Source organism: Haliotis rubra, unplaced genomic scaffold (assembly GCF_003918875.1).
Source record: "Haliotis rubra isolate DU_JTF1 unplaced genomic scaffold, ASM391887v1 Scf1086, whole genome shotgun sequence".
Taxonomy (NCBI): domain Eukaryota; kingdom Metazoa; phylum Mollusca; class Gastropoda; order Lepetellida; family Haliotidae; genus Haliotis; species Haliotis rubra.
Genome location: NW_025764988.1, coordinates 203,719 through 275,807, shown reverse-complemented (window position 1 = coordinate 275,807; position 72,089 = coordinate 203,719). Strand labels below are relative to the sequence as shown.

The 72,089-nt window shown below is 41.9% G+C and overlaps 2 protein-coding genes across 2 annotated transcripts; both read left to right on the top strand.

Annotated features, from left to right (window-relative positions):
* Nucleotides 1-26,954: 26,954 nt before the first annotated feature.
* LOC124282182 (C-type lectin domain family 17, member A-like) lies at nucleotides 26,955-29,951 on the top strand. The gene is made up of 3 exons (XM_046718152.1): nucleotides 26,955-27,102; nucleotides 27,845-28,030; nucleotides 28,717-29,951. Exons 1-3 carry the CDS (start codon nucleotides 26,955-26,957, stop codon nucleotides 28,926-28,928), a joined length of 546 nt encoding a protein of 181 aa, XP_046574108.1. The 3' UTR covers nucleotides 28,929-29,951.
* A 9,709-nt stretch (nucleotides 29,952-39,660) lies between these two features.
* On the top strand, nucleotides 39,661-52,919 carry LOC124282155 (perlucin-like). Its single transcript, XM_046718119.1, has 3 exons — nucleotides 39,661-39,871; nucleotides 44,149-44,242; nucleotides 52,653-52,919. The coding sequence occupies exons 1-3, from the start codon at nucleotides 39,728-39,730 to the stop codon at nucleotides 52,874-52,876; spliced, it is 462 nt and encodes a 153-aa protein (XP_046574075.1). The 5' UTR covers nucleotides 39,661-39,727; the 3' UTR covers nucleotides 52,877-52,919.
* Nucleotides 52,920-72,089: the final 19,170 nt, after the last annotated feature.

Sequence of the window (72,089 nt, the reverse complement as noted above, 5' to 3'; positions counted from 1 at the left end):
AACTTGAGCTTGAACGGCGCCCACGCTTCCTTCCCATCGTAGCTAACCAGGGTTGTGACAACACGAGGTCATATATAGTCGTTGGCCCTTGGCCCTTGGTTCAGTCTACCCTTAGGTGGACCTTGATCCCTCTCCTCCTGTTGTACTCGTCCCCTAACAGCCTGGGGTTCCTGTCGTTTGGGGTTTTGCGCGGAACCTGTCATTTCCCCGTACTCCCCTATCCGGGGCATCTGCTCCTGCTTCATCTCCCTGTTGGGCAGACCCGCCCATGGCTCCGGTGTCCCTGCGGCTGACCTCTTGGCATTCCTCTCATTCACCATCTCGCTGATGTTGCCCATCTCATAGCACTGCACATTTGTATGTCCCGCACTAGTCTTCGGGTGGACATCAGGTGGCGTTGCTTTACCTCGATCTGGAGTGGTTGTCACTCCCCAGGGTCCATCCTCCAATCGAGTGGGCGTTATTGGCTCCAGCTTCAACTCTCGGTGCCCCCCCAATGGCGTATTACCTCTCATAAGCATGTCCTCTCTCACCTCCATGGAAGCACTATGTGGGGCCGTGCCATGTGGCCCACCCCTGATGTGTCCCTCCAGTGTCATGATTTGCATCCCAAAGTTGTCCATTCGACATAACACCCTCTCCATCCTGTCTTCGGATTTTTTGTCCATCTCGGCCACTGTCCACAATATCTTTGATGCATTATCCTCATTTCGAGCGGCACTCCTCTGGTGTACTTCTTCCAGAGCCTGTATCATTCCTTGTGCACTCCTCTCATTTCTAGCAGCACTCTTCTGGTTCACTCCCTCTAGGGCCCAGATCATTTTTTGCACACTCTCCTCGTTTCTAGCAGCACTCTTTTGGTTTATTCCCTCCAGGGTGTGCATCATCTGGCTCATCGACTGCCTGAGCTCATCCATTGGTACTCCCGTGTCCCGTCCAGGACCGTCAGCCCCCGATTGGCCTTCCTTTGGGGTGTCATTCTCGCTGTCAGAGTCGCAAACCTGAGTCGAGCTCTCGATATTGAGCGCACTGTCGGACTCGTTGCTTTCCCCATGTTCCTTCGGCGGTGGGGCCACATCCTTCAATGCTTCATTGAGTGTAAATGAGAGTAGGGACATAGCGTCATCGTCCATACGGAACTCCTCCATATTCTCAACCTCCTCCCTGGTGATGTTATACCCCTGGCTCCTAATTGACATGAGCTTAACTACCTGGGCTCTGGAGAGTCCACTGTGTTTTAACTCCTTGGGGTTCACAAAGTTCACATGTACCACTTTAGCAGCCATGATGAAAAGTCTCAACGGTCACAACGGTCCCCTCACCGTGAAGTGTCTCAGATATAACGTGTCTCTATTCTCCCCTCTAGTAGAGGTTGGGGATAGCAGTGTGTAAATCCCTCCCGAGGAGCGGTCGGAATGATGGGTAAACGTCACTCTCCCACCGAGTAGCGGTTGGGATTCGCAATGTCTGTATCCCTCCCGAGGAGCGATCGGAATAATGGGTAAATGTCACTATCCCACCGAGTAGCGGTTGGGTTTATGGATAAATGTCACTATCCCACCGAGTAGCGGTTGGAATTATGGATAAATGTCACTACCCCTTCGAGTAGTGGTTGGGATTCGCAATGTCTGTATCCCTCCCGAGGAGCGGTCGGAATAATGGGTAAATGTCACTATCCCCCCGAGAAGCAGCTGGGCTTATGGATAAATGTCACTATCCCACCGAGTAGCGGTTAAGATTATGGACAAATGTCACTATCCCACCGAGCAGCGGTTGGAATTTTGGATAAATGTCACTATCCCACCGAGTAACGGTTGGAAATATGGATAAATGTCGCTATCCCACCTAGTAGCGGTTGAGATTATGGACAAATGTCGCTATCCCACCGAGTAGCGGTTGGAATTATGGATAAATGTCACTATCCCACCGAGTAGCGGTTGGAATTATGGATAAATGTCACTATCCCACCGAGTAGCGGTTGGAATTATGGATAAATGTCACTATCCCACCGAGTAGCGGTTGAGATTATGGACAAATGTCACTATCCCACCGAGTAGCGGTTGGAATTATGGATAAATGTCCCTATCCCACCGAGTAGAGGTTGGAATTATGGATAAATGTCACTATCCCACCGTACTAGTACTGATGAGGGGTGTGTTGAACCATTTACACCCAATTACAGTGATACCATTTTCTAGCAGCAACAAATGCGTTATATACTATATATGTTCAGTTCCATAAATGCATGCCTAATGACAAAGTTCACTGACATCTATCCCACTCGGAAGTTATAAGTTCCACATCACTTACCGTGACTTTTCTCCCAAGAAAAATTCCATGAATAATCCTCCATAGAAATACACAATCCATGAATCATCTCACACACGAATATATCCACGAATAAACACAGTCCGCGGCAAAACACCGTCCCTCGTGCAACAAGTTCACTGCGAATTGTCCAAAGTCAAATGTCAACACAGCCTCCGGAAGTAAACACCGAATTTTCCCCCGGTCATGCGCAGTGGGAACCCTCAGGCGGCACAGAGCATAACATCAGAAATACACAAAAACACACTAAATCCCTCAAATTACGCCAACTAGCACCGAAAGACCCCTAAATAAGTTCTAACTAGGATATGCAATTTCGCTCGCACTGCAACCCCACAACAGTGCCGAGCTGAGAAAGCTGGGTGACCAGTAGTCCCCCCCCCCCCCAGCCCGCGTGCTCCCCCACGCGGGTAACCTAAATACCCTAAAAAGCTCCACCAAAGCTACTTTTAGTACGGTAACTAGTCCTCCCCTCTCCGATATAGGTACGGAGATACTAGAAAACCCCTCTAACTGTACTATAAACCACTTAAATTCTGTTACACCCACTTTGGGTGGAAGACCATGCGGTCTCCCAAGCGCGGGAAAACAGAAAAGTGACGAGCGATGACCCGAGCGAGAAAATGGGATTCCTCGCTCAGAATCGTTGTTCACAGCGCCACTGTAGTTATAACAAGCTCCACTACATTATTAGATCACCGTGGAGTTAACTGCGGCTCGCACCATGTAAGTATTGAGGTCCAAATCTACGGTTTTATGTAGACCCCTGAATCAGGCAATGTTATACTCACAAGATGGCTTCCACGAACTTGCTGTGGCGATCGGCTGTCTCCGGGACCTTCCGTCTCGGCTCATGGCCCTCAATTTCGGGGTTGGCGACCCTGATCACCACAAGAACAAAGAAAATTCCGTGGTTGCCACGAGCAATTTCTCCGAAGGAGCAGAAGGCTCTGCCTCCCCCCATGGTTAAGACAAGAACTAAGAAGTGAGTAGGTGAGTGATTGAGTTCGTTTAGCTCGACACCGTAACACGAGCGGGGAGACATCAGAAATAGGCTCCACACTCCGCACCCACGCGGGGAGCCGAACTCAGGCCCTCGGTGCGACAAACGATCAAATGCCAAGACCACTAGGCCATCGCCCGCCCCCAGGAACTAAGGAGATCAAATCGTGAAGCAAACCTAATTCAAGTTAATTTTTTGGGAAATAAAAGTTCAAGTACATAGTATGATATCTATTGTATAAAATCTATTGTACAGAAATTGCATGACATGGCTCGAGAGTGTTGTAACAGTGACATGTTTTCCCTTTTTTTTTGTCCTGGTATATATCGGTGTTAGAATGGGTAAGTATTTATAATCAAAGTAAGTTTTCAAAGTTACTTACAGTTTGCGAATCCTTAACGTATCGCTAAAACATACTCCGATACTTGAGGATCCAAAACGAACAACAACACGTGCTTCAATGTCGCACACAAAGGACATGTTTCACGTGCTCACGTTAGCCCCGCGCACTCGGTAAACCCGACACACTCAGACGCGTATAGATTCTAAAAATATCTCAGAGGGCATGAAGTACAACTGATTTATGATGGATTTTGAACCTCTGTCATATATTATAGAAAGCAGACTCGGAATAGAGCTGTTATCTTTAAATTTATAGAATATTATCAACACGTCATTGCTGCCGTTATGGATAAGTCTCTTTGGAAGAAAATATGTTTCCAGTTTGTATTTTAGAACTGATAGTAAGAGGAAAATAGTATCCTCCAGAATGTCAACAAAAAACATGGATGATTGTCACCGATTATCTATTGATTGTCATGTCTGGTCCATGGAGATCCAGCTTTCTTAGGGTCAGGCATCTCCAGAACCACTTCGGAGGACACAACTCTGACTCGTGTCCAGACGCCTGTGTCTTGACGAAAGGAAGCAGCCTGACGACTCAGGATCGCGCGTTTCTTTTCCAAGAAGGGTGGTAGGTCGGTCTGTATACTTATACTCTGAGTTTCCTGGCGTCGAACACTGCGTCACGGTCAGGGATATACGTAAAGGTGGCTATGATGCCCCTTGTGGGGTTTGCGTTGTGCTTCCTCTGGTATTCAGAAACTGGGAGTCGATGCACAATTTTGAAAAACATGTCAAATGCTCGCTGCTCGGTGAAGTTCAGTTTTTCAACCATGAACTCACGCAGTACCCTCTCTGTGTTCTCTTGAGGAGATTCTGGTATACAATAAAACAGGAGGTTCTGTTTTCTATCGTGAATATCCTTGAGGATGTGTTGACGCTCCAGTTGAACTCGCTTCTCCTTCTTCTCACATAACTCAGTTCGGAGATTTTGCAACTCAGTGTCCTGTTTCGCGACATCAAATTCGAGTCCACTTACTTTAGTTTTCATGTCCTGAAGTTCGCTTTTGACGGAGTCGATAGAATCTTGCAGCTCATGTTTTGTCGCTTTAATGAGGTCGGTTAGTCTCTTTTCAGATGCTGGTATAATGTCCTCCACTCCAGAAATGGTGCATGTGACGCGTTGCGTCTCAGCCATGGTTCGAAGTTGGTTTAAAATAAGCAAAATAACAATTCAAGTGTTGATAAATGTATCGTAGGTTGTGATTGAGCACTATGTTTGCCACTTTCAGGAGTTTATAGCCGAGAGGATATCCTCTTGTTTGACGATTAGATGGATTTTCTCCATGGGTAGGCGAGAGCCGGCGAGACACGTCAAGCTCGAACCATGCGCAGATTTCTTACATGTTAGTTGAACCGATGAAGACATTCAGGGAAGTATATCTTATAGAATTTTATAGATTCTTTCATATATTATCAATTGTATCCTGTAGATCCTAATCCATTTTAGACGCAGGGAGATATCGGGAGTTAATGTAACGGGTCAACTTGTCTCAAGCATATAAAAGTGCGGGCAAACTACTACATATATCAAAACCTCGACATCTGGACGCCAATACATAAAATAGAGGCATATACATATAAGAGACAAACTGTCAAACACACAGAGACACATTGTCAAAGATACAGATACACTGTCAAACACACATACACATTGTCAAACACTGAGACAAACTGTCATCCACACAGACAAACGATCAACACACAGACTAATTGTCAAACACAGAGACAAGCTGTCATCCACACAGACAAACGATCAAACACACAAACTGTCAAACATACTCAGCCACACTGTCAAGCACATAGACAAAGTGTCAAATATACAGAGACAGACTTTCAAAAACACAGACACAGTCAAACATACAGAGATACATTGTCAAACACACAGGGACAAACTGTCAAGCACACAAAGAGAAACTGTCAAACATACAGAGACATTGTCAAACACACAGAGAAAAACTATCAAGCACACAAAGTCAAAACTAAAACTGCTCTCATCAGAGAATAAAACTGGTCACCGGTTCTCGGTACCCTTCAAGCCAATGTTAAGTATTTTACTTCGGTGATAGCTTGATACGACCAGCGTGTTATGTTGATCGATTTTCATGATCTTATTGGATTGACTGGTTCAGAAACAAACAAACAACACAACACAACACAACATTCCTGCTCGTCATTTCATCGTGTGGTACATCTCAAAGACTTGTATCACCTCAGCTTTTTTCCAGAGCAAGTATTCGCAATCTCTTTAACTCGAATACATTTGCATGGCGGCTTAAGACCCAACCCCTCTTATGAATAAACCAATGCATATTGAATTTCATATTGAATGAAAATTAAGACATTAATGGAAGTACTCATAGATCATCCATGACTGAAGGTGGCTAAATGCATGCAGAAAATGACCAACATCATATGTCCAAATTAATGAAAGCCTTCTGCCGATAAAGAATATTCCAAACAAATTACGTTTTCTCCACGTGAACATACCGGGACAGGAACTGAGAGCAGTCATTCATTTACGTGCGCTTCTTTCAGCTTGCCTACGTCAAGTATTTTATGTCTTTCCCATATTTATTGTAACAATGTCTTTCGATAACCAAAAGCACTGTGGCTATACAAAACTACGCTAAACATTAAAAGTAATAATTTCTGGAAGTCATCAACAGGGTACAGTTATAAATCTTTCCCTAGTTTCAATACTATCCCTATTTTCCAAGCTACCACATCATCTATTAAAAAATACTTATTAAAATGTTCGAAAGAATTAATGCAACTTTGCATTAAATCGACTCTCGCACCCTCTTCCGGCCGAACATTATTTCAAGCGAACCCCATAGAGTTATGCCCCTTGGTACGCTATTCACTAATATCCTTCGTTGAACTTGTGATTGCTGGCAACGTACTTCCCTCGCTTCGGTTCGAAAAATATTTTTGATATCAAAATAAAATATCGCCACCATCAAAGGTAGACACCCATTTCCTCACAGGGTTGTGCTCTTAAATTTCCAACCTCACGTTTAATAATTACTCACGTACAACATTATATGTAATTCAACATTTTCAGTGCAACTCATGGCCCGAGCACAGTTGCATCTCACAAAACAACTGAAGAATATGCTTCCAGTAAACATGTATAATTTCCACCAGTTCATTTCAGTGATTATGTCTATTTACTGAAGATGTCAGTAGTTAGACATAACCACTGAGTGAAACAGGCATTGCATATAATCACTGATTATACTTGTTTCCTGCAGCATATACACATATATAATCATATATATATTTTTTTTCTCATCGTTAAAATTTAGGGGGATACGGACGGAAGCTTTACCTGCGGTTTTGAATGGGTTAAAATTGAACCAAAAATCTTTGTCGGTTTACCGGCACACCATAAACGAATCGCGATATGTAACTGTTACAATTTCGTATTGCAGTTTACCGTTATACCGGTAATACCGTGCAGCCCTAATAATGAACCACGCCCACGATTAGTGACGACGCATAGTAAATGTTGTGTAAGTTGCGTTCACAGTTCGATCAATATGTATAGTGAATGTTGTGTAAGTTGTGATCACAGTTCAATCAATATGTATAGAGAATGTTGTGTCAGTTGTGTTCACAGTTCAATCAATATGTATAGCGAATGTTGTGTAAGTTGTGTTCACAGTTCAATCAATATGTAAAGAGAATGTTGTGTAAGTTGTTTTCACAGTTCAATCATTATGTATAGTGAATGTTGTGTAAGTTGTGCTCACAGTTCAATCAATATGTATAGTGAATGTTGTGTAAGTTGTGTTCACAGTTCAATCAATATGTATAGTGAATGTTGTGTAAGTTGTGTTCACAGTTCAATCAATATGTATAGTGAATGTTGTGTAAGTTGTGTTCACAGTTCAATCAATATGTAAAGAGAATGTTGTGTAAGTTGTTTTCACAGTTCAAACATTATGTATAGTGAATGTTGTGTAAGTTGTTGTTTCACAGTTCAATCAATATGTATAGTGAATGTTGTTGTAAGTTGTGTTCACAGTTCAATCAATATGTATAGTGAATGTTGTGTAAGTTGTGCTCACAGTTCAATCAATATGTATAGTGAATGTTGTGTAAGTTATGTTCACAGTTCACGCAAAATGTATAGTGAATGTTGTGTAAGTTGTGTTCACAGTTCAATCAATATGTATAGTGAATGTTGTGTAAGTTGTGTTCACAGTTCAATCAATATGTATAGTGAATGTTGTGTAAGTTGTGTTCACAGTTCAATCAATATGTATAGTGAATGTTGTGTAAGTTGTGTTCACAGTTCAATCAATATGTATAGAGAATGTTGTGTAAGTTGTGTTCACAGTTCAATCAATATGTATATTGAATGTTGTATAAGTTGTGTTCACAGTTCAATCAATATGTATAGTGAATGTTGTGTGAGTTGTGCTCACAGTTCAATCAATGTGTATAGCGAATGTTGTTTAAGTTGTGTTCACAGTTCAATCAATATGTATAGTGAATGTTGTGTAAGTTGTGCTCACAGTTCAATCAATGTGTATAGCGAATGTTGTTTAAGTTGTGTTCACAGTTCAATCAATATGTATAGTGAATGTTGTGTGAGGTGTGTCCACAGTTCAATCAATATGTATAGAGAATGTTGTGTAAGTTGTGTTCACAGTTCAATCAATATGTATAGTGAATGTTGTGTAAGTTGTGTTCACAGTTCAATCAATATGTATAGTGAATGTTGTGTAGGTTGTGATCACAGTTCAATCAATATGTATAGAGAATGTTATGTAAGTTGTGTTCACAGTTCAACCAATATGTATAGTGAATGTTGTGTAAGTTGTGTTCACAGTTCAATCAATATGTATAGAGAATGTTGTGTAAGTTGTGTTCACAGTTCAACCAATATGTATAGTGAATGTTGTGTAAGTTGTGTTCACAGTCCAATCAATATGCATAGAGAATGTTGTGTAAGTTGTGTTCACAGTTCAATCAATATGTATAGTGAATGTTGTGTAAGTTGTGTTCACAGTCCAATCAATATGTATAGAGAATGTTATGTAAGTTGTGTTCACAGTCCAATCAATATGCATAGAGAATGTTGTGTAAGTTGTGTTCACAGTCCAATCAATATGCATAGAGAATGTTGTGTAAGTTGTGTTCACAGTTCAATCAATATGTATAGTGAATGTTGTGTAAGTTGTGTTCACAGTCCAATCAATATGCATAGAGAATGTTGTGTAAGTTGTGTTCACAGTCCAATCAATATGCATAGAGAATGTTGTGTAAGTTGTGTTCACAGTTCAATCAATATGTATAGTGAATGTTGTGTAAGTTGTGTTCACAGTCCAATCAATATGTATAGAGAATGTTGTGTAAGTTGTGTTCACACTTCAACCAATATGTATAGTGAATGTTGTGTAAGTTGTGTCACAGTCCAATCAATATATATAGAGAATGTTGTGTAAGTTGTGTTCACAGTCCAATCAATATGCATAGAGAATGTTGTGTAAGTTGTGTTCACAGTTCAATCAATATGTATAGTGAATGTTGTGTAAGTTGTGTTCACAGTTCAATCAATATGTATAGTGAATGTTGTGTATGTTGTGTTCACAGTTCAATCAATATGATTATTGAATGTTGTGTATGTTGTCTTCACAGTTCAATCAATATGTATAGTGAATGTTGTGTATGTTGTGTTCACCGTTCAATCAATATGATTATTGAATGTTGTGTAAGTTGTGTTCACAGTTCAAGCAATATGTATAGTGATTTATGTCATGTGTCAGCAAATACAACTTGTGTTTTATGATATCATATTTCACATGTACAAGGCATCTATACTAGTTGATATTTTATCTCTATTTGCACCTTTATCCGTTTGATGTTCATTGATTATATGCATTAATGTCACATTTAATTTAAGTTGTTACTCTTAGGGAGACTTCAAGAGAGATTTTGTCACGCTTTTTATTTGACAAGCGGTTAATGATTTGTCTGTTGTAGTCTTTCCCGTGTATTTTTACACTTTTTCAATATCATACGGTTTTAGTTTTGCACCTAATATCATCTATAGCATCTATACTAGTTTATCTCTATCTGTACCTTTTAACTCTTTGATATTTATTGATTCTATGCATTAATGTCATATTTAATTTAAGTTGTTACTTTAAGGAAATTTCAAGAAAGATTTTGTCACGCTTATTATTTGATGTTTCATAATTCATCGTTTTGTCTGTTGAAGGAGTTTTCTTGTACACGTATTTTACACTTATTCAATATCACATGGTTTTAGATCTAATTTTGCACCTTTTTGAAGAACAGTTTTCAATTTATTATAATGGAATCTATCCCGTTTGTACTTGACCCTCAAACACCAACTCAAAGTGAAACAATGGCGGTTTCTTTCTACCATTTCGAACACACATCTAGTATGCCAAGGGAATGTATTTATAGTGATGTACGATTCCAATCTTTTGTTATCCACTTATCCTATCCACTTATCCACTTAGCCCCCACGTCTGTATTTTATATATAAATGTACTGCCAGTGCTTAAGGAGTAATTGGGACGATGGGGTAGCCTAGTAGATAAAGCGTTCGCTCGTCACGCTGTAGACCTGGGTTCGATTCCCCACATGGGTACAATGTGTGAAGCCCATTTCTGGTGTCCCCCGCCGTGATACTGCTGGAATATTGCTACAAGCGGCGTAAAACCATACTCACTCACTATACTTCGTAGCTCGTAAAGCAGCCTGACTGTTTAACATTACTACTTCCTTCCTGTTTACTCGCATTAGGGAACCCAATGTGATTTCCCCATCTGACTTACTGTTTAACATCACTACTTCCTTCCCTGTTTACTCACATTAGTGAACCCAATGTGATTTCCCCATCTGACTTACTGTTTAACATTCCTACTTCCTTTCCTGTTTACTCGCATTAGTGAACCCAATGTGATTTCCCTATCTGACTTACTGTTTAACATCACTACTTCCTTCCCTGTTTACTCACATTAGTGAACCCAATGTGATTTCCCATCTGACTTACTGTTTTTAACATCGCTACTTCCTTCCTGTTTACTCACATTAGTGAACCCAATGTGATTTCCCCATCTGACTTACTGTTTAACATTCCTACTTCCTTTCCTGTTTACTCATTAGTGAACCCAATGTGATTTCCCCATCTGACTTACTGTTTAACATCACTACTTCCTTCCTGTTTACTCACATTAGTGAACCCAATGTGATTTCCCCATCTGACTTACTGCTTAACATTCCTACTTCCTTTCCTGTTTACTCACATTAGTGAACCCAATGTGATTTCCCCATCTGACTTACTGTTTAACATTCCTACTTCCTTTCCTGTTAACTCACATTAGTGAACCCAATGTGATTTCCCCATCTGACTTACTGTTTAACATCACTACTTCCTTCCCTGTTTACTCACATTAGTGAACCTAATGTGATTTCCCAATCTGACTTACTGTTTAACATTACTACTTCCTTTCCTGTTTACTCACATTAGTGAACCCAATGTGATTTCCCCATCTGACTTACTGTTTAACATTCCTACTTCCTTTCCTGTTTACTCACATTAGTGAACCCAATGTGATTTCCCCATCTGACTTACTGTTTAACATCACTACTTCCTTCCCTGTTTACTCACATTAGTGAACCCAATGTGATTTCCCCATCTGACTTACTGTTTAACATTCCTACTTCCTTTCCTGTTTACTCGCATTAGTGAACCCAATGTGATTTCCCTATCTGACTTACTGTTTAACATCACTACTTCCTTCCCTGTTTACTCACATTAGTGAACCCAATGTGATTTCCCCATCTGACTTACTGTTTAACATCGCTACTTCCTTCCCTGTTTACTCACATTAGTGAACCCAATGTGATTTCCCCATCTGACTTACTGTTTAACATTCCTACTTCCTTTCCTGTTTACTCACATTAGTGAACCCAATGTGATTTCCCCATCTGACTTACTGTTTAACATCACTACTTCCTTCCCTGTTTACTCACATTAGTGAACCCAATGTGATTTCCCCATCTGACTTACTGCTTAACATTCCTACTTCCTTTCCTGTTTACTCACATTAGTGAACCCAATGTGATTTCCCCATCTGACTTACTGTTTAACGTTCCTACTTCCTTTCCTGTTAACTCACATTAGTGAACCCAATGTGATTTCCCCATCTGACTTACTGTTTAACATCACTACTTCCTTCCCTGTTTACTCACATTAGTGAACCCAATGTGATTTCCCAATCTGACTTACTGTTTAACATTCCTACTTCCTTTCCTGTTTACTCACATTAGTGAACCCAATGTGATTTCCCCATCTGACTTACTGTTTAACATCACTACTTCCTTTCCTGTTTACTCACATTAGTGAACCCAATGTGATTTCCCCATCTGACTTACTGTTTAACATCAATACTTCCTTTCCAGTTTACTCACATTAGTGAACCCAATGTGATTTCCCCATCTGACTTACTGTTTAACATCACTACTTCCTTTCCTGTTTACTCACATTAGTGAACCCAATGTGATTTCCCCATCTGACTTACTGTTTAACATCACTACTTCCTTCCCTGTTTACTCACATTAGTGAACCCAATGTGATTTCCCCATCTGACTTACTGTTTAACATCACTACTTCCTTCCCTGTTTACTCACATTAGTGAACCCAATGTGATTTCCCCATCTGACTTACTGCTTAACATTCCTACTTCCTTTCCTGTTTACTCACATTAGTGAACCCAATGTGATTTCCCGATCTGACTTACTGTTTAACATTCCTACTTCCTTTCCTGTTAACTCACATTAGTGAACCAAATGTGATTTCCCCATCTGACTTACTGTTTAACATCACTTCTTCCTTTCCTGTTTACTCACATTAGTGAACCCAATGTGACTTCCCCATCTGACTTACTGTTTAACATCACTACTTCCTTCCCTGTTTACTCGCATTAGTGAACCCAATGTGATTTCCCCATCTGACTTACTGTTTAACATCACTACTTCCTTCCCTGTTTACTCACATTAGTGAACCAAATGTGATTTCCCCATCTGACTTACTGTTTAACATCACTACTTCCTTTCCTGTTTACTCGCATTAGTGAACCCAATGTGATTTCCCTATCTGACTTACTGTTTAACATTCCTACTTCCTTTCCTGTTTACTCACATTAGTGAACCCAATGTGATTTCCCCATCTGACTTACTGTTTAACATCACTACTTCCTTTCCTGTTTACTCGCATTAGTGAACCCAATGTGATTTCCCCATCTGACTTACTGTTTAACATCACTACTTCCTTTCCTGTTTACTCACATTAGTGAACCCAATGTGATTTCCCCATCTGACTTACTGTTTAACATCACTACTTCCTTTCCTGTTTACTCACATTAATAATAATAAATAATAATAATAATCTACTTCTATAGCGCCGAGTTCCAGCTAGGCTGCTCACAGGCGCTTGTGCAGATAGTCTATTTCATTTCAAATAGATGTGTCTTTAAATGTTTTCGAAAAGTTTGTAGACTTGGGGCGGATTTTAGCGACATAGGGAGGTTGTTCCATAGCATGGGAGCTGCACATTCAAAGCAGCGGTCCCCGTATTTGGTCCTGGATGGTCTGGTGATAAGCAGATCTTTATCTTGTGATCTAAGAGTTCTTGTTGGTCTATGGTTGTTTAGAAGAGATGACAAGTAAGATGGAGCAGTGTTGGTCTTCAGGCACTTGTAGATAATGGTAAGCACCTTGAATTTTATGCGTCTGGCAACGGGTAGCCAATGCAGTTCTCTTAACCTGGGGGTGATGTGGTCTCTTCGAGGACAACGAGTTATTATCCTGGCGGCTGTGTTTGTGTATAACCTGGAGTCGATGAACCAGGGGAAGCTGTTATCCCAGACAAAGTGAATTGGCATAGTCAAGGCGAGATATGACTGTTGCTTGAGTGAGAGTTTTATGGTTTCATCTGAAAGATATCGTCTTAGTTTACCAATCTGATGAAGATGATAGTGAGAAGACTGGCACATTTGGGTGACCTGCTTGTTCATGGTCATGTGGGAGTCAAAAACAACTCCTAGATTCTTCACTTGGGAAGAGGCAGGCACATTCACAGGTCCAATATTGACTGAGAATTCTGTCATGCGTTCCCTGTAAGTGCTTTGGCCCAGCAATGAATACTTCCGTTTTGTTGTCATTTAGTTTGAGAAAGTTAATTCTCATCCAAGTTCTGATGTCACTGATGCAGCTTTCCAGCTTCGTTATCTTGTCTTGAAGTGATACAATCCTGGAGGCGATACAGCTCTGGGTGTCATCTGCAAAGCACTGAAAGTCAATGCAGTGGTTCGGAAAACATCACCTAGTGGCAACATATAGATGGTAAACAAGAGTGGTCCAAGGACTGAACCCTGTGGAACGCCATATGATAACCACCTTTCTTCTGACACGGCCTCACCCACTTTCACTGACTGAGTTCTGTTTTAGATATGACGCAAGCCACATCAATGCTGGTCCGGTGATACCAACAGTCTTCTCAAGTCGAGACAGAAGGATACTGTGGTCTATTGTATCGAAGGCTGCTGACAGGTCTAGTAGAACAAGAAGTACTACTCTCTGATTGTCGAGATGAGAAAGGATGTCATTTTGCACACGAAGGAGTGCTGTTTCTGTACTGTGAGTGTTCTCTATAGGCAGACTGGAACTCTTCCATCAGGTTGTTTTTTTTCCAGATGTTCTTTGATTTGGATTGCTACAATCTTCTCAAGTACCTTTGATAGAAATGGTAGGTTAGACACCGGCCTATAATTTCTAATGTCATTTGGATCAAGTGAAGTTTTCTTGATAAGTGGACGAATAAGAGCCATTTTGAATGTGCTTGGTACTTCAGATGCAGCCAGCGATGTATTGAACATGGCCACTAACGTAGGTGAGATAGAGTCCAATGCAGATTGTAAGATCCATGTTGGGATCGGATCTAATTCACATGACTTTGATGGACTCTTCTTTATTATGCGTGCTATCTCACTTTCTGATGTTGGTCTGATGGTACTAAGGCACTGTCCATTGAACTTTTTATCTGGAGTTGTTATGTTCGGTTGGTTCTGTTGTAGGTCGACACGGATGTTATTAATCTTGGTAGTGAAGAAATCAGCAAAACGATTCGCAAGATCCAGTTCACTGGTATGATTAGGCAGAATGTCTGTCTTTTTATGTAACAGATTATTCAACTCTTTGAACAGAGCCTTCGGATTGGAAGAAGATTGAGCTATGCGGGAGTTAATATGTTGCGTACGAGTTTGAACTAGGAGGGCATTGTGTTTATCTCTGGCTGCCTTGTACATCTGACGATGTATTTCCAAGTGCGTTTTTCTCCAGAGTTTCTCAGCGTGTCTTTTTCTCGCTTGGTAGCTCGAACTTCATCTGTATACCAGCTTGTATCAGGTCGAATGGTAACAACCCTTTTCTGTACAGGTGCATGTGCTTCAATCGTTTCTGAGAGAATTTGGTTGAACTCATTTGTTTGATCATAAATGGTCCCCGTTTGAACAACATCGTTTTCAGTAAAACGTTTTCGTAGGTCACAATTTAGACGATGTAGGTCAATATTTTTCGTTTTTCTGTATTTAATCATTTTTCTCATAGGGGCAGCTCTTGGGAGGTTAAGTTCACAAAATACTGCATAATGGTCAGAGATTAGTGAACCCAATGTGATTTCCCCATCTGACTTACTGTTTAACATCACTACTTCCTTTCCTGTTTACTCACATTAGTGAACCCAATGTGATTTCCCCATCTGACTTACTGTTTAACATCACTACTTCCTTTCCTGTTTACTCACATTAGTGAACCTAATGTGATTTCCCCATCTGACTTACTGTTTAACATTACTACTTCCTTCCTGTTTACTCACATTAGTGAACCCAATGTGATTTCCCCATCTGACTTACTGTTTAACATTACTACTCCTTTCCTGTTTACTCGCATTAGTGAACCCAATGTGATTTCCCCATCTGACTTACTGTTTAACATTACTACTCCTTTCCTCTTTACTCGCATTGGTGAACCCAATGTGATTTCCCTATCTGACTTACTGTTTAACATTACTACTCCTTTCCTGTTTACTCGCATTAGTGAACCCAATGTGATTTCCCCATCTGACTTACTGTTTAACATCACTACTTCCTTTCCTGTTTACTCGCATTAGTGAACCAAATGTGATTTCCCCATCTGACTTACTGTTTAACATCACTACTTCCTTTCCTGTTTACTCGCATTAGTGAACCAAATGTGATTTCCCTATCTGACTTACTGTTTAACATTACTACTTCCTTCCCTGTTTACTCGCATTAGTGAACCCAATGTGATTTCCCTATCTGACTTACTGTTTAACTTTACTACTCCTTTCCTGTTTACTCGCATTAGTGAACCCAATGTGATTTCCCCATCTGACTTACTGTTTAACATCACTACTTCCTTTCCTGTTTACTCACATTAGTGAACCCAATGTGATCTCCCCATCTGACTTACTGTTTAACATCACTACTTCCTTTCCTGTTTACTCGCATTAGTGAACCAAATGTGATTTCCCCATCTGACTTACTGTTTAACATTACTACTCCTTTCCTGTTTACTCGCATTAGTGAACCCAATGTGATTTCCCTATCTGACTTACTGTTTAACATTACTACTCCTTTCCTGTTTACTCGCATTAGTGAACCCAATGTGATTTCCCCATGTGACTTACTGTTTAACATCACTACTTCCTTTCCTGTTTACTCGCATTAGTGAACCAAATGTGATTTCCCCATCTGACTTACTGTTTAACATCACTACTTCCTTTCCTGTTTACTCGCATTAGTGAACCAAATGTGATTTCCCCATCTGACTTACTGTTTAACATTACTACTTCCTTCCCTGTTTACTCGCATTAGTGAACCCAATGTGATTTCCCTATCTGACTTACTGTTTAACATTACTACTCCTTTCCTGTCTACTCGCATTAGTGAACCCCATGTGATTTCCCCATCTGACTTACTGTTTAACATCACTACTTCCTTTCCTGTTTACTCACATTAGTGAACCCAATGTGATCTCCCCATCTGACTTACTGTTTAACATTACTACTTCCTTTCCTGTTTACTCGCATTAGTGAACCAAATGTGATTTCCCCATCTGACTTACTGTTTAACATTACTACTCCTTTCCTGTTTACTCGCATTAGTGAACCCAATGTGATTTCCCTATCTGACTTACTGTTTAACATTACTACTCCTTTCCTGTTTACTCGCATTAGTGAACCCAATGTGATTTCCCCATCTGACTTACTGTTTAACATTACTACTTCCTTCCCTGTTTACTCGCATTAGTGAACCCAATGTGATTTCCCCATCTGACTTACTGTTTAACATTACTACTTCCTTTCCTGTTTACTCGCATTAGTGAACCCAATGTGATTTCCCCATCTGACTTACTGTTTAAGGTTTCTGCTACTCGAGGGAACGTTAACAATCTCCATATTTATTTTGATGAGATATGTACCATGTCTGCTACCTTGAAGCACCGTGCTCAGATTCCGTTTTCTGACGTACTATTTCCTGACTCTGCCTTGTGGCGTATTGTTTAATGTGTCCATCTTCTTACTTACTCACGATTGCTATAAGACGCGTGGCCATTCTGCAATGGCATAGACCGTTGGCATTGCATTCAAAGCTGGGTATCATTCCCAAAGCATACTCTTATTAACCCTGTCATTGGCTCTCAGATCCACTGGGAGACGACAACCCGAGGTGTCTATGAAACACTGATACTAACACCTTCCCATCTCGCCGCTTGAATTCAATTTTCTAGAAACTGTATAGTTCACATGTCGAGCTGGTGGGTGGTACAGGAGATGTACCATGTCTTTCTTAGCGTTGAGCAGGACCAAAGCCCCGAGACGTCCCAGGAGAGCATCATGACCACGTTGTTTAGGTCCGCTGATTTGTCATTCCTACAGTAGATAATAATGCGTATCGATGAATCGTCACACCACTAGAACGTAGCAGCTGAGCTAGATATGGGTGCTATACGAATATTACCATGTATGTGTGTGTGTGTGTATTTTTGTATGTGTGTATGTATGTATGTGTGTATGTATGTATGTGCGTGCGTGCGTACATGCATGCATGCATGCGTACATGCAGACATGCATGCATGTCTGAATGAATGTATGGACGGAATACTGCTGAATAAACACACACAAAAACACAAATGATTTGGGGAATGCAATAATATGCATAAAACATTATCTGAACAAACAATAATGGCAATTAAGTAAAATCCTGTACTGTCTGTGATCATGGGCAGCTTTTTTTCCAAATTTCCCGAAGCCACCGTGATAAAAAGTTTGGAAGGTCGGTTTGAAATAAAGATAATAAGATTTTTTTTAAACTGAAAGAAGATAAAAACATTTTCAATTTGATTCTACTTGTTCTGACTGACTGAGTTCGGCTTTACGACGCTTTTAGCAACATTCCAGCAACATCACGGCGGGGGACACCAGAAATGGGCTTCACACGTTGTACCCATGTGAGGATTCGAACCCGGGTCTTCGGCGTGACGAGCCAACGCTATAACCACTAGACTACCCCACCGGCCCCTATTTGTTCTGCTTGTTTAGGGGTGGTATTGGATATCTGCACCTGGAACAGAAGAAATGACTGTATTGAAAAAGCTATAACGAAAATTACTGTTTGTAAGCTAAACAGCGAAATAACAACTTAATTTGTTGGTTCATGAAGTATGTTCCGCACGAAGACGCAGATTTCAATCTATGATCGACCTACGAGATTTTACGTGCGCCTCAAATTGGCGAACAAGGAATGGAAATGGACACATAAACTTCAACCATACTTTTTTGACTGTTGTGATATATTTGTACTATATACTATACCTGTCTGTAGATGGCGGAGGTCTCCCAGATTCGGGCTTGTGCGTACCGGGAATCTACTGTACTGACCAATAGCGTTTTATGATTGAATGCTGATGACACACACCACCCAAATACATCCATCCATCCATCCATCCATGGAAACACGTATATTACGCTATATCCCGAATAAGCTGTTCTGCAGCCCTTGAGAATTTTACGAAAGATTAGTTGTTGTATGCTTCACAGAAGCAGTGAGTCTAAAGTTAGCTGTGATTTGAATTAGTCCAGGTCTTGGTTAGTTCTCAGATGTTGTGGGAGTTGATTCCACAAGCTTGGTCCGGTAGTTTGGAAACAACGGCTGGTGATCCGACTGGGTTTTAGTGCGGGTGGCTGGAGGAGAAACTGGTGAGAGGATCGAAGAGATCTGACAGGTTGATATCTGGTTATCATGCTGGAGAGATACTGAGGAGCTTGATTGTGGAGACACTTGAACACAAGCAGGACAACTTTGTATTTGATCCGCTGTGGCACTGGCAACCAGTGTAGATGTTGGAGAACTGATGTGATATGATCATGTCTCGCTGTTCTTGTTGCGACTCGGGCTGCTGAGGTTTGTACAACTTGTAACTTCCTGATCAGACATGATGGCAAACCTTGCAGGAGTGAGTTACAGTAGTCAATGCGTGACAACACACAGGCATGGACCAAGGAGATGGCGCTTCTTTTGTTCATGTACATCCATACCAAGGCATTGTTGCGGATATAAAAATAAGATTTAATTCAGACATAATTTATGTGAGACTCAAATGTCACGTTACAAATACTTGTCGCCCACCACCAAAATACGGTTTCTGTATTTACACGATACTTTATCGATTAGGTGTTTAGTGATCAATAACACTGTTGGATTTTCCACAATACCAAACGTTTTGGGCTTTGGGTGGTAGCATCTTTGTGGTAGACGTAATGGGGTAATAGGTTTTCCTTTTTTAAAATGGAACCGAGTTCTAGTTACCAAATATCAATACCACATATTGTCTTAATTTTACTTAGTTTGACAACAACCAACACCACTGTAGTAAATATAACATGTTGCAGAAGGAATTGCGTTGTTTACGTTTCTACATTGTGGAATTTGTAAATTTTATTCAACGTAGAATAGTTTGGAACTGCTTGGAATTTATGTAGTTATTTATCTATGTGACTTATATAAATATGTAAGTTGCGCCATTTACATCATGGATCAGTGTGGAATGATTATGTGAGTGAGTGAGTTTAGTTTTACGCCGCGCTCAGCAATATTCCAGCTACATGGCGGCTGTTTGCAAATAATCGACTCTGGACCAGACAATCCAGTGATCAACAGCATCCGCATCAATCTGCGCAATTGGGAAACGATGACATATATCAACCTAGTCAGCGAGCTTGACCACCCGATCCCGCTAGTCGCCTCTTACGACAAGCATGGATCTTTACGGGTCAATGTAGGATGAAAGGTGAAATGGAAAAACTTCGGTATGATCCAGACAAACCAAGGATCATAATCAGAGAGAATCTGAGATTCGAACCCGTGGTCGGACTCATCATGGCGAAGATCGGCGCCTATGTCCGGTAAGGATAGGTCTCGACGTTCTTACCCCAAAATACAAATGTGAAGCTGACAGACGAAGGTTCATACACAGGGAGAGCTTGGGATTCGAACCCAAGAAACCCAATGGACGTTAATAACGACCGTGCCAAACACACATTAAATGTGTATGCATTTGAGGGGCGGTGGGGTGGTCTAATCATTGCAGCGTCCGCCCGTCATGCCGAATACCCAGGTTCGATATTCCCCACATGGTAACATGTGTTAAGCCCATGATATTGCCCCCCGCCATGATATTGCTGGAATAGAGCCGTTTTGTCGTGGAAACCCCGAGAAGATCTGAGTCAGGATTGGTCTCCAACAACCATACAACTGGCGGGGCCGATGGTCGGGCCCGTTTAGGTATCCCATCGCATCCAAGCTGTGTCCATCGATGCTGATGGCGTTAGTCACTGGATTGTGTTGTCAAACCGGAATCACCTATTCCTATCCCCCTATTGCAGATCATGTCCTGGCTTCGACATAGAAGAAGGTTTTCAGAGGGACAGGGGAATAGGTCGCACCGCCCACATACAATATTTGTACATGGAAATACTCAGACACCGTCTACCACGGGGCCATTATTGGTTGTATATTGCAGTGCAACTGGAAACGAAACAAAGATGCGTTTGTAAGTTGCTGAACGACATAGATTCCCTTGAGCATCAGCGTTAACGTGGGATTCATGTGTACGATGAAACGTGAACTGAACCAGGAAAGCGAACTCAACAAACCTTAATGCCCATGTATAGTCCATGCTAAGCTCTATCCCAAAACCCTGTTGTTATTTGTCAAGAGAATTCGCGGTCGCAAGGGATGTGTGGACGTGCATGCTTTAAAAGACATGATAAACATCTTGCTCCGTGAACTCAAGCGCCATTACGCTGGCAATCGTCCACTGAGGGAGACAGTATTACAGGAAGAGGGAGAGAAGAACAACAACTTTACAGAGGTGGCTATATACAGCCAGGAGAGGGAGAGAAGAACATAGCTGACGAAGACAGATACAACATTGTGGGAAGGAGAGAGAACAACATATTACCCAGAAAAGAAGAGAGAGAAAGGACACACTGCTGTGGAAGATAGATACAGCATTGCAGTAAGAGGAATAAGAGACAAAAAGTACAGAGGCCGAGGAAGAAAGAAATACAGCATTGTATGACAAGTAACAGCAACACGGAATAACTGGTAGCGGAGGAAAGAGAAAACGTACGCGGGCAGAGGAAGAGAGAGAGAGAGCTAGTACACAGTCAAAGGAAGACGCGAGAGCTAGTAGAGTCAAAGGAAGAGCAAAATACAGAATTGTACTAAGAAGAAGTATGGACAACCGACTTGGCTTGGTACTTGTCTGCCTCATCGTCAGAACCACTGCCAACATGTGCGGGTATGTAAAAACTAAATGAGTTTTGTTTCTAAGTTGTTAAACACCTGAGTCAGCAGCAATCCGTCTTGGCAGCTATACTCCTAGATAAAAAATGTCAATGAATAAGAATATGGGAGTACTAGGAAAACATGGTATCAGCTCACAGTCTTATTTTACTGCTAAATGTAATCTAAAGACAGATGGCCTACAGGATCAATATCCTCCAATTAAAACTAACAAGGTTCGCTGGTGAAGAAATCTTGGAGGACATAATAACCAGTTGATAAGCTAAGTAACGGTATAACGGCTACAGAAGATAAGCTAAACCTCTTTTTTCATGACAACCAACAGGATGCAAAACAAACAGTTCAGTTGGCTGCGACCTTTATCACCTGGGAGTTAACTCAACTCAACGCTCTGTAGAGCGTGTAACCCCGTAGTTCGGGAAAAAATGGGAATGACTTCTGAAACATAAAAGGTACTTTATAGTCAATTGTATAATGTATTTTCGCTCAAAGAAATTGGAGATTAGCAACAGTATGCATATTCTGAAACCACTCACTACACTTAACATAAAAAGCAATGTTTCCAATTTTTCCCATCATCCCATTGGCGGCCATTTTGAAATCCAAGATGGCTGCCAATGGGATGACGGGAAAAAATCTGAAACCACTCACTACACTTAACATAAAAAGCAATGTTTCCAATTTTCCCCATCATCCCCATCTGTGTGATGTACTCGATGGACTGTAAAGTACCTTTATGTTTCAGAAGTCATTCCCATTTTTTCAATAATGTGCAACCTTTTCTTCACCTTTAAATGCTATTTTGTTTCTAGTTCCACTATATATACTGAGTCAAAAAAGAAACTTCACATTCTTTCTTCAGGGCACTATAAAAGAACAAGAGATGGTAAGATGGTTAAATTGTTATTATTTCATTGCTGAGATTAGTGTGATGTACTCGATACACTACAGTGCCATAATCAGTTCCATTAGGGCTACACCCCGCCGTTCCAAAAACATGGGTATACAGAATGTCAAGTCACAAGAATAAAAATGTGAAATTTCTCAGTTCAATATCGTGTATAGCCGCTCCGCGCATTCACCACTGCCAAACACCGTCTCCTCATCGACTGCCTGATGCTTGCAGAACACGTGGTTGGGGATTCTGCGCCATTGCTCTTGCAAGACAGCGCCAAGTTCTGCAAATTCTGAGGTTGGTTCCTAAGACCACAAAGCCTTCTCCTGGCAGTGCATCCCAAACGTGCTCTATTGGATTAAGGTCATCTATTGATAGCGGTACGCGGCCGAGCATTATCATGCTGGAACTGTAGACCTCGGCCATGAGCCATATGAAAGGAACGAGTTCAGGGTGAGCACCTGGTCGCGGTAAGCAGCAGCTGTGAGGTTTCCACGGATGACCAGAAGTCGGGGAACGGTTATTCCCACAGAAAGCACCCCACACCATGCAACTTTCGCCCTCGAATCTGTCGACTTCCTGTACGCAATATTGGCATACTTACCGTTCACGACGTCGTCTCTAGGTAAACTCCTCGATTCGTTGCTTAAAGACGACTCGATTGATTCCAGTCTCTGGTTCCATCGGAGGTGACGTTGGGCCGACAGCAGACGTTGACGTTGATGAAACGGCGCCAATATTGGCCCACGATATGGACGTCGAGAATGGAGATTACATCCCGCAACCGATTTCGAATGGTCTGGTGAGGACAGTCGACCTTGTAAACATCTCAGCCCTGGTTCGTAGCCGGCAGGAAATCTGTCACGTAGGTGACGTAGGACGATTTGATCGGTCTTCTGCTCGTGACGTCATTATCGTGGACGACCCGACCTTGGGCGATCGGAAGTGGTGCCAGTTTGTTGTAGACGACATCGCAAAGTTGCATACACAGTACGACGGCTGCACTCCATTGCTCATGCGACGTCAATAACTGATCTTCCGCTTGCAACATGCCAACGGCACGTTCACGCCGCACATTTGACAATCGTGGCATTTCAAATACCGTTAGAACTGTGGTTTAAAAGTGTTTTTTCAATTCTTGAGGCCAATTCAAACACGTGTATATGAAGAAAACTTCGATGCGAAGATCACGTGATCGACTGCACGTGCAAAACCTGATTTGGCACTGACGTCATTTGCACGACGAATGGATGGGTATGAGTCGGTTTTGCTCACGTTTTTCTACAGTCGAAAGATAGGGATCCCATTTCGGATTCATAGATGTATCATCAGAGAAAAATTGTTCATTGTTTTTCAAATTACATTTTGTGAGGTTTCTTTTTTGACTCAGTATATTTGAAAAAAAATTATGCTAGTTACTGTGTATACATGAAGGGAAAATGTACCAGATTGAAACATTATATGTTATATATCAGCTATTTATTATAAATAAGCATACACTCGAACCTCCGGACACCTATATATTGTTATACTGGTTTTGCTCTGTGTGGAATACAAGAATATTATGAATGTTATGATAATATCCACATTAGTTATTAAATGAGATTAAACTACTAACGTGTTGATTAGTGGTGTAAAGTGGCAGAAACAAATGGTTGAAGATGAATGTCCGCAATGTCACAGAATTCATAGGTTAATGTCTATCGTCCAGATGTTGCACCTGTTCATCCACAAGCACCACATGTTACAACACACTTTTACAGCATAATTCATCAATATCACCATGATTTCATTTAGCTACATCTTATCATTCTCAATAGATAAGCTGTACTTAATGATGAAAGTCAATATCTGCAATATCACCAGAAGGAGAGGTCTTTCCCACAACTATTTACACTCATCCTGATGATATATATATCAGTACATCAAAGTTATCATCAGGAACTGTTTGAGACTCGTCATTCTCACATTGATTACCATTCAGTACATGGTAAATCTTTTGATTTGCATGTACATCGTTGAGTTGAACAATCTGTGTTGCACTGGCATCGATCCCATCTCAAGAAAAATCTGGGGAGCAGGAAGAACATCTGTGGTGCCTGGCCCAAGCTTAGCATCTTTATCCTTATGAAACCTGTAACTCATTGGGTCCAAGAAGACTTGTTTGGCAACATGAACTTGAGCCCATACCCATGATTCATTTAAACTCTATCTCAAGGCACCAAGTGTTGGAGGGAACCTGTCACTTTCAGCCGTATGCTTGCAAAAGAGATACCATATGAGTTCTGGAATTTTATTCAAGGTGATTGTTTTAGACAATACACAGTACATACAAATATATCTAATGTTAAAACTGTTTCTTCATCAAGATCTTCTCTACAAGACAACAACAGTAAAGCTTCAACAGTGTCTTCGGTGGCTCCTAGAAACTTTTTGAAGCAAGTAGTCTTCCCAACTCAAGATAAAATCTACCTGCATTATCAGATCCCCACAATGCATGGAAGGCTGCCAGATCTTCGCTTTTTCAACCCCAAAGTGATTTCCATATAGGCATTATTTGTACTTCACCTGATGCCATGGAGATTGGTGTCTTTCCTGGCAGGCGATCATAATTTCTATGATTAGACGAGGACGTCAGTATCTGGGGAGAAGAAAAACAAGTTTAGTTGAGATGCACAGATGGCTTGGTAGATCATGAGTGTGTCAGCCTCTTCATGGTTATGACTGACTCAATGTTTATGCTGCTGTTTCTTTTTGATGAACCTTGCTGTACTCCACGGTCTTTATTGCTGAGGTACTGCCAAAAGGTAACTTGGTGAGTGAGTGGAGATAAGAATCGCTTAAATTTCATGTGCTTCATTCTTGTTTCAACAGTTATTTGGTTCGGGGCTGGATCCTTGCCATAACGTCTTTTTTCTTTTGTTGACCATGTAAGTGAGGCAGGTTTATGGTCACAAGACTGACTTCATTAAATTATCTTGTGAGGCTCATCAGTCAGTTAATGAAGCACTGACTGTGATCCTTTACTGTCTCCGCTGTAGGAGGTAACTGTGTCATCTTCTGAAGAAGATCCATACCATCAACTACAGCAATCCTATCACTGTAGAGTCGCTTTGGACAGGTTGATAGGTCATTTCTGGATCAAGGCAACTGATGAGTTTTGACTTGTCTGTACATTGCAACAGCATGCCGTCCGGGGAAAATAATGTTCTTGGTGTCAGTGTGAATTCATAGCATGTTTCAGGTCAATATCACAATTTGATCTTGCATGCACGTCCTTTGTTTCTTTCAGGTCCATAACCTTGTCTCGATGTTTCACTGTGTGTTTTCTGCTTATCAGACATGTAGAGATCCTTCGTGGAGCCCTAAGGCTGACTGTTCCATTGATCCTTTCTACGACATATTCTTCCACACAACTTTTTGCTCGGAATATCTGAGAGACCTACTGATCTTGAATATGGCATGTGTTATCAGATTCTGCAGCTTGTCCCCTTCAACAGTAAAAGAATTCCCATGACTCAGAATACCTTATCTGATTTTGTCAACGGCAATTTGGTCCCGCCGGATAACACCTGGCACAAGCTCATGATGGTCCTTGACTTTAGCAGCTTCAAAATCATTTGTTAAGCATGACAACTCGATGTGCTGTCAGAAATAACCACTATCTAGTCTCTAGCATTTGCATTCCGTGATATGCCACAGAGACCAGTGTACCTTAATTAGTCTGTTGAGTTGTTCACGTGCATGATCAGCTCCAATGGACACAAAGGGGATACGTTTCTTTGCATCAGATATATTTTCCAGAAGTCAGCTAATTGCATGTGTATGGATCCTTTGACCTCAGTGTATACATATCTGCTAAGCACCTGGGCCACAGTCTTTTGTATTTGATTCGATCTATTGTAAAACAGAGTGAAAAATTTCAGATGCAAGTCAAATATCTTCTTGGAAAATAAGAATAATTCTGTAACATATAAATCACAATCAGTACAAACAATAGACAATTTATAAACTTTAATCCCTAAAGGATACAATAACAACATCTAAGTAAATTAAACTATAAACCAATTTGCAAAAGTTAGATATTTTGTTGGATTGAGATTCATTTACATATTTACAAATCATTACAATATATGAAATCTTGTGTAAACACAGTATAACCTTTTGGAAAACCATATATGAATCAATTCATTTTGTTACTCATTTCAATTTAAATGGACACTTGAATTTGTATTTGAAGAAAACATTTGCTTAACTAATTATTGGATGTTGCTGTGGTTTTTAGGTTGAATGAACGTCGTCATTACTATTGGCTCTCGACGTTTGACAACTTGGACATGACAACTCCATCGAGTATTGCCGAGTTTACAAAGAAGACTAAAGAAACATGCGCACAAGCATAACGACAACGAACAGCAGCTGTGCTCTATTCAGCATCAACAGCATCCAAGGCGAATGTCGCCTGTTGCCTGCCTTCTTCCCTGCTCCCATCTTAAGTCCCTTCCTGGCGTCCGATTCTTTTTACCGTGGTTCAGGTAGATATGGATTAGTATTTACGAACGATCATTGTAAATTTCTGTCATTCACTGTCTAGAGTTTTGTCCTTTTGCTTCCCGGATCCTATGTCCGGATCCTCGATTGTTTGTATTTTGTTTATTATTATACAACATACATGACGATGGTCTGCAAACAATCCAGTCTGAACCACACAAAACTTGTGATTGGCATGTACATAAAGTTAAGCATTTGAGATAGGATGACATGTATATTACGTCAGCGGGCCTGACCATCCGATCCAGTAAGTCGTCTCTTACGTCAAGCATGGATTGCAGAGAATCTATACTTGAGGTCACGGGTTACCTACATTTACTCAACTACAATCGTTGTTCATGAAACAAGACTAAGATTATAAAGGTTATTAAATATCACCAACTACTTCTTCTCAAGCTTAATTGCTCCTTGTTCGTACCGTTGTCTTATTATGCAATAAAAAATCGAAATGTCTGTTTTCCTCGTTGATTCAAACATTTTATAATATTTTCTCGACATTTCGAATGTGGAGAGAAACTCGAAATAACGAGAACATTATCGAAGCACGAGAAATTATAAAAGAAACTAATGTTACTGAAGTTGCACCATTTAGTTAGTGTTGCACAGAGTAACTCGACCCCACTCAGTGTCCAAGAACAAGATGACCAGGGCCATTAATAATGGTGTCATTAAGAAGTAAAACATTGTTCCCCTAAGTGATGATCCACACTTGACTGTCTGTTTCAGAGGAATGTCCCTACTATAAAGGCTACATAGCATTGGACAACCCGCCAGGATGTTACAGCACACGCTGGGTGAAGAAGAACTGGACTGATGCTAAGACTGACTGTGAAGGTGATGGGGGTCATCTGGTCGTCCTGGAAGACATGGCCATTCGAATGCGCCTTCTGGACGCATTGCAACACTTTGCAAGTGAGTGTAAATACAAACGCATTGATTTATAAAAAAAACGGACACCTGTCGTTCAAGCGTCTTGGTCCCAAACTGTTCAGCGCATTGCTAACTAATACGTGTGTTTCCGCCCATTTGCCCGTCTGAATATCAGTTATTGTTTGCATTTTCAAGGGACTTTCCTTTCTGAATAATGTTCGACAGCAACAGGTATCAGAGCGCCAATTGCTTGGTGTCGCACGTGATAATATGGACTAAATAGTCTCTGTGACTTCATATATTGGTCTCAAAGGAAGGTATAGTTAAGGGTTCATCTTGTCAACACGAATGTCAACAGAAAAAAATCTCTCAAATGTGTCGGGCCTGTCTTGGTGAAAATGGTAGCGAAATGTTACTAAAGGTGGATCTGATGGGTCAAAGCCAAATTTAATACTGTCAAAGATTGAAGAGCAAGTGAGCTCTGTTTGGTCAGATAGAGAGAAACGAGCACCCCTAAAACATACCCAGAGGTGTGGTCACTGCAGAAGAATATCCAGATGCACCATAAGTACGCGGTGAACGGTTTCAGCAACTATTTTTGTCAAACAGATTTAATCAGACAAGAATGTGGTCGAATGACACGGACTGTTTTAGGAAAAGACTAACTTTTGTTAGTATTTGTGATGCTCTGGCAAACATTTTTCATTATTTTTATTATATTTTTGTAGATGCCACTGAAGGTGTGTTTATTGGCCTTGACGACATTGCCGTTGAAGGGGAGTACGTGTGGGCAGACAGCAGGGTTCTTGTCAACTCCTTCTGGGCTCCAGAGCAACCCGCCAATTCAACGGATGAAAACTGCATGACCGTATTCACTGACGGTCTCCATGACGAGCGGTGCGAGCTGGCGATGTATTACGTGTGTCAGATTGACATTTAATGATTGATTTTCACTTTGCGTGAAGTAGCTTGCGTACACTCATCGAACACTCATACCTTCAATCTATGCAGGTTGTACAAAGCGAGTGTCAGATCTAGACAGAATATTTTATTTGTACGAATGGCCATGAGGCCAACAGTACATCGACAATCATAATACAGTGTAGTTTAGGGTCCTGAGTGCCCGGACATTGATTTAAACATGGATTGTATAGGAAGGCATTACTTTTGTAAAATACACAGCTAAACGTAATTATAAATTAGCTGATTTTAAATTTAAAAGAGTTATAACCTTATGATGACTGGGCCTGGTGTAATAATAACACAGTAAATATTTGTTTCGTACATCGTTATACAATAGGCATTCTAGTAACGACATGATATTCATTTTCTAACGTATTAAGACAATAAGGGCGCATGGCAATTATGATATCTGCATTTTTCAAACGTCTGTATAATTGTATGTTAAAACCAGAATTACCACATCGAAATTTCGTCAGTGCTCTACGCAGATGAACAGAAGGTAGCACTTGTAGGTACGTTTCCGGCATTATATCAAGTTTATAGGTTGAATATGTGTGCAAATATTTGGAAGTAGTCACAGTAGCTGACCACTCTCGATAATAAATATATTTACATCTTTGCTTTAATATACACATGAACAATTATATACTACCAACATCTTGGTTTAACCAAGCATAAGACAAACCATACTGGAACAACATACTGGAACTCTCGCACTGCCGAGGTCCAATTAACATCTCCAGAATCATCTTTAAACGTTTTAACATAAGATCGTTTCGAATTACGAGAATCGGGCTCTCTGAGCAACCGTATCCAATACGATATTACTCTGGCAAAATAATTTACATGCAGTGGATATCGTCCACATTCAGTTAGGATAGCTTTTGTGGGTGACCGGTAACCAATTCGTAAGACAAATTTACAAATAGTTGAATGTACCATTTCAATGTTGTGTCGAAACACTGTCCCCCAGATTTCTTGCCGTACAGTAGGATACCTTGGATTTTTCCAACAAATATTGTAAAACCAGTCTCTGGAAGTACTGCTTTAAGGGAAAAGATAAATTTCATGATTGGAGATAGAGTTTCCTCGGCTTGCATGGATAGCAACACAACATCAAAAGCATTAGAAAACATATTTCTACATGACAAAGTTAATCCCAGATATGTATATTAGTTTACAGTTTCAAGTTTCTCATTTCCAATTTACCACTGTTAATGCTTTAATACTTTGCCACCTTTTTTGTAACTCTACGACCGTGGTCTTGTCGGTACTTACAGAGAGTCCCCACTTGTTGCAACAGATTTCTAGAATATTAACTCTCTTTTATAAATTAATAACATAGCATCCAAATATTGCAATAACATCGGCAAACAGGAGAATGGAAAGTGCGTAAACAGCTGTGCCTGCACAGTTCTTCAAAAATCACCTGTAAGATACACACCCAATAAACGGTATACGTGTCCTGGTCACATCAGCATCCTTTGCAGTATTGAAGTAATTTGATCAGATGAGAAATGTGTGTTGAAACTACATACTGTATTGGTCCCCTGCAGGAACGCTACATTCTTGGAATGAGTAATGTATCGCTAGATTGGATGAAGTGTGTGTTGATACTACATACGTTACGCACTGTATTGTTACCCTGTAGGAACGCTACACTATTGGAATGAGTAATGTATCGCTAGATTGGATGAAGTGTGTGTTGATACTACATACGTAACGCACTGTATTGTTCCCCTGTAGGAACGCTACATTCTTGGAATGAGTAATGTATCGCTAGATTGGATGAAGTGTGTGTTGATACTACATACGTTACGTACTGTATTGGTCCCCTGTAGGAACGCTACATTCTTGGAATGAGTAATGTATCGCTAGATTGGATGAAGTGTGTGTTGATACTACATACGTTACGTACTGTATTGGTCCCCTGTAGGAACACTACATTATTGGAATGAGTAATGTATCGCTAAATTGGATGAAGTGTGTGTTGATACTACATACGTAACGCACTGTATTGTTCCCCTGTAGGAACGCTACATTCTTGGAATGAGTAATGTATCGCTAGATTGGATGAAGTGTGTGTTGATACTACATACGTTACGCACTGTATTGGTCCCCTGTAGGAACGCTATATTATTGGAATGAGTAATGTATCGCTAGATTGGATGAAATGTGTGTTGAAACTACATACGTTACGTACTGTATTGGTCCCCTGTAGGAACGCTACATTCTTGGAGTAATGTATCGCTAGTTTGGATGAAATGCAGTAGTGAGATGGGATGAAATGGGATGATGTTTTAATAGAGGACATGGCGTGTCGCGAGATGGGCTGAAGAAGATGATCTGTTTCAAAATTGGCTTGATGCGATGAATTGGCGTTTGTTTAGAATGCAAGTGGACGATGAGTAATGGGATGCTGCGAAACTGAATTGTAACGGATGCTGTGCTGCTATGTTATGATATGGATTGGTTGGTTTACAGATAAAGACGATATGATAAGGATGTAATGTAACATTCTTAGAATGATGTTCTATTGCATAGTGTGATTATAGGTATTGAAGGTCATCAGTTATTGATAATAAAGTACTATAAGTGCACAGGGAATTCCCAGACTTGGTGGCAAGAAAAGGTGCATGTCCCAAGAAGGCTACTAAGAGTATCCACGGGTAACTCGATTCGGTTCAAACGATTCCAATGGGCGTTATTCAAGCATAGATACAATGGGGTGGACAAGTATGTTGTTTACTGTTTGACACATCACAATCACTATATTCGGTTGAACACCGCTCCACTAGACTGTTTGGTTTCTTCTACATACGTTGCAATCCTGCTGATGTTGTGTGTGTTTGAATGCACCCACGTTTTACTGAAATAAACTCTTTTGGAAAGATGTGTTCTTCTGGTTTTGATTGTGTCTGAATTTTCAAGTGGTTAACGTGGCTCTGGGTGCCGTTCCACTAACCGATCTTTACTAAGATCAATCTTAGCAAGTTACGCCAATTCTACAATCGTCTTAGCTAAAAGTTACACCCGTTCCACTAACCGATCTTAGGCCGATCGTAGCCGGTCCCGATCTTACGATCCGATCCAAGCTTAGATCGAGACTCTTTCGTGCGAGAGATAGAGGAATGCGAGGCACGAGTTATCTCCCTTTGCATAGTCTAGCAAATGATGGAAGTAGTTTACGAACCAACTGAGTGAGTGAGTGAGTTTAGATTTACGCTGCCCTCAGCAATAGTCCAGCTATATGGCGGCGGTCTGTAAATAATCTAGCTAAGATGCATAGCGTTCACTAGCATGAGCGTTCATGTTAGTGAACGCTATGTATCTTAGCTATAAATAATCGAGTCTAAACCAGACAATCCAGTGATCAACAGCATGAGCATCGATCTGCGCAGTTGGGAACCGATGACATGTGTCAACCAAGTCAGCGAGCCTGACCATCCGATCCCGTTAGTGGCCTCTTACGACAGGCATGGGTTATTGAAGTTCAATATTCTAACCCGGGCCTTCATGGGTATTTTCCCAACCAAGTGTAAAGGTGGAGAAAAAACCTAGAGCAAAATATTAGGGTAGTGAGCACCTTGGTTTCAGGTGCAAGTGCGTGAGAACGCTGGGTATCAAGCATAATATAATAATAATAAATGCATATTTATAGTGCGCCTATTCCACATCCTTGGGCATGCTCAAAGCGCTGTGTACAGATAATTTACACGAGATTATTTACAGCCGAGATTATAAGTAATATACTGAGAACAGGTTTTAAGTCTGGACTTTAAAAAATGTCAATTGTGTCAGAGCTTTTAATATGTGCCTGAACCTTGTCAATCAGAATAAACAAGGCGTGACGAGGCTATATATAACGTATGTAGAATCTGTCAGTGGTCTTGAATAACACGCGGCCTGTCTTTAGAATCCCACACCAAATATGCGCAGTGAAATCAAACATATTTGTATCTTTTTTGCTTCAGAACATTGTTCACTTTACGGCTGTCCCTATTCTTAACCATGACGTTGCAATATTGTTGTACAAATGTGTTACACCGACTCGCTCGGTTGTGTTCCCATGACGACAGTGGTCAGACTGGCCTGACATTTGTAAGGCTTCAGTGCAGTGTTTGTTTACATCACAGAAATATACAAATTCATTTCATGGGGGACTTTAGGGGACGCTTACGGTGAAATGCTCGCTCTTATTTTTCACAAAGAATAGGAAAGTCACCATTTTGGTTTCTCTACGATTGATTTTAGCTATCCTAAGTTGGTCATGAGCAACTTAGACTTTGAATCTTAACTTTACGATTGACTTAGGCAAGATTGGTTAGTGGAACGGTATGCCGATCGTAACGTCACGCTAAGATTGGGATTTTAGGGGTTTACGATTGGCATAGGGCTAAGATCGGTTAGTGGAACGGCACCCTGATCATGAATAATATTTCCGTTTTATCATAACTGTCATGTCACACCGCTGGGGTGTGTTTGACAGCACCAGTTGTTTAGACTTTGGTCAAACATTGGGTCAGTACCCAGCCTAACCAAACCTAGGCACTCGGAACCCAGAATGTCAACCTAAAGTACACACGGAAGTAGAAATAAAACGGTTTGGGGCGTTTATTTGTTTATTAAAATATAATTATTTTAATATTTGTTAAAACTACCTATTGTTTCCCAACTAGGCCTTTTAATTTGGTCCTCTAATCATCCAAAATAGCATTTTACTGGTGAAAATAACGAAAATTGACATATTCACAACACATTGATAACTTACGTCACATTCAACAATGGGTGGTAACAACCGCCTGCAGCACTGTTTAGACGGGAAGATGCATTTGCACGTGCGTTGCCATAGCGACTGTGTAATTGACAATAAAAGCTATGAATGAACGCGTAAGAATAGTTAACATTCAACAAAGGTACAGGCATGAAAAATGTACCAAGAAAATCCCAAAATCAATTATTTTGTATATCAATTAGGATAAAAAGAAATAAAGGATGAATGGTATATGAAGTGTTTCAAAGAATATATAGTATGCAGAGAATACCACAGTTGCATACGCTTGCTTGCATCAGAAACGTACATTTTGACCTTGATGAAATTTCAATTTCATTTCGGATGATTTTACAACATGTGGGGAAAACGATAGTCATAGAATATTTAACAATCAAACTTTAGTTGTGTTCAAAACTACGAAATATACGCCCCAAACCATTTTATTTCTATTTCCGTGAGCACTTTAGAACACTTACCTATTGCAACATATTAGATCGATATAATAACGTAAAACTATGTGTGAAAACTTTGTCAATATTCAACAAGAAATAAAAGAATGCAGTTGAGAATAACCTCTATGTGTGGATACAAGTGAAATGTAATTCAAAATAGACTGCAGTGATATTTTGGGACATTCGACGATATTATCAGAAAATACTTGTTATTTGGACAAACTAATGACAATCAAGTCCATCATTTTATGGCGTCAAGAATAGGTATAACTTTCGCGTTGAAAATAGTTTGGGTTTTTTATGTTGAGTTCGAAATTGCTTGTCATTTACGACATACATATTTTGTTGGTATTGACGAATGACAGTATCTAGATGTATAGACACAGTATCTAGATTATACACACAGTATCTAGATGTATACACACAGTATCTAGATGTATACACACAGTATCTAGATGTATACACATAATCCCAATGCATAGGGAGTGTTCGTCCAGCCATGTTTTTGCTATATTTGTTCTGTTTTGTTTTTACAAATAATTCTTAATCAGCCGTAATATCGTGTCAGCCAGAGCATGGTCTACCGTCAAATTTAACGCCATACGCGTTGGACGCCAGAACAATGCAACATTTAAGCATATTCGACCAGTGTTACGACAGACGCATCAGTCACCTGCCTCAACCCCCCTCCCCTTTCCTGATATCTCCACCCTCTCCTCTACTACCTGATGGCCCCTTCCCCCCAATTCTCATGCTTGATCTTTCCACCCTCCACTACACCTCCCTGTCCTGCCTGATCTCTCTGTACACGCTCATCTCCCACCCCATCTAGAAACAATGCCACTTTGCATCGTCGGTATTGTTACCTGGATGATAGCAGTATTATACACCAATCAATCCCATTGTGGGTAATATACCAGATGTCCAGTTTATGTGTTTATTGATTATATTACACCCTGTTAACATTGACGTTGGTAGATTTCCGTTGATGGAAACCGTCCACATCGTGCGGAATATTTACTCTTGCACCAGATGTTTTTCAGTTCAGTGACGATCATGCCCGAAGTGGTAGAATATTAAAAGGTATTACTTCACAGTTTTAAAAAAATAGAATCCAGATTAATGTTTTCTTGGATATTGGAACATGTAAGGTAAAAAGCAAATTAGTTCAATCACTGCATTTCACAAACAATGATCTACACGAATAATTTTCATAATAAATAAATAAAAAGGGGAAATAAGGAAAACGTGATGTTCATGACCCTCATGTCGACAATCCTATATTTGTGGATGTTTCTTTATGTTCCAAAACTCGAATATTACCATTTATTGTATATCTGTTTTAAATACCATATATAGAATATGGGGGGTTATTTATTTGTTCATGTCTCATATATATTTCATATATATTTTCATGTCTCCCATGCCGATGTCGTGTTCATCTAAGCATCAGCAATTATTGTTGATTCAATGCTGCAGTGAATGTTAGGTGACCGAATGTCTGTCCCACACTAGACACTACATTAGAGTGAGTGAGTGAGTTAATATTTAACGTCACATCGGCAATATCTCAGCCATATCGTGTCGAAAATAATTTATACAGTAAAAAGTGAAAACATTTTGAAGATTAAAACCTGTCGACGATGGACAGTAAACTTACTAGATAATCACAGATATAATATAAAACTAGCGAGCAAAGCTAAAACATTCCAATTAAAGAAGACAATACAATATAAAACACGGGCTATAGATCGCCAACAACTGAAGGTAGATCACCATACTAGGAACCATGGGGACTTGCATTACTTTTGCTACCTGCATGGAGCCTAGCTGGATTTACACCATCCCTTCAGCTGCTGGAGATTGTAGGATAATGTAGCCGAAACTTAAAAGAACAAAAATACTACATTTAAAAACCTGGTACGTGAAAATTTAACTTTGAAAGTTTTAGGGACTTACGTACCCTCTCAGAAGGACAATAATTTTACGCTACTTCAACCCCCTTTGAGGATACAGCCACTAGCAATCGAAGGTGATAATCTGAACTACCAATTATAAAAAATATCTATTAACAAAACATATATCAAAATTCATTTAACAAATCTATCTCTTTTAAAAAATCAATGATTAAATCACTACATTAGAAGGAAGAACGATATTGTATTTCATAACAACCATAAACATAATGTTTCCGTATTCCGGGCACTCAATATTGTGTGCAAACCTGGAAAACACCATGAGACCATCTCTTACCGTCATAACAAAAAAAGCCACGGGCTTACTGTGGAATATTTCACTGTGCTGAATTATAAGAGCATATATGTGATTGATACAAGGATGAAACTTGGCATGGTGATAGTCACATGTTCTGTCGACATAGTTGCAAAACTGATGTCCCTGTCACGAGGCACGTCCGTCCACGAGGGCGCTGCGTTCTGGGGAGTACCTTGTGTGACCACAGTGTACTGTTATCTCTTCATTGCATCTCTTTTGGATAGATGGGATGTGTATACTGGTCCTGTCTTGTGGAATTTAAGTCTATTTGTCCTGCAGCTCGTTGCTAATTATGCAAATATTTGTAGCGTAAGTTAACGTTGACGAACACATTTATCGATGTCGTCACAGAGATGCTTATCTCAGGATCAGGAACGCCATGACAAGATGCTGACGTTTGATTTGCCTGTTATTCCAGCTTTAGCATGTTATCATGAAATGATGTTTTTAAAGAGAACAACACAATATAGAACCAGGCTATGTATTGCCAACAACTGAAGGTAGATCACCTTTCTAGGGACCATGGGGACTTACAGTACATTTGGACCGCCTCCGTGGTGTAGTGGTTAGAACGTCCGCCCGGAGAGCGGAAGGTCGCGGGTTCGATCCCAGACCGCGTCAAACCAAAAGAGGTTAAAATATGGTACTTGTTGGTGCCTGCCTGGCGCTTGGCATTAATGGGTACAACAAGGACTGGTCGGCTCGGAGTCAGTATAATGTGTCTGAGTGGGGTATTCATGCTTCACTGCGGCATGTTATCTTAGTGGGCTAGCACTATCAAAACAGCTTACGTCTGGGCTAGTACAAGCCGCCGCATATACACATACACACGCATGCACGTCGTCATATGAGCGAAATATTCTCAAGCACGACGTGAAACCCAATTTCACCTAACCTCACCTTACAGTACATTTACTTCCTGCGTGGACCCCAGCTGGATTTACACCATACCTTCAGCTATTAGCAATTTAAGATAATCTAGCCACAAAATAAAAGAACATATATACTACGATTAAAATAATAGTAGCTTTAAATTTACCTTGAATGCTTTCGGACTTACGTACCCTCTCAGGAGGACATTAATTTTACAATACTTCAACCCCCTTTGAGGGTACAGCCACTAACAATCTCAGTTACTAATCTGAACTACAAATAATAAAATATTTATCTATTTACAAACCATTATCTAGTACTTCTATTTCTTTAAAAAATGATAATTAGCATTAAAAAGATCCTTCACTGTTTTGACATTGAAATATTTATCCTCGACAAGTGTTGGACTATATAATCAAAGTATAAGTAAAGCATTCACACTTATAATCATACTGATAAAACAGTTACAAAGTTTGCATTAATTTTGCAGATGTGTTCATGTTTTACAAATTGGCAAAATCGATTGATGCAATAGAATAGTGAGTACAAAAGCTGTTTAATTAAAAAACCAGATGTATTCATGGCATGACAGTTGCTATTGTGGTGTGTTGGGCGGGATGGCTAAGGCGCCAGGCTAGTGATCCAGCGAGCATGTGGTGCCGAGATCGAGCCCACCTGTAACCGGGTTTAAAACCTTGGAGTCAACTTTGTGTGCAGACTCTTTCAGTGTTGTCACAACCCCTAGTGTACAGTACACAGCCCTGTGCACTTAAAAGAACCCACGAATCCGTTGGTATATGATCAGATGGTGGCCACATGAATACCTGCAAACACCTAGTTGCGGGTAGAACAACGTGCAGTAAACTTGGACATAGTACTGTGACTATGTGTCCCAGTCCACCCAGCTGTGAATGGGTACCTCGTAAGGATGGGAATGCCGCAATAACTCGGTGCGCCTTGTGGCAGCAAGAGTTGTATGCTACCCAGGGAGCTGAGATTGATAATACGATATGCCGTTGAGATTGACATCCAATGACCGAGGGAAACATACCAGCGCTTTGAGCATGCACTAGTGCGTGGATATGTGCGCTATATAAATATCCTATAATAAACATATTGCTGATATCGGGTTTGGTGACCAGCAACGTTTCTTGCTACTGCAAAAGAAGTGGGACAGCCAAGTAGGTATCAATAAATAACATGCAATAAAACCAACTATCAGTTACACCTACTTGGGTTGTCAGTCCAGATTTGAAGAGGTCATCATACGACGATGTGGTATTAGCCACACAAGATATACTCATGGGTACCTATTAAAAGGTGAGGATTTTCCGTTTTGTATCCCCTGTGAAGAAAGAATCACGGTCAAGCATGTCCTGCTTGACTGTGTTGAATATTCAATGAGAAGGGATATCTATTTCAAATCACAAACTATGAAAGATCTTTTTTAGTAATATACGTTCTCATTTAGTTATTGCATTTTAAAAAGAATTAAACTTGTTAACTGATTTGTAAATAGATATGTATTTTCTTATTGGTAGTTTAGATTAGTAACTGAGATTGTACGTAAGCCCCAAAACTTCAAAGTTAAATTTTTGCTTACCCGATTTTTAAACGTAGTATATTTGTTCCTTTAAATTTCGGCTAAACCTGTCCTACAATCGCCAGCGGCTGTAGGGATGGTGTAAATCCAACTAGGGTCCATGCAGTTAGCAAAGGCACTGTAAGTCCCCATGGTCCCTAGTATGGTGATCTACCTTCAGTTGTTGGCGATCATAGCCCATTTTTACATTGTATTGTCCAGAAATAATTTTGTACTTTTAAAGATATATGCTAGCTAGTTTTAACTCAGTCTGTGATAATCTAGTGGTTTTACTGTCCTTCGTTGACAGGGTTTTATATATTATATGTATGTATTATAAATTTAGATCTAGTTTTAGTCACGATATGGCTGAAATATTGCCCGATGTGACTTTAAATCTTAACTCACTCACTCACTCTACTTATAATATCAGGAAAACCAACCAAACAAAATATCTATTTACTCAACAAATCCGTGTTGGATTACAACTAAATGTTACAACATGTCGCAGTGATCCCAACCACCAGTTTCAACGAAATCGACGAACAATCAGTGAAATTTGAGGTACAATCGGGTGCCATGGTGTGAACACATCCTGACTGGTGTAAACGTTCTGTTAAAACTCAGAACACTTCAGCAAGCTGTTGTTGTTTGATCGTTTCAGTCACGCTAACATTTAACGTGACATGATATATCCGTGATCACCTGCCATTTAGGAATACATGTATATACGCTGACTTGATATTTTGCACAATTCACAGAGAGAGAGCGCTGCGAAGCTGTGACGACGTGGAGAAACTTCGCTCTGTGTAAGTGAAACAATGAGGTGTGAAACAGCATCCCTGTTGGTGTTCGCGCTTGCATCAGTTGTTGCTGTTAACTCGCCATGTCCACCAGGTTTTGTACTATATAAGAAGTCCTGCTACTGGTTCTCCTCGACAATGGCAAACTTTCCTGAAGCAAGGGTAAGATTTCCATTTCAATGACAGATAATTTACTGCATTAACGCTTGATTTACAAAATACACCTGCATAGCAGGAAAACAATTTTCTTACCTTGTCTAACATTGGTTTACTAAATAAATTCTTTAAAATGATCATCGGGAAATTTGTCAGAGTTGTTCTTTGGGGGTTTATTTACTTTTTATTTCCGCACACCTGGGTTACATTTGATATAGAAGACGTATATTCATGGACAAAGTTTCTATTTTGTTTAATATATACAAGTTTATGGACACGTGTAGTAAACCGAAGTTGAAAACAAGGGTTTGAAATAATCTTCAGGAACCCGCGACACGTGGTAAAATGTCACAAACGTGATTTTGTAGTCAGGCTCGCTAGTTCATCATAATATCCCATTTGCGAAGATGAGTTTTCTTTAACACAAATCTCGTTACGATATGGCTGAAATATTGCCCATGTGACGTTAAATAATAACTCACTCACTCACTCACTTACTCACTCTTTAACGCAAATCATTGGATTTTAGACTTTAGTTCACATGCTGACTCTAGTCACACACCTGGAATACGTCAAACACGAATCAAACTCCCCAAACATTTCTTGAAAAAAACAAAGGAATAGCTCTTGTCATAAACTCAACCAGTAACATGTTACGCCTCAAGGTTTTTTTCAGATTCGACAGTCGCTTCTGCTCCTTGAATCGATAGGGTTTTTGAACACCTACATAAAATATTATGTGTATCTTATATTTATCTTGTATTCATAGCATTGGATTTGTGTTACCTATTGACTATACACCTTAGTAAAATCATTCTCAGGCTGGGATCCTGATCGGAAAATGGTGACGTACACAAGGGCACAGTCATAAAATACAAATTTAGTATCATAATCTTTTATAGATTAAAATTAGTATGCAGCAAAGTGGGTTCGGGTGACCCATAGTCAGGCTGGTAGCATTCATTACCTGCTCAGGTACCCTTTCCCATGAACACGTAGCCCAGACAGCAAATGGGTTTTCTACCATGAAGCGCTGCTAGTCGAAGACACCAAGAACGTTTCAGAGAATATGTAGACGCCCCAACACTGCAGCCTCCTGCATTACCCGGAGTGTCAGATGGGCTGTGTTTCTGGTTGAGAACGCTGGCGCACACCTGATCAGGAGGTACCAAACCAAGAGCACTCAAAACAATGGGGATTCTGACCATAGTGTACTTGGGATGCAAGGCGAGGTCCGCATATTTTTATCATGCTTTTCCTGAATCCTGTCAATAACATTGTAATCAAAGGGGACATAAAATTCAATGATACATATAGTTTTTATTGTTTTTTTCACAAGATCATATATGAGGCTGTATACGGGCCTATTCCAAAGAATTTTGTAATTGTCTTTTACATGACGCCCTTTACATACTCTGGGTAGAACCATGACTGAACCTTGGAGTAAAAGCCACAGGCATGGCAAAGGACTGAACAATACCGTCATGTCGCCTAAGATATTTGTGTCAGTACTTGGCAGGGATCCACTGACACAGACAGTCTCATTAAATTCGTTACATTTTGACACACATGGGGAGTGAATGATGGAGCAGCAAGCAGGAGGCCTTGTGTCTCACTCTTCAGGCCAGCCGACTGCATCCACAACCAAATGTGCCCTCTACACACTTCACATACACCTCGGTGCAGCTGGTGATCAGAGAACGTTCCCTTCAAAATGTCTGGGCTGATTGTCTATGCCATCTCGTTTGGTTGAATCTCATTTCTGTATCCAGCAGTCCAGAACCGTCAACAAAATCAACATTGACATTGAGATTCTGTCCAACATACTTGACTCGTTTTATATAGCTGTGGAGTGCCTTGTTTTCATCATGAGTTTTGGCATGCTGCACAAGACGATCATTAGACGAATACACTCTTCAAAAAAGGAAACGCATAGGAGATTTCGATAATATTTGACTCAAAGCAATACAAATATACTCTTCCTTTCCAAAACGTCATTTTTGTGTGATTGTAAACAGTTTCAGCACCAAAACGCGGCAATTTTCACTTTTTCCCGTGTTTTAATAGCGTTTTAAGAAATCTACGCCAAAACGTCACCAATAAAACATGCAAATCAAAATGCACGATTTATTCTTCACCGGCGAGATAGAGGACAGCGTGTTTCTCGTCAGAGAATTGAACTTTGCCCCTAATTGCATTCGACAGGTCAACAGATTCGTTGAGGCAGTGTCATGGTGTAGGGTGCGATATCCAGCACACATAGATCTGATATAGTAGTGTTTCAGGGGGCATTTGACAGCAAATCTGTACATCAACGCACGTCACATGCTTCCGTTTATGGACTGACGGAGGGAGTTGTTCCAGCATGACAACACTACTTCAACTACAGCAGGCGTCACGGTCCGCTACCTTGCCAAAATCTAACGTCAGTGTCTTGCCATAGCCTTCCCGGTCACCAGATCGAAACCTGATAGACCTGTGGGATAATAAACGTGTACACCAACGTCAAAACACGGCCCCAGGTACTTCCACAACTGGACATCGCAATGCAGGAAAAGTGTGGAAGAATTCCGCACGAACGACTTCGTCGACTTATCCAGACTGTGCCGAGGGTTCATTCTCAGGGCTGGACGACCTGAAATTTTGCATTCGCAGGATGTGGACAGACGGTGTACGTTTGATGTCTGTTGTTTTTGAAAGGGAGTAACTGGTCGGGAAGTGTTAACATGTGAACTGTGTTATCCGGAATTGTTGAGGTTTCATGAACTCTGTTCACTCTGGTAAGCATGAAACTATGATAGGGGAGTGCATTCACTCAGAAATTGTTTTCAGTGTTGTCTGATTTCATAAAATATGTTCAATCCGATAAGTATATAGAATGATAGGTGCGTAAATTCTCTCAAACGTTTAATCAGTGTCAATAAATAGCACTATATAATTCTGGCAAAATGAGGTCAATCATGCATCACTTTCCCTGTGGCAACCGTACCGTTAAATTACAAAAAATGAATTCCGAGATCTCGAAGTGGAAGATACTTCCGCGTGAATGGAGCACACTTACAGAATTCTGAAGCGAAGACTAATGATTCATTAAGGATTGTAAATCAATTATATCTACCGTCAACGACATCCTCACCAAGCGGCCCAGTGCACACAACCAGCCTGCTGTTCCGAATGAAATTGAGGTTTGTCGATTTCTAATAATAAAATACTCAAACCTTCAAGAAAGAGACTGGGCCACCAGGGACAGATTGAACAATTGTGAAACCACCGCCATTGTGTTTATATTAAGTTGTAAAGAAAAAAACAAACTTGTTTCTTTTCCATATAATTTCATAATTGAGTATTGCCCGAAGTCTTGTAAAATGTTGTCTATTGTCTGGCGTCCCGAGAATACCCCGTGCCGAGACGGTGCCGAGCAGTAATTGCTGCCCAATGGTGGCCATCCAAAGTACTCATCTTGTGGACTCAAGTAAACAATAAACAACAATAATGACTGCTGTTGTTTGGCGAACTCTTTGTCTATAAACGTTTGAAATTTAGACTTTTTACACTACATGAAATAATTGCACTTAAACTAACGCAATACTTGTGCGTTTCCTTTTTTGAAGAGTGTACAACCATTCTACATTCGATCCATATTTAAGCTATTGATATAATAATTGCACTTTGGTGAATGGTCCTGATTGTCGTTATTGAGTTCATCAGTCCCAGCATGGCGGGCGAGCTGGCTAAGGCGTCAGGCTAGTGATCCCGGGAACTTGAGGTCTCGGGATCGAGCCCACCTGTGACCGGGTGTAAAAACCTTGGAGTCAACTTTGTGTGCAGACTCTTTCAGTGTTGTCACAACCCCTAGTGTACAGTACACAGCCCTGTGCACTTAAAAGAACCCACGAATCCGTTGGTATATGATCAGATGGTGGCCACATGAATACCTGCAAACACCTAGTAAATTTGGACAAAGTATTGTGACTATGTGTCCAGTCCACCCAACTGTGAATGGGTACCTCGTCGTAAGGATGGGAAAGGTCCTCGGTGCGCCTTGTGGCAGCAAGAGTTGTATGATCCCCAAGGAACCGAGATTGATACTACGATATGCCGTTGAGATTGACATCCAATGATCGAGGGGGAAAATACCAGCGCCTTGAACATGTACTAGTTACGTGGATCTGTGCGGTACATTAATATCCTATAATAAATATAAATATCCTGTAATATAATAATAATCCACACACCTGAAGTTCACAATATACACGTTTTAACTGTTAATGTAATCCTTACAGTCCTTCTGTCAGTACCTTGGAAGCCACCTCGCCAAAGTGACCAGCAAGGATGAAGATGACTTTGTCAGAGGTTATGCATCCAGCCATGGAAGAGGTAAGTTGTCCTCAAGTAGTGAGGCGACATCACAGTCTATCACTGTAACTAGTGCTCTATTACTACAAAGGTGTTATTGCTAGAATTTGTTTTCCACAACCCACAGAGTATCCATATTGGGAATTTAATCTGGCTTTGCATGACGAGAGCTACACTAGGCTACCCCACTGCTAACACTGGTGTGTATGTCATCTAATGTTATACAGTTATATCTGATTTATCAGGAGAGTGAAATGTGAATATGGTCAAACCGAAAAAATATACATGTCACGATATTAATTATATAAAAGGGTGAAGCCTTGGGGCGTTAAGCCCAACTGACCAACACATACACGTGTGTGGAGTGACTGCAGTCGACTTATATGGAACCGACCACATTGCATTGTGATCATCATTTTCTGTCAAAAGGCTCGAATGGCCTCTGTGAATATATACTAAACCAAAACAGAAACTTCACTTGTGTCACTTTATGTCCTAAACCTACCCACATAGAACGATGTTCGTTGCAAGTGGATAAACCTGTTCTATGCACGTAATGAGCGTACACTAAAACTGGATTAGGCATTAAGGTGCGTTTGGTGCATCCTCCGCAGACAACAGTAGCAGGATAAGGTCAGCTTCCAATTCTACAGGGACTAGCCACCTACATTGGAGGTTGTTGAATTCCATTTATCCCTTCAGTTGTTGGCGATCTTTAGCCCATTTTTACATTGTATTGTCCAGAAATAATTTCTACTTTTAAAGATATATGCTAGCTAGTTTTAACTCAATCTGTGATAATCTAGTGGTTTTACTGTCCTTCGTTGACAGGGTTTTATATATGATATGTATGTATTATAAATTTAGAACTAGTTTTAGTCACGATATGGCTGAAATATTGCCGATGTGACTTTAAATCTTAACTCACTCACTGACTCCACGTATCACCATATGTGTGCACTGCGCATGACTGGAAACTCATCATTCCGTCGAAAAGTAACCAATGAGAAGTTGCCCCGGTAAGTGGGGAGGCCGGGTACTTACCCGTGAAGCAGGTAAGTTTAAAATAAGAACCTACTCTGAATTTTCTATTCTTTTAACTTGCACCACGACAGATACAGAGGTACCCACGGGCTACCTGCTACAGGAAAAGGCCAGAGCAGGCAACCCCAGACGCCCACTGGCGCCAGGGCTGTGTGAGACTAAGTGTCACAGACTGCGTGACTTGAGAGAGTAGGGTTGGTATAGGCTCACGTTTAGGCATGCCGATCACGTACGTAAGCAAAATACCTTGTCACAGAGTTTGTTTACTTACCATACAAAGTGAAGGACAAATGCTGATACTGGACAGTCTGGGGAGACTTCGCGATCTGACCAGTGTGTGTTGAGCAAAGGCTAGGGGACCCAGGGAGGACAGTCCAACCAGGTCCTGAGTGGCAAGATCTCGAAAGTAGTAGTTGGCGAAGGTGGTCTCCCAAGCCTCACATTATGTCTGACCCAGGGCTCGACCCCAATGAGGGTCAAGCCATATATGTGCAGCGCAAACCATTCTGGCTCCAGGTGAAGTTTCCACGTGTGTGGGCTCAACAGAAGATCCACCCGATCCGGCAGAGGTAGAGGTGGACCGTTGTCAGTTCTATTGGTGCCACAAACCTCTGGCGTGCAGGCCTTACCAGACGCATTCTAAGGAGATTGGTGGGCTCAATCTTCTCTACTACTTAAGTATGAGGCCTGGGAGAGAAAGGCGTACACATCCAACCCATCCCAGCTGACGGCAAGAGTGTCAAGACACCATGTCAGAGGATCCGGGACTGGAGAAATGAACGTCTCTAGCTGCTTGTTGCATCTTGTGGCGAACATATCCATGATGGGTCGACCCCGGAGGTCAGCTTTCTGGCGAAAGATGGCTTGATGCAGCATCCATTCCATCGGTGGAAGAAGATCTGGTCGATAGAGGGCGTCTGCCAGAATGGTGGTTACATCATGAATATGAGGCGCATTCACTTGAATTCTGAACTCGTCCGCGATACTGAAAAGACAGAAGATCAGGATAAGTAGAGATGCCGACTTCGTTGAGCCCTATTTGTTGATGAATGCCGCAAGTGTCACATTGTCGGTCACAACCATCACAGGGATCTAAGGCTAGGATCAGTGCCAGAAACTCCAGGTTGTTGATGTGAAGACCTTGTTCTTCCGACCACAACCTGGCTGATGTTGTCCTGTCCATTAGAGCACCCCACCCTTGGATGCATCCATGAAAAGATTGTGAGTAGCCTCGAATGGCATCAGGACACTCGATGGTTGGAGCCACCACTCTAGGTACTGGTGGAGACTGCGGGGACAAGGGATCCGAATGAAAAGGTCCTTGCGACTGACCCACAGGGTCAGAAACCTCTGAAGTGCTCTGAGCATCAGGCGTCCTCAGGACGTCGGATCTTGAGTGGAGCTGAGAAAGCCTAATAGGTGTTGTCACTCTCTCAACTTGAGGGAAGTGCGCAGCACCTGCTGGATCAGAGGTTAGTAGGCGTGAAGCCTCTCTTGGGGAACTACCAGACGAAGTGACGATCGGAAGTGACCCCAACGAAGATGCAATCGAAGAAAAAGACTGATGACTTAGTTTTTCTGTCTGACAAGCAGCCGTAGACAAAGTCGCACCACGAATACTTTGTCAAGGTACAACTCCAAGGGAACGCCGACCTGGTGCAAATAGAGCGTTAGTGGTTGCATCACCCTCAAAAGTTGTGACACAGACTGAAGCTGCTTGTCTGGCTAGGGGTGCCTCTATTGGCTTAGTGGTAAACGGTGGAGAACTAAAACCTGTATCTAAAATCTGGTGCCAGCTGGGTAGGAACATCGACGGACGACTGCCAACTGGTAAAGAAACACATGCGCTGGGGTCTGTGGCTGGAGCGGGAAGGGATGGAGACACCCATGCCACGTCACTGCCTCCTCTGGCCACGCCCCCTGCCAGGGGGCTTGGACAGGATCTTGGGTGTATTGTCAGACTTCTTAATTTTTGGCTTGCCAAATGTGATCCTGGAGTGACGGAAAAGTAGGCCTCTAAGGAGTCGATTACACCACGACCTTGCGAAAGAGTTCTCAGCTGTCTTGGTCATGAGATCGACCCATGCCTGTTCATACTACTGTCTACTATATTGACCAAGTGAAAAGCTGATCTGAAACACTGGGGATGTGCGGATTTCTGTCTTCGGATGATCGGGAAGCTTCGCACCCTCCAGAAAGCAGGATTTACAGGCCAAGAGAATCGATGCAGTCAAGCTCTCTCATGCTGCTGGCATCTGAGCACAATGCTTGCCAGTTCTCCCAAAGCTTGTCAGTAACTCAGGGGCTTGTTCAGGTATGTCCGATTCCACTAGAACCGAACCAAGGGCATCGCTGGTGTGCACTATCATGTCAGAAAGAACCGCCATGGCTCGGACTTCCGCGTCCCACTTAACCAGTCAGGGAGTGTTGAATCTTGTGCTTGTGACAAACCACATTCACAAGGTCCTTGATGTCCAAGGCACAACCAGTATGTGAGGGTAGGTAATGGGAATTCTCCTACTGACCAGATCCGTCATTGAAGGAGCAAAGCCAGAATGAGTAAAGGTCGCCGCCGCAACCTTCTTCTCCACAGTCACCACAGTGTCCACTGAACTTCTATGAGGGGTAGTGCAAGATTCCCTAATCCGGGAGTCAGCATTAAAGGTCCACCGCAATGTCTTCACCAAAGCTCTAAAGTCTGCCTGGCTCCACTTGAAGTAAATCTTAATTGACCTAGACCTCCGCTGAAGATGGAACACGGGGAGGAGTATCCAGATCCTCAACACCGGAAGCATGATCCGGAGAGGCACTAAGCCGCGCCGAGACAGACGGAGGACCTTGGTTCACGTCATGTCCAAACAGTCGGGACACCAACCATGTGGATCCTTCCACTCTTTGGGACACTTGTCACACTTGGTAGCATCCTCGATTATCTCCAAGGTATACGTTCCGATAAATCTCCACTATACCCTGGATGCATCTACGGCTCGAGCTGACGATTTTATTACCACAGTAGCCAATCAGATAAGCAGCCGTAACAACCGAGCTTGCCAGTGTCGACAAAGATAGCGGTCGCATACGCGAAAGTCTGTTCGCAGTGCGACTCAGATTTTGTTGGGAAACATACAGACAAATCGACACATCTGAAATCTTTAAAAAAAATATATGCTAGAACCTCTGCAACAATATATTATTATTTTGCCAAGTTTAATCGGTTAGATATTTCAATAAGCGAAAGTGAGTTGTGATTGGTATGCTCAACTTCCCAGTGTAGACACCTGATTTGATAAAAAGCCAACCAAGGGAGGTAATAAAATCATCGGCTCGAGCCGAAGATGCATCCAGGGTATAGTGGGGAATTATTGGAACGTATACCCTGAAGATTATCGAGGATGACTTGGTAGTAAACACCGACATCTTCGACTAAGCCGCCAGTAAACAAACTGATCAAACACGCAACATGACAGAAAATACGAATCTAACACCAAAATATAGTTGTGAAACACAACCTCAATGAAACACACAATAGGCCCGATGAAAGAGTAAACACTAAAATAATATCAGAGGTGAGGTGAGGTGAAATTGGATTTAACGTCGTGCTTGAGAATATTTCGCTCATATGACGACGTGCATGCGTGTGTATGTGCATGTGCGGCTGCGTGTACTAGCCAAGACTTATGCTGGTTTTATAGTGCTAGACGCATTATACTGACTCCGAGCCGACCAGTCCTTGTTGTACCCATAAATGCCAAGCGCCAGGCAGGGACCAACAAGTACCATATTTTAACGTCTTTTGGTATGACACGGTTGGGAATCGAATCCGCGACCTTCCGCTCTCCAGGAGGACGCTCTAACCACTCCACCACGGAGGCAGTCAAATAATGTCAGAGAAACCTCACAGCAAAAAGCTTTGAAGAAGGAATGATGAGTTCCGGTCTTGCACATTGCACACAACTGACAGATACTACTATTGGGTTAACAGTTTTATTCAGTGGAACATAAAGTAGTCTTCTAGTCAAGAAGAAGGAAAATGTATTTGTTGTGTTGAAGAGTAAGTTTAAAGAATCGCATTTTGTTGACGAATCTGTAAATATGATGAATCTGGCATTTAAACATCCAGTGATAGCTTTCCCGAGAGTGTTAGATGCCTGCGTGTTTCACTGTATCAAAGACAATGATTACAAATAACGGATGCCATTTTTTAAGATAGAGGCCAATACTGCCCACGTTGCCTTTGTTGATAGTGGACAAGGGTGAAAAAAAGGAAATCAACAGATAGTTAGATACATTGTTGCTTGAAGCCACTATCTACGGCTTATGTTATTGATAAAAAGCATTCGATTCAGAGTTCAGGATGGTGGACAGACGGAAGACAAAAGTCAGCGGTAGAGTTGAAGATGACCGCAGCCATGTTAATTGTAGTTGGTCGAATAATAGTCAAAATGGTAAAAGTTGACGGTAATCACGTGACAGAATGTACATTGTGCATGAGTGACCAATGTTCCTGGTGCAGAGTGAGTGAGTGAGTTTTGGTTTTACGCCGCTTTTAGCAATATTCCAGCAACATCACGGCGGGGGACACCAGAAATGGGCTTCACACATTGTACCCATGTGGGGATTCGAACCCGGGTCATCGGCGTGACGAGCGAACGCTTTAACCACTAGGCTCCCCCACCGCCCTCCTGGTGCAGAGACCCTTTCTGTCACTTGCACGAATGCAGAAGTCGGTTGACGATTTTTCATCGTCGTTGGTGAGGCGACACCTATGACAAGCCGCACCATCCGTGTGCCTCTCTGTCAATGATCTGGGCCCTTCTCCTTCACCGGAGATCATGTCAGTCAGGTGTTTTAGATGGGGACATCAGGCCATGTGGCGCAAGGTCACTGACCTATGCACATATACGTACGTAAGATCCGCCAACGTTGACATTTACTGATAGCATTGCAAATTTAGGGTCCTGTACGAGTTTATGATGAAATGGGATACACCGAATGTTTGCTGAATGCATTAAACAGACAACGATTATAGAACGCGGTGCACTTTGGACATATATTGAATAAATCGCATCGTTGGAATGTTTGAAGTTGTAAAAATAATTATCGAAATAGTTTCTTCTATGACATCATGTTTAAAACAACAATATAGTCTGAAAAATTCTTGCAATGAAATGTCAGAAAATATTAAGAATACCTTTTCTTAAACGTAATTACCAATGTCCATATTGGAATAATTACTCTTACACACTTTAGTTTTTAATGCCTCAATACTAACTGGCATGCCTTCTGTTTTATGTTTATATACTCTGCAAAAAAAGAAACGCACAGGTGATAATGAAATTTAAAATTAACTTTATTTTATTTCTATGCAAACAAAACCCGGTTACTTTAACCAAACATAATGTATACTTGTTCATATCCATTAAGTATCGCTCAAACACACCATTTCATGAAATATTGTTGTTTGATGATGGTTTTTGAAAATATCATGAAATTTTCACGTGTAAATGACACTTCGAACGATATGCACGTGAAAGTTGCTTCACCTATGCACCAGTGTGTAGGGTATATGAGGAAGGCAGTTTAACGTGTTCAATTCACTTTCAACGCCAGTTTACTGACGAATTCAACATGCCACGACTTAGCGAAGCTGACCGGAACATCGCCATCGGACGTCTTGAGGCTGGCGAATCTCAGTCATCAGTTGCAAGACACTTCAACGTGCATCACACAACAATTTCCCGTTTATGGAGGCGCTACAATCAACTGGGCTCGACCCGCGACCGACCTCGGAGTGGTAGACCACGTAACCAATGCTGCACAGGACCGCTACATCCGGGTGTTCCATTTACGTAACCGGGCCGTCCCAGCAACACAAACAGCAGAGAACGTCCCAGGTCTTCGCCGCGTCTCCGCCCAGACCATCAGAAATCGCCTCAGACAGCACGGGATACGCCCTCGACGACCTCACGTAGGATGCACACTACGACCTCATCATCGCCTGGCACGTGTTCGATGGTGCAGGAACGTCCAGAGATGGAATTGGAGACATTGGCAGCGAATTTGGTTCAGCGACGAATCTCGTTTCCAACTTCAAAGACGATGGTAGGACGAGGGTCTATAGACGGAGAAACGAACGTTACGCCCGTAATTGTGTAGTTGAAGCGGACAGATTTGGAGGGGGAAGTGTGATGGTATGGGGGGCCATTTCTTACAACGGGAGAAGTGACTTGGTGCACGTCCGTGGTAACCTGACTGCAATTCGTTACAGGGATGAAATTCTGCAATGTCATCTTTTACCTGTCATCAACCCTCAACGTCACGTTTTCCAACAGGACAACGCCAGACCGCACGTGGCTCGCATCACGATGGACTACCTGACGAATCAGAACATCACAGTTCTTCCCTGGCCTTCAAAATCCCCCGATTTGAACCCAATAGAGCATTTGTGGGACCAGCTTGGGAAACGCGTTCGACGTCGTCAGCCTCAACCCCAAACGATGCAACAACTGTCTCAAGCCTTGCAGGAGGAATGGAGGAGGATCCCCCAAGCACGGATTCAAAGACTGATCATGTCCATGGACAGGAGGTGCCAAGCTGTGTTGCAAGCTCGAGGTGGTCACAACAGGTACTGACCTCCACGCCATCTGTACGCCCGGTGCAATGGTTTCAGAGACAAATGATAGCTGACTCTTGACAACATCCATGTGAAATTTTACGTTCGTGCGATCATTAGTTAAAGTTTTATTTGGAAACAAAATAAAGTGTTTACATTCCTGAGTTTTCACCTGTGCGTTTCTTTTTTTGCAGAGTATATATTGATACGACACATATATTTATGAGAAAAAGTACCATACTTCATGAATACCAACTTCTTTATTATACTATGGTGCAACGTCTCGGGGTAGATTTTTATACCGGTGTCAAGCAAGAATACATGTAGTGTGTCTAAACACAGGCAAACTGTAGCGCAAAAAACGTCAAAATATATTATCACCACCATCACAAGTAGACGCCAATTTTCTCACAGGGTTGTGCTCTCAGATTTCCAGACTCTTATTTAATAATTACTCATGTAATCACTCAACATTTTAAGCGCCAGGGGAGTTAACTCTAAATATACTTGCTGAATCCCATATCCGCTATGTGGAAAGTTTGCAGATGACAACTGTCGTTACCTCCCTTGATTTCATTCACCCGCTACGCCAGAAGTGTGTTTTTTTTCAGAATAACCATAACGACGGCAGATAGCATAAATAATCTTTCAACAGTTTAATGGTAAAATTAGGCAATATGATATGTCATTTCTGCTTATTCTTGTTCCTTTACTCCATTGAACCGTAAGCTGGTACGGTACTGGGACTTAAAATCATCTTCTACTTCATTTCAGCTGCTAACTATTATCTTGGAGCTACTGATCTGAACACAGAAGGAACTTGGCTCTGGGAGGGTCAGCAGCCCATGATCTACAGCCACTGGAGTCCTGGTCAACCCGATAACGGTGGTGGTCTGGAACACTGTCTGGATATCAAACGGCGCTATGAAAACTATCTGTGGAATGATGAGAACTGTACTATGTACAATGCAAACTTTATTTGTGAAAAGGAATTGTAAACGTCACTCTCTGTGTCCAATAAAGTAGCAATGTTGAAAATTACATAACATTTACTGTTTGAAACTTAGTCACCCTTTCCTTGTGATGATAAAGATGATAAAGATATACAATTCACAAACATTTTTACCTCAAACGACTTGGTTTCGGATTTGCATGTAACTTTTACTCAAGGCTTTTCTGGTTAGAGATGAAACAAAATGACATCGATGTGTGACGATGCATTGTCTTCCTCAAATCGCGCTCCTGTTCAGCTGGTCACAAAACCCGATCTTTTACAACATTGCATATTAATTTCCTTAGTAAAAAAACAACAGCACACTCACAACCAAATATTACTCACATGGCCACCTCTAAGATGTGTTTGATCTTAAAATCTGAGTTTCATATATCTGGCTGCGGCTTCCTTGCCACGTGTACTTTCTGTATAATCTGACCCACATAGTACATTGGGATTTTAGGATAAGTCAGTTTTTACAACAGTAGAACTCGGACACGGGCAAAGAAATCATTTCAATCTCATAAAATTTTAAAGACACTATTTCACACCACAGTTCTCTGAAAATACGTAATTCATTTCTCTCAATAATATTATCTACCTGCCCTCAGGGAAGTTACCATATAAGTTATTCCAAAACAAATTACGTATTTAGATTACGTTATTAAATTAAAAAGTTCGAATGAATTAATGCAACGTTACATTAAAACGACTCTCGCGCCCTCTACCAGCCGAATATTATTCAAGCGAACGCCATAGAATTATGTCCCTTGGAGCGCTCTTTACGAATACAGGATCGGGTGGTCAGGCTGGCTGACTTGGTTGACACGTGTGTCCCAGTTGCGTAGACATCCTGTTCATCCTGTTGTTCCCTGGATTGTCTGGTCTAGACTCGATTATTAACAGACTGCCGCCACATAGCTGGAATATTGCTGACTGCGGGGTAGAACTATACTCACTCACTCACTCTTTACGAATATTCTATAATTCAAGGTGTTACTGAAACCACCGACAACATTGCTTGTGACAGTTTTCGATGTACGGAGCAATTGTTTACATTCCATATATGGCAAGCATTCTCTCTTTGGAAGCTGTAAGCCCCGAAGTTTCGATTATAGATTTCAGGCAAGTCGTAAGGACATTGTGCCTTTAACAATGAAACAGTCAGCCTGTGGATGAAGCTATTAGGACAGACAGAACAAGACGCTCACGTGACAGTTGAAGTCACAACAAGCAGCTGCAGGTGTGCCAGAAGGAATAATAGCTAGCGAAGACGTTTTCCTTGCCCATTCACGCATTTCAAAGGATACACTTTGTTACCAATTGCAAAAAAGAGATACATCCTTTCCTATTTAGTAAAGTTGAGTTTTTAATTGAACGATCACATAAACTACCTGTGTGAGGAATCCTGGACGTATGTGTTGTCATACTTGATCCACTCCTTCATATGTTGTGGATCATGTCCTGTTTTTGTCAGATCTATCGAGACACAGAAGGAGACTGTCATGGGGACAGGGGAATAAGACTCACCCACCCACACGCGATATTTGTACACTCTTTCCACCCAGCAGTACCTGGTATGATACGATGATAGTATGAATTTGAACCCTGAGCACCTCACCGGCGACCGGTTGTGTTCTCCTCAGGGAGTGTTCTGGATTCGTTGACCAGGGGTAATATGCCAGCGGTTTTAGCATGCAGTGTGCATGGATAAATGCGCAATGTAAAAAGACTATTATTATTATATTTTACAGATTAAGATAAATATGCAGCAGAGAGGGTTCGGGTGATCCTGACAGAGTCAGGCTGGTAAGGCTCATTATCAGCTCAGGGCCCTCGCCCCCTCTACACGTAGCCCAGACAGCGAATGGCACTCCTCCCAGGAAACGCTGCTTAGTCGAACCCACCAAGAACTTTCCTGAGAATATGTACCCAGAGTGTCAGAAAGGTTGTGCTTCCGGTGGAGAACTCGGCCACTCTCCTGATCTGGAGACAGAGAATGGGACTTTGCTCGGGAAACGCTGCCTCTTCGAACCCACCATTATTATTATATGCACATTATAATTCTCAGACATAGAACTAGGGTCCTCCACTTGAGTGAAATTTTACGCCGCTTTTAGCAATATTCCAGCACGGCGGGGGACACCAGAAATGGGCTTCACATACTGAAACTATGTTGGGAAACGAGCCCGGGTCTTCGGCCTGATGAGCGAACGGTTTAACCACTAGGTTCCCTCACCACCCATACTCCACGGGACCCCAACTAGGCTACCCCACCACCCATACTCCGCGGGACCCCTACTGGGCTACCCAACCACCCATACTCCACGGACCCCACTAGGCTACCCCACCACCCATACTCCACGGGACCCCTACTGGCTACCCCATCACCCATACTCCGCGGGACCCCCACTAGGCTACCCCACCACCCATACTCCAGCGGGACCCCAACTAGGCTACCCCACCACCCATACTCCGCGGGACCCCCACTAGGCTACCCCACCACCCATACTCCGCGGGACCCCTACTAGGCTACCCCACCACCCATACTCCGCGGGACCCCCACTAGGCTACCCCACCACCCATACTCCGCGGGACCCCTACGGGCGTATTCTGAAGTGTAACTGGAAACATAACACGGTGGTGATGAGTTGATGAGCGGCATAGACTCTCTGGAACATCAGTGTCACCTCGGGTTACATGTGTACGATGAAATGTGAACTGAACCAGGAAAGCGCACTCAACAAACCTTGATGCACATGCATACTCTATGCTAGGCCCTACAAAAAACCCATCTCGTTGATTGTCAAGAGTACTCAGTGTCTCAGGGGATGTGGATGTGTATTCTTTAACATACATGATAAACATCTCGCTACGTCAACTCAACCGTCATTACGCTGGCGATCGTCAACTGAAGGGAGACTGTATTACAGGAAGAGGAAGAGAAGAATAACACCATTACAGAGAAAGATATTTATATATGTATATGTATATATACATATAGCACTGTAGGAAGAGAAGAATATTACAGAGTATTACAGACAAAGGGAGATTGCATTGAAGGGAGAGATACACAACAGATACACAATTACCCGAAAGAGGGTGAGCGATACCAGAATAACAGGTAGAACCAGAGAGAGAGAGCGAGAGGAGGGAGGGAGGGAGGGAGGGAGCGAGGAGAGGGAGGGAGAGAGGGAGGGAGGGAGAGAGAGAGAGAGAGAGAGAGAGAGAGAGAAAGAGAGCGAGAGAGAGGGAGGGAGGGAGAGAGAGAGAGAGAGAGGGAGGTGCACAGGCAGAGGTAGAGAGAAATACTGCATCGCACTAACAGGAACCTGTATGGTCAATCCACTTGGCTCGGTGCTTGTCTGCCTCATCGTCAGTACGACTGCCAACATGTGCGGGTATGTAAAACTAAATGAGTTTGCTTCTATGCTGTTAAACACCTGAGTCAGCAGTATTCTGCCACAGGGCTATACTCTCTGGATGAAGATGTTAGTAAATACATAGTAGTACCAGAAAATATGGTATCAGTTCACAGTCATTTTTTTACTGCTAAGTGTAACTAAAGACAGATCACCTATGGGATCAAGATCCCCATTAAAACTGACTAGGATCGCTGGTGGACAGATCTTGAGGAAATATATAACTTGATAAGCTAAGCTACGGTATAACGACTATCAGAGATAGCTAAATCCCTCGCTGCCAAGACAATTGACGAGATGCAAATGCAGATAGCTCAGTCTGCCGAGACCGTTTGTCACCTGGGACGAGCGTGTAACCCAGGCCTGGTTAGTCAGGGAGAAATAAGCTTGTCTTCTTGAACACACTGTTACCAAAAGTGCAAACTAGACTCTCAGCCATAGAAAAGGTACTTGACCTACTGTCAGTTTCAAAAGTCAAGAACATCCGAATCTGCAAAATTCCTATTCACCGCTATATGCTGTGACAGTTATGGTGAAACACATTCGTATTGTTGCTTTGTAGAATATCACATGAAGCAGGTTCAAGCTGAAACCATACAAAATAAGAAACTTATTTTATTTATGTCCGAAACAACGCCTGGAATCACCACTAGCTCCGATTTGCCCGTGTTGGACATGACTCCCGACAACATAAAGCTTTCTCGACCATATATGTCCACCTGTCGAACGCAGTTCGGCACAAAACGTTGATGTTGACGTCGATAGACACGTCTCACATCCCGTCGTTGAAGGAAGAAACGCGTCTCATCGCTGAACCAAACGCGCTCCATGCGTTCCACGCCTGTACCCCGTTGCACCATTGGACATGTTTTTGTCGATGTAGTCGTGTCAGGACAGGTCCAACTTTTGGTTGATATCCTCGATATCCCTTTCTCTCAGACGATTTCTAATGGTTTGGTCTCAAGTTCCACTAGGATCAGGCACCTGTCCCGCAGCGTCCATCACTCGGATGAATCGATCATGAGCTGGAGTGGTCATTCTTGGTCCCTTCTCTGTTTTGTGCATATTTGATTTATATCATGTTGTAAATATAATTGTTGTAAATATTGGGAGAGGGAATCACGAAGTTGGATAACTTGTACCCAATCCTCTTTTTCAATGAATATAACATGTTTAAATCAGTACAGAGGAGAAGGGTAGGACATAGTGTGTTTGTTTATTGCTTAACGCTGTACTCAGCAATATTCAATCTATGCAGGTTGGCACATATTGACTGTCAAATCCTATGACTTTATGTACGTCACCATTACTTCAATCTATGTAGCATGGCACAAACTGACTTTCAAGTTGTACTTGGTGCGTGTAATTTCCTGTCTGCACAGACTGTGCAATGAATGAATGCGCGCGTGTGTGTGTGTGTGTGTGTGTGTGTGTTACAGCAGCATTGAAGTAATATCATCAGATGAGAGACGTGTGTTGAAACGACGGTAATGCTCGTCCAGATTGAGTGAAATATCGTAGTGGTTTTGCAAGATGGGATGAAATAGAGTGATGTGTTGATTAGCGGAAATGGCGTGTCGCCAGATGGGATAAAATATGGTTAATACATGTGGACGATAAGTGATGGGTTGAAATGGGTGGCTTGTCTACATTGGATGACATGTTTGGTTTATTGCTGGATGTTATGAAGTGAGTGATTTGTTGCTAGATTGGATGAAATGGGTCTCCTGCTGCTAGATTGGATGAAATGGGTCTCCTGCTGCTAGATTGGATGAAATGGTTGGTATATTGTTGGATGTTATGAAGTGAGTGATTTGTTGCTAGATTGGATGAAATGGGTCTCCTGCTGCTAGAGTGGATGGAATGGTTGGTATATTTCTGGATGCTCCTGGTGCTAGTCAGTTGTTGGCCATCTATAGCCTGCTTTTATCTTGTATTGTCCTAATAGTGTTATTAGTTTTAACCTTCAACACTAGTTTTAAATCAAATTGTGATATTCTAGAGCGGATGGAATGGGTCTCCATGCTGACAGATTGGATGAAATACACATCTCCTGCTGCTAGATGGATGGAATGGGTCTCCTGCTGCTAGAGTGGATGGAATGGGTCTCCTGCTGCTGGAGTGGATGGAATGGGTCTCCTGCTGCTAGAGTGGATGAAATGGGTCTCCTGCTGCTAGAGTGGATGGAATGGGTCTCCTGCTGCTAGAGTGGATGAAATGGGTCTCCTGCTGCTAGAGCGGATGGAATGGGTCTCCTGCTGCTAGAGTGGATGGAATGGTTGGTATATTGCTGGATGCTCCTGCTGCTAGTCAATTGTTGGCGATCTATAGCCTGTTTTTATCTTGTATTGTCCTAATAGTGCTATTAGTTTTAAAGTTCCACACTAGTTTTAAATCTAATTGTGATATTCTAGTTGTTTTACTGTCCTTCGGTGACAGGTTTTATAATATACACATATTCCATTTCAATGTAAAATGTTCTCGTCACGATATGGCTGAAATATTGCCGATGTGACGTTAAATATTAACTCGCTCACTCACTCCTGCTGCTAGATTGGATGAAATGGTTGGTTTATTGCTCGATGTTATGAAGTGCGTGATTTGATTGGATGAAATGGGTGGCGTGTCGCTAGAGTTGATGAAATGGGTGGCGTGTCGCTAGAGCTGATGAAATGGGCGGCGTGTCGCTAGAGCTGATGAAATGGGCGGCGTGTCGCGAGAGCTGATGAGATGGGCGGCGTGTCGCGAGAGCTGATGATATGGGTGGCGTGTCGCTAGAGCTGATGAAATGGGTGGCTTGTAGCTAGAGCTGATGAAATGGGCGGCGTGTCGCTAGAGCTGATGAAATGGGCGGCGTGTCGCTAGAGCTGATGAAATGGGCGGCGTGTCGCTAGAGCTGATGAAATGGGCGGCGTGTCGCTAGAGCTGATGAAATGGGCGGCGTGTCGCTAGAGCTGATGCGATGGGTGGCGTGTAGCCAGAGCTGATGAAATGGGTGGCGTGTCGCTAGAGCTGATGAAATGGGCGGCGTGTTGCTTGACGGGATAAAATAGTTGGTGCCTTCCTGGATGGGATGAAAGAGGTGATCTGTTGCTAGATTGGATTGGCATGGTGCCTGATTGGACGCAATGGGTTGCGGGATGCTAAAATGGATGCAATGGGTGTTGTGGTGTCACATTGGATGTAATGGGGGGACGAAATGTGGTCTGTCCTGGATGAGTCATTGGATGTTGTGAAGCTAGGTGGTATGAGATGAAAAGAGCATGTGATTAAGGACGTAATGTAACAATGACAAATGACTGCCTTGCACAATGGGGTTGTTGGTAACCACAGAGGAGATGAATTATTGATAACAAGTACCATAAGTGCTCGGCGAATCCCCAGACTTGGTACCAAGAAGAAGCGTATGCCCCAAGGTGCTGCAAGAAAGCTGCACCATAAAGATTCGCTTCAGAAGCTTTCATTGTGCGTGAGGTCATGCAAGCTCGAACGCTTCATACATGTGTATATGCGGAAACAATTTCGTCACCGGGGGCCATGAGGTAGATCAGTATGATCTTTTACTCTGTTTCGTTTCTTGTAAATATTTCACAACTTAAGAGTTACGTCTCCTGTTGATGCTGTGTGTGTTTGAATGCACCCACGTTTTACTGAAATAATGTCTGGAAAGATGAGTACTTTTGACCTTGACCTCTGTGAATGGTTGAATGGTTAACGCGGCTCTGAACATGATTAATATTTTAGTTGTATCATAATGTCTGTATTCACCCTTCAGCTACACCAGCTTTCCGTCCAGCTTCAGACACGACACGACATTGCGGCAATACACGACATTTCTCACGAGTGTCTGCTTGGTCAAAGAGATGATAGTCTCTTTCCCAATCCAAAGTTCAAAGTCGTAAGTAGACGCATCAGTGAATGTTGTGATGCCCTTTTGAGCTGAGATTTTGTAAACTCGACATGCTCTGACGTCTTTCTGTTGATGTATTTCACATGATATTTAAATCATTTTGGATCCTTCTATCAACCGGTTTTGCTTGGGTCCGAAAATGACAGTCAAAGCGAATTACGGCTCTTGTGTAATTCCAGGAACATGATGAAAACAGGTTGTGTACTGCAGTCTGTTTGTCTAGAAAGTGTCCCCATCAATTGCTAAAGATATCAGTTTAGAAAGGTAGTTAATAAATATTACGAAGCAAGATGTTCATTAATAACCTATAACCAAACACATTTTCAGCTATTAGAACTTGTAATCCATATCAGAAGAAGTTGTTTAACAAACTGTCATCATTATAAACATGATTGTTGACAGTTGCCGCGGAGGGGCGCACGGAAGCAACGGCAATAGACAGGTGCGAAGGAGAGCGTCACAAAATCAATTCTGAATGATCTGTGACTTCGTCATCAGTGGCATCACAGTCACAGCTCATTGAAATAACAAACGGTGCGACTGGAGACCATCACGAGAGCAGTAACCTTTGTTACACAGTGTTGCCACATGTCAACAGTGATTTTTACCCAGCGAGTCGGTCACCAAGGCCTCAACGTCACGTAATTTAAACGTGGTATTTGATCTTGCAACGTCACCTTTAGAATACCCCGTATCATCTCGATTGGATTAAGATGACAATGACATGGTGATAGCCGCAATATTTCATGACCTTTACTCTTAATGTACTTTGTATACAGGGTCTTGATCTGTGTTCAATCACAAACATGGACTCGTCAACATCCATCCCACAAACCTTGACAACTGTCGTGATTTTGTGATCATTGAGATACCTGAGAACACTTTAAGTTACAGTAGCTAAACTAGTGGGCAATAGAAAGTTATCATCTACTTCACTTGACCAAAACATAGAAACATAGATGTATGCGAGATTTATGATAATGATTTTACAAGCTGAAAATTCGTTGTAATGCTGGCCTTATATTTTGCCGCAATTCATTAAGAAAGAGCCAAGGAGTCACAATTAACAATTACACAAATAAGAGTTCATTCAAAGGATGCATAAAAAGTCAAATAATGAGACAGGAGTCATCAACAGCGAGTGTTACCACCTAGGGCATCCATACACGCCAACACGCGTCTCCTCGTTGACGTCTGCTCAAGTTCCTGTCGGTTCGCTGGAGGTGGCACACAGTGTTTCAGCTGATCCCAGAGATGTTCAGTGGGGTTCATGTCTGGAGAATGCGTTAACCAAGGCAATTTGTTGACGTTAACGCTGTGCAGGTGTTCTCCAACAATTCCGTCGGTGTGACGGCTTGCGTTGTCGTGCTGCAAAATAACCAATCTCGGCTGTTAAGGACTCCACAAAAGGTCTCAGATTTCCTTGGATGAAAATCCGTCTTCTTGTTCTCTGGCCTCAAATGCCGCTCCAAACCATGACGCCTCCTCCGTGATGAAGTTCTTGAACGCAGTTGGACACCAGTCGCTCTCCTCTACGTCAAACAACTCAAACATTGCCATCGTTTCTGAACAGACTAAACCAACTTTCATCTGTGAAGAGCACTCTCACGCAGACACGTCGCTGCCACCGACGTACAGTTCGTGCTCATTGCAGTCTGCATTGAAGTGTAGACAGGTCAAGGTCATTCCAGCTGGTAGGCTTATATACCAGCCATATACCAGTCAAGTCGTCGAAGGACTCTTTGTGTGCTGACATCGCCGTCACAAGGCTGTTCTGGAGGTGGTGTTCCCGATCCTGGGCGGTCCTGTGTCAGGCCTGCTTGCTGGTAGCGGTTTATCAATTTCCTGATAGTGGCCTGGTTGCAGTTGAAGATTCTTGCCAGCTGACATTGTTAAGCCACCATATAGGCGAAACCGATCGCTATGTCTCGTTGCAATTGTGTAAGTCTTGGCATGATCGTGGTGTTCTTTTAGGTTACTGCATGCTTGCTCCGTCCAACATCGGTATTTATGCCCTTTTTATGCAATTGCATTTAGACCAATGCCCCACAACTACATTTTTCACTGCATGATTCGTACGAAGTTTTCAGACAGCTGCGTTGTTATTGGGACCATGTGTTTTTAGCGAACTTTTTGTCCTTGAGTTTAAACCTGTACCAGCGTTTTGTTTTTATACAATTGACTTAAAACTTTCTCTGGCCCGGTAGTATATATGTTTAATGAATGTGCCATTGCTTTACAAATTTCTCAGAACCGACCATTACATTCATTATTGTGCCATATGGCATGGAGTACAACTGAGGTTACACACAAGGGCAATACTCAAAGCGCTGACAAGTCACAGTTCATTATTACCTCGGATAACCCAAGCTGTATGTGTGGCGCTAGAAGGGTATGAGTAACATGACTTATCCCACAGGGTACCCATTTACGAACCATATTTAAATTAGCAGGAAACTATTTCAGGATTTATAGTTTCCACAGACATGTAACACATTAGATTCGTCTTCTATGTTTGACAGGTTTGACGGAACGCACGAAACATTAAGCATGAAGATAATGATAATACTTTATTCGCCCGAATGGGAATTTGTTGTACATCAAATGCTGTGATACATAACAGAAATAAACAGTACATCCAACAATATGCGAAGCACCAAAACAACACAGAACTTACACACGAAGAATATGACATACACACATAACAAGTAATACATTCATATACATCAGAGCAATGATAACTGACATATAAAATATGCAGTTGGGTAAAAGAATACTATGGTAAGTGATTTATAATTTATACATTATTAAATAAAAATTAGCACTCAAACAACTTATAGAAGAAGAGTGAATTAAAAACTTTTGAGGTAAATGCTTGATGCTCCTTCCTGATGGGCTCCAATCCACAACGTATTCGTAACGTTACGACCTACCGTTAGTCATAGGCTTACAGGTGTCGTAGTGCTACGAACGCTTTGTAGGTTGAGACCCTGGCGTTTAATTTGAATGCACTGGTATAGGAAATCAGTTTCTTGGGGTTTGTAGTCATGAACATGTCGTAACGGTCGACTATGTGTTTTGGACTCCAGGCATATTTATCCACGATGACTGGAAGTCCGGATACCCCCTTCAAAGTGAAATGGCCATTTAGGTGAATCAAAAACATCCAACGTTGTATCACATAGAAATGAACGTATTGAAGCTACAACATCAGTTTTTCAATTTCGCAAACAAACCAGAGAATAAATTTCTTACAAGGTGCGCTAGCCCATCCGTAACCCTTCACGGCCACCACACAATCCTCATGTTCTTTAGATGTCGAAACATGAGTTGGTTGCCCTCCCTCCAGTTGGCGTATGTCAGAGGACTACCGTCGCAGTGGTAGAACGTATTGTTATCATAGTAATCGTGTAGTCCCAGCCATACGTAATCTGAAAATTCATAATTAATAATAATAATAATAAGTGCATTTATATTGCGCTATTTTCCATCCGTTGCGGTTGTTCAAAGCACAGGTATCAAGGATAGAACTTGGAGAAGAGATGGGTTTTAAGTTTGGACTTGAAGACAGCTAAAGATGGGGAGGTTTTGATATCAAAAGGAAGACAGTTCCAGAGGAGCACAGAATGAGAATGATCTCTGGCCAAAGGATTTGAGATTGGTCCTGGGGATGGTAAATAAAAGTTGATCATTGGATCTCAGGTTTTCGCATGAAGTATATTTCTGGAGAAGTTCTTTCAGATATCCTGGTGCAACATGATGGTAACAGCTGTAGGTCAGGGATAACACTTTGAACTCGCTTCTAGTTTGTACTGGGAGCCAGTGGGTAAATTGGATTTAATAATTATAATAACACCTGCCAGGATCACCCGAACCCTCTCGACTGCATTTTTGATATGTAAAACATCATAATAATAACTTCATAGGAGATGTCCCATTCGCTGTCTGAGCTGCGTGTACAACGGACAAAGTTACCTAAGCTGATGATAAGCCTTAACAGCCTGACTATGCCGGGACAGCCTTTGAGGCGTTAGAACAGACACACCTGGTACCCATCGATGACAGAGGGAAATATATCGCCCTCCTGTTCAAACATCAGTTTGAAGAGGAATAAAATTCCACATACATCATGTACATATCTCCCGGAAATTCCCTGATTCTTGATATCCTTCACTGTCATTTTAGACAAAGCAAAATTGCTGAAAATAGCCTCTGTAAATTGTGCACATGGCAAATGTTACAATTTTGTACACATTACGAAATCGGGTTGATATGTGCAGTTAACTTTTTCTCAGTCAGATAGAAAAATGGGTTTTCTTTTTCTTTGCACAAATTTATGATCGGGGTAGATTCTAGATTCAGCGCTTCAGTTCACTTTCCATATCTTGTGAGGACGTGTATATCCTCCTTGTAAATGTAGCTTTCGAAGCCCACTCAGCCACCGTGACTTCCACCGTGTGTGCTGGTGATTAGGTGCCTGACTCTGAGGGTGTGGGGTCGAATCCCTGATGGGACTCAACCTAACAAAAGTACTAGAATCTGTACTATACTAAGAAAGTGTAATCCCAAATATATCATATGTTACATTTGACCACTTTCCAAATGGCCATTGTGTAATTGTGTTGAAAACAGCTTAACCACCAAATAGTTAATTCCCTTCCTATGACTAACCTACCTGGAGCTTAAATACCGAAGTACAGCGAGACAGACTACTGTGTTTCACACACTCGTCAAAAAAGTAACGCACAGGTGTTTTCAGCAGTTCATTTCGATATATTATGACAGAAATCGTCAATAAGACAAAAATGTGCTTGTAAACGTTTGTCATAAAAAAATGCAGTGTATTGCAGGAAAGACAAGTTTTCCACATAATGCACGTGCAATGTGTCAGAACATGAATGGTGACATCAACTGTAAAGGGCGAAAGCAAACTGATCAGTTCAATACGAAATTTACGACGTAAACGAAGATCAACAATACCAAGATTGAATGCTACTGACCGAAATATCGCCATCGATCATGACATCGATATACCCGCTTCCATTCGACCCAAGATTATTCCAGAAGTGGAAGATCAAGGGTGACCACTCCTACTCAGGATCGATCATCCGGGTGTCTCATCTACCTCACCGATTTGCTACAGCAACATATACTGCAGGAGAGGTGTCTGGGCTTCGCAGAATTTCTGACCGAACCATCGGAAATCGTCTGAGAGAAGTAGGAATATGAGCATATCAACAGAAAGTTGGACCTGTCCTGACACGACTACACCAACAACGACGTGTTCAATGGTGCAACAGGGTACAGGCATGGAATCTGGAGAATTGGCCACGCCTTTTGTACAGCGTTGAATGGGAGACAAGTTTTATCGACGTCGACACGAGCGTGGACAGATTTGGTGGAGAAGGCGTCACGGTGTGGGGAGCCATGTCCTGCACGGGTTGATCAGAGTAAGTGGTGGTTCAATGCAATCTTACAGCAAATCCATGGCCTTCCAAATCGCCTGATCAAAACCCGATCAAGCATCTAAGGGATATACTTGATCGACGCGTCTGTAAACGTCACCATCGTCCTCAGACACTTACACAGCTTGCCAATGTGTTGCAGGAGGAATGGCGAAGAATGGGGTGGTTTGGTGCAAGGAGTGGTGTGACCAGGTATTAACCTGAAAGCCCCCATGTGTCCACACACATACAGAGAGTGAATTCATTTAATGCTGACAATGACAACAATACATTTGTTCATCCCTGTGTCGAATTTCCTTCATATGCGTTCAAGCATAATCAACTTTTTGGGGGGCCTGTGCGTTTCTTTTTTTCGGTTCATTTTCGATTTATATCTTAGAGATAAAATCCTCGTTATTATTGCACATCATGACTAAACGAACCTTCCTCCTGAAGAATGCTCATCAGTGCTGCGTTTCGTCCTTCAGTGGAGATCTTGACAAGCGTTGCCCCCTCTTCGCGACAGTAGCTCAGTGCACCGGGCCATGTGTTCGACAGCCCGTAAAACTTTATATGGATACGCTCGTCACCAGCCTTAACTGTCTTGTATCCCTTGGGTTCGCCTATGGACAATGCTTCTATTAAAACTTCAAAATATACTGAGGGAAAGAAATAAGGGAACGCCACTTCATGGCAGTGTCCCTTTATTCTCAGATTTCCCCACCAGCGCTATTCAAAGGTGATGATGAAAACTGGTAAAATATTAGAGGAACACTTGAATTTTTCAAGTATTCGTTAGTTGTTTCTCTCAGTATATATGAAACTGCTATGAGAAATGGACATTGTATATTTAGAAATGAGATAGTATAGAGGTACATTCCCCTTAGTTTAGATTCAATCAAACACGCATGGGTATTCATTCCGGTTCATATTCTTTGAGGGGTGGTGGGGTAGTCTAATGGTTGAAGCATTCACGCCGAAAACCCGGGTTCAATTCTTCACACGGGTACTCATGTGAATCGCTTTTCTGCCCCCGCACACACACACACACATACACAGGTAGCGTAAAATCCTCTTCCTGTTAATGTTCTGTATGGTTTTAGCGGCTTTCTGACGAAGCAATCAGCTGAATACTGAATTCGGCTGATGTGTTTTAGGTACACCACACCCACACCCAAACCTGACCTACACCCACATCCACACCAACACTGAGCCTCTCTCGCTCACCCTCAACATCAGTCACAACCTAACTCACACCAACACCAACACCTAACCCCACACACACAACTGACCCACAACCACACCCACACCTGCCCCCCCCACACGAACCCACCTGACCCACAACCACACCCACACCTCCTCCCCCCACACACGAACCCACCTGACCCACAACCACACCCACCTCCCCCTGACACACACGAACCCACCTTACCCACAACCACACCCACACCTCCCAACCTGACTCCACAACCACACCCACACCTCCTCCCCCACACACACACGAACCCACCTGACCCCATTAACCACACCCACACGAACCCACCTCCCCACACACACACACCCCACACACCTGACCCACAACCACACCCACACCCATACACCATCGCCCTGATCCAGTTACTATACTTACGCTTCAGTGCCGCTTGGCTGTCAGTTTCTGCGTCTTTGCCCCTTCTCTGCTCATCTGGAGAACTGTCGCGGTTGTTGCAGTTGTAAGTAGCACCAGCATCTTTGAACTCAGGAATACACCGCTCTGAAATGCAGGTTCATTGATGTACTTATGTGATTGTGAAACAATACCCCTGTTTAGTTTGTCCGCCTTGTGTCACAGTTATTACGTGCACTGGAGTGTATTAGTGGGAACACTGATTTAGTGGAGCGGCTAAGCAGATAAAATGTGCATTTAATGATAAAAGCATGAAACTTTGCACATTTATAGACTGATGCATAGTGAACATTTTAGGATATGGAGGCACTCAAAATAATTTAATTTGCGCATGCGCAGTAGATAAATAATATTTTGCCTTTTCTGGCTCCCGTTATAGCTTTGGGCCTGCCATCAGTGCAATAATGGGACGACTTTTTAAAAAATACTGACCCAAAATACTGGTTAAACATCTTGAAAACATAGCTGAGTCAACGTTATGAACACTGGCTCTCGCACCAGTGCATGTAAGTGAGGACTGTTTGCACTTGCATCGGTTGTTACATCCCTTTGTACTGACACGATACCAACTCCTGACAAGATTCTGGTGTAGTGTCGTCCAGTAGGGAACATACTGTCCACTTTCCTTCTGTATCACTCACTTGGAGATGGGAGTTCAGGCTGTGGAAGAATGACTGACCCCACACATGACCTGCCTGGTAAGCTGCCCTTTTGACATGCTGTTCATGTGTTGATGGGATGGCAGGAATTGAATTTTTCTTCGCAAATAATCTCACATAAAAGTGATTGAAAAAAAAAAAAATATTCCCAAAGCATCCTTCCATGATGGCAGGGAAGGAGCAGTTGCCATATAGTGCTCTTACTTCGTGTGGGTCTGAAGCTGAGGCATGTTCTAAGCCTACATCTCTGTGTGCTCAAAGTATCACCGATCTCATCCAGAAGGATATCAAGTTGTTTTGGATACTTTTGCTGTGATATCTCTCATGAAGAGGGATGAATAGTCGTCTTAACTTCTGACATCTGGTGCTCGTTCTACGTAGATAGATGCGTGGGACTCTGACCAGACGCAGTGATAAATCTTCCTTATCTTTATTGCCAAGTATTGAAGATAATAGTGGGATGTGAAACTGTCCGTCTGGCTGATTTTTGGTAATAAAATCCAAACGGAGGCAAGGATGCACGGATGTAGTGGGACCTTTATCAAATCTGGTGAGGCTGAGGTCTATTAAATGGAATTCTGACATTCTGGGTGAGTTTGGAGCCTTCACCATGTTAATGACAGAGCTGATGGGTGCTAAGAGCCCAGTCTTGAGATTCTTTGGGGTTCTGAGGTTGTATATCTGCTGGAATCCCCTTACTTCTGGCAAATTGGTCAAGACTCTTCCACTTATCATCATACAGGCTTCAGGTAGATCTGCATAGAGACCGGAAGACTTCTGCTCTGCTGGAATAGCCGCGCCTGGTCAAGTTCTTCTTGATATGCTCCATGCGTGCAGATCGAAGACACTCGGATTTTGATGCTGCTGCTTCATGTGAGGATAAGTGAGAAGGTTTGACCAATCTGGAAGTTTTAGAACCGGATTGCCTGCTAGCTGGATGAGTTGGCTGTCCTGGTCTTCAATGACTGATTGGACAGTCGAGGGGCCCAGTGGTTAATGGCTCGGATAACTGCCTAACCTCGGTGATTGATGTGAAGTAGCTTCTCTTCTGGAGACCACAGCCCTGAGGTTACATCTGTGTCGAGGTGTGCTCCCCAATCCTGTAGAGACGCATCTACTCACAGATGCAGGTTGAAGCTTAGCTCGCCCAGAAGGTCCTTGCGCAGACCTTTGATTTCATCGTCCACCATTGGAAATACTCTGGTAGGTGATGTGGTAGTTGTGGTCTGAAGTCCTGCTGGACCAGCAGTCAGGCTAGAAACCTCTGGATGGGTCGTAGTTGCAGTCTGCCCCTCTTCGTGAGTGATTGGGATGACGTTGGGCAGCAATCGCAACGTGTAATTCAACTGACGTTTGAGTTTAACGGCTTTTTGAAATGATTTCATGTTATTGTCTAGGTAAAAGGTGCATGAAATTATCCTGAAGGAAGGGTGAAGGAAGTTCACGATAGGCTTGGTTACCCACGTGTATAAGCACGGGCCATGAAATTGCCAAACTGTAGAACCCTCCACTGTTTTTTTTATGGTTGAACAGGAATCGTAGATACTTCCTGGACCCTGGGTGGATTGGCATATGCAGATATGCATCCCTTAACTCCATGCTTGCCAGAAAGTTGTTCTGTCTTATCATCTGCTTCAGCTGTAGAAGGCAGAGAATTCCGAACTTCTCTGTCTTCAATAAGTAATCATTGTTGAACGTCTTCATATTAGTCTTGAATTTTCTGATATATTGGGGTTCTTCGGAACCAAGAAAATTGGGGAACAGAACCCTGGGCGAGTGCCTCTTGAGGTTTATTGCTTCTTTGGATAGAAGTGACTCTATCGCATCTGTGAGCTTGGGTTGTAGGGTTTCTGCGTAATGTATCTGTGGAAGATAGAGTGGAGCGGTGGCGTCGTGTTCACTGGATGGTATATCTATTCCTTAAGATTTGTGTGATGAATGGGTCTTCCAGAAGTCCACTTTGGCCAATACTTCCTTTTCTATGTAGCAAGGTGAGTCCCGCCGATGCTGAGCAGATCTGGTCGGAGATAGACTCCCGGTACTTCTCCTGGATGACCATGGACAAAAACATACGTTCTTTGTCGGACTGTGGATCTTTGAAGTGTGACAACATCGCCTTGTTGATGGATCTGGACATGGTGAGGCCCAGGAGGACTCGTCTGATAATAGTATCAAGCTGAGCAAGCCGGGAAGACCCTGCATTCTGGTAGCTTTGGTTCTTGATGACTTGCAAAGTTGATCCAGTTGGTGGTAAGGTGAAGGAGGACGATCCTTCGATGGGGAAGATATGGGTAACCGTCTGCAATCCAAGTTAGCTGGTATTTATCATCGTAGAGAGATGTTGGCCCTTCATGATACCATTCTAACCCTGTTGGCACTGATATGAGAGTGTGAAGAGTGACAGGCTTGGTCAAGTGCATCCGCTGCACATATGCAGCTTGGAATGTGTTGGGGTGAGATGGGTTTTTTTCTATTGAAGGGAAAAACAAGCACTTGATTTTCCACTACTATTCGCAAATGAGATCAGATAAGCAATCAGTATGAGTCAGGATAAGTGTTTGCACTTAATCAATTGATATTTACCATTAAACAATTTAACCAATTAAGTATGATTTGTACCGGAAAATATGACTGCTCCCTTGTGAAAGACAATCTGAAGTATCTCCCTTGTTTGCCCTTGAGCAATGCAGTTGGGAAATAATCACATAGATTTTGATTGTTAAACATATCCAAGACTTTTTTTTATTGTGCTGCATTTCTTTTGTCACGTATTATGCTCATTTTCAGTCATTTGTAATCAGATAAATCCCAAGCATGCACACATTTTCTCAAAGAGTTCAATAGTCCAAAAAGCTGTCTGCAAGCCGCCATTTTGGGAAGAGGGAGTGTTAATTGTTTCAAAATGTTTTGTATTATTCTAAAATTATGTATTTTTGTCTTTTCATGAACCTGTAAATCACTATTTATGAAAATTATAGGTGTGTAATGAATGGCAATACTAAAGATCGAAGGGGAAACGCTGAAAATAGTATGTCATAGTTTATGTACTGCGCATGCGCACAAAATACAAAATTTGAGGTGCCTCCATATCTGAAAGTATTTCAGATATGTTCTTTTATATGATGACCGATTTTGGTGCTTTTATCATCAAATGCACAATTCTTATGAAAAATTGATCTTAGCCGCACATCTATACAAAGCCAATTACTGGTATCCCCAGGGCTGGTTGGTTAGCCTAGTGAGTAATGCGTTCGCTCGTCACGCCGAATACCCAGGTTCGATACAGTGTGTGAAGCCCAATTCTGGTGTCCCCTGCCGTGATATTGCTGGATTATGTCTAACAGCGGCGGAAAACAAAACTCACTCACTCTGGTATCTCCCGATGGATATAGCTTGGTTATTGCTAAAAGCGGCGTAAAACTAAACTCACTCACTCACTCACTCACTCACTCACCCACTAATGGCATTTACTGACATCATTCTTTTGTGTTCGTGTGTTGTAGGTACGTAAGTCCCAAAACTTTCAAAGTCAGTTTAAACTTACCAGGATTTTAACCGTAGTATTGTTGTTATTTTAATTTTGGCTAACATTTCGTGCAACAGCTAAAGGGATGAAAATACACAATGCCATTTTAGCTAAAGGGAAGGTGTAAATCCAACTAGGCTCCATGCAGGTAGCAAAGGTACAGTAAGTCCCCATGGTCCCTAGTATGGTGAACTACCTTCAGTTGTTGGTGATCTATAGCCTATTTATATATTGTGTTGTCCTCAAAAGTTAAAATGTTTTAGATCTAATTACTAAGTTTTACATTTAAATTTGTGATATTCTAGTTTGTTTTATTGTCCTTAGTTGACATGATGTTATACTCTATCTTTAATTAATGTTAATTTATATGTTGTTCAGTGTCGATATGGCTGAAAAATTGCCAAAGTGACTTTAAGTTTTAACTCACAGACTCACCACTCGTGTGTTGTATGCTGATCCAGCTGTAACATCCAACTTACCAAACTTACACCAGTTGCTCGCTTGTCCGTCAGTCGGCACACACTTAAGTTCCATTACCCTGGTTGTGTAGGCTGCAGGTGGATTCTGACATATCACAAAAATAATAAGAA

Excerpts from the sequence above, each read along its gene's own strand:
- LOC124282182 (XM_046718152.1), top strand. The coding sequence starts at position 26,955 with ATGCGCACAAGCATAACGACAACGAACAGCAGCTGTGCTCTATTCAGC. Across the intron at positions 27,103-27,844 it reads TTCTTTTTACCGTGGTTCAG|AGGAATGTCCCTACTATAAA; the intron begins GTAGATATGGAT and ends TGTCTGTTTCAG. Across the intron at positions 28,031-28,716 it reads CGCATTGCAACACTTTGCAA|ATGCCACTGAAGGTGTGTTT; the intron begins GTGAGTGTAAAT and ends ATATTTTTGTAG.
- LOC124282155 (XM_046718119.1), top strand. The coding sequence starts at position 39,728 with ATGAGGTGTGAAACAGCATCCCTGTTGGTGTTCGCGCTTGCATCAGTT. Across the intron at positions 39,872-44,148 it reads CAAACTTTCCTGAAGCAAGG|TCCTTCTGTCAGTACCTTGG; the intron begins GTAAGATTTCCA and ends TAATCCTTACAG. Across the intron at positions 44,243-52,652 it reads TGCATCCAGCCATGGAAGAG|CTGCTAACTATTATCTTGGA; the intron begins GTAAGTTGTCCT and ends ACTTCATTTCAG.